At 45.9% G+C, this 69,873-nt stretch overlaps 6 protein-coding genes, 1 long non-coding RNA gene, 1 other non-coding gene and 1 pseudogene across 9 annotated transcripts; 5 read left to right on the top strand and 4 right to left on the bottom strand.

Moving 5' to 3' along the window:
* Positions 1–3,421: 3,421 nt before the first annotated feature.
* TRNAG-UCC (transfer RNA glycine (anticodon UCC)) lies at positions 3,422–3,493 on the top strand. The gene has a single exon. It is a non-coding gene; the product is annotated as a tRNA-Gly (tRNA).
* Positions 3,494–5,980: 2,487 nt separating this feature from the next.
* LOC127773079 (uncharacterized protein At5g39865-like) lies at positions 5,981–7,228 on the top strand. The gene has a single exon (XM_052299091.1). It carries the CDS (start codon positions 6,107–6,109, stop codon positions 6,878–6,880), a length of 774 nt encoding a protein of 257 aa, XP_052155051.1. The 5' UTR covers positions 5,981–6,106; the 3' UTR covers positions 6,881–7,228.
* Positions 7,229–25,602: 18,374 nt separating this feature from the next.
* On the top strand, positions 25,603–29,917 carry LOC127773316 (protein MALE DISCOVERER 1-like). 2 transcript variants are annotated; one of them, XM_052299372.1, is made up of 9 exons: positions 25,603–26,151; positions 26,252–26,387; positions 26,968–27,039; positions 27,137–27,280; positions 27,360–27,455; positions 27,976–28,424; positions 28,604–28,794; positions 28,876–29,008; positions 29,107–29,917. In XM_052299372.1, exons 1-9 carry the CDS (start codon positions 26,061–26,063, stop codon positions 29,670–29,672), a joined length of 1,878 nt encoding a protein of 625 aa, XP_052155332.1. In that variant the 5' UTR covers positions 25,603–26,060; the 3' UTR covers positions 29,673–29,917. The 2 variants fall into 2 exon arrangements, with proteins under 2 accessions (XP_052155332.1, XP_052155331.1); XM_052299371.1 differs by having other exon boundaries at positions 27,973–28,424.
* Positions 29,918–33,002: 3,085 nt separating this feature from the next.
* LOC127773317 (uncharacterized) lies at positions 33,003–37,336 on the top strand. Its single transcript, XM_052299373.1, has 4 exons — positions 33,003–33,551; positions 35,701–36,183; positions 36,341–36,853; positions 36,945–37,336. The coding sequence occupies exons 1-4, from the start codon at positions 33,069–33,071 to the stop codon at positions 37,026–37,028; spliced, it is 1,563 nt and encodes a 520-aa protein (XP_052155333.1). The 5' UTR covers positions 33,003–33,068; the 3' UTR covers positions 37,029–37,336.
* A 1,389-nt stretch (positions 37,337–38,725) lies between these two features.
* On the bottom strand, positions 38,726–41,241 carry LOC127774491 (uncharacterized). Its single transcript, XM_052300751.1, has one exon. The coding sequence runs from the start codon at positions 40,822–40,824 to the stop codon at positions 39,142–39,144; it is 1,683 nt and encodes a 560-aa protein (XP_052156711.1). The 5' UTR covers positions 40,825–41,241; the 3' UTR covers positions 38,726–39,141.
* A 3,762-nt stretch (positions 41,242–45,003) lies between these two features.
* Positions 45,004–46,171, bottom strand: LOC127772961 (uncharacterized). The gene is made up of 2 exons (XR_008017486.1): positions 45,720–46,171; positions 45,004–45,611 (listed from the first exon to the last, which is right to left on the bottom strand). It is a non-coding gene; the product is annotated as an uncharacterized LOC127772961 (long non-coding RNA).
* Positions 46,172–47,043: 872 nt separating this feature from the next.
* On the bottom strand, positions 47,044–53,554 carry LOC127774857 (uncharacterized). The gene is made up of 6 exons (XM_052301148.1): positions 53,042–53,554; positions 50,289–50,393; positions 50,150–50,203; positions 48,679–49,026; positions 48,503–48,568; positions 47,044–47,680 (listed from the first exon to the last, which is right to left on the bottom strand). Exons 1-6 carry the CDS (start codon positions 53,077–53,079, stop codon positions 47,287–47,289), a joined length of 1,005 nt encoding a protein of 334 aa, XP_052157108.1. The 5' UTR covers positions 53,080–53,554; the 3' UTR covers positions 47,044–47,286.
* Positions 53,555–54,539: 985 nt separating this feature from the next.
* LOC127774250 (ubiquinol oxidase 1c, mitochondrial-like) lies at positions 54,540–55,191 on the bottom strand (annotated as a pseudogene).
* A 3,602-nt stretch (positions 55,192–58,793) lies between these two features.
* On the top strand, positions 58,794–61,712 carry LOC127772797 (xylan O-acetyltransferase 2). The gene is made up of 3 exons (XM_052298775.1): positions 58,794–59,881; positions 59,958–60,113; positions 60,881–61,712. Exons 1-3 carry the CDS (start codon positions 58,911–58,913, stop codon positions 61,263–61,265), a joined length of 1,512 nt encoding a protein of 503 aa, XP_052154735.1. The 5' UTR covers positions 58,794–58,910; the 3' UTR covers positions 61,266–61,712.
* Positions 61,713–69,873: the final 8,161 nt, after the last annotated feature.

The raw sequence follows: 69,873 nt of genomic DNA, 5'->3' as shown, positions 1-69,873 counted from the left end.
ATAAACTGTTTTCGATCAAATTTTAAAAACAAAGTTATTTTATTTTAACCAAAATTAATATTTGGAGAAAAAAACTCCATACAAATTTCATCGATCATAATACTTGTCATGTTAGTTTCTATTTCCTTAATTTAATCATTTTTAAATTATGAATTAATAAGTTAAGTTGTATTCCTACTTTTTTTTTTTAAATTACACAGGACAACGCAAATACTCGCAACGCACGCACACTCACCCATCACTACTACTAGAGAAAAACTATTACTAATTTCTTCCATTCACATTTATATCTCTAAAGATCTATGTATACTATATACTGACAAAAAAATTGACACTACTACAATACCCATTTTCCCATGCGGATGTTTGGATTATCCCGTGCGGGGTCCAGCCCGTCTGCAGCCGGTCGCTGGGAAAATCGCCATTTTCACGTGCGGGCGGGCTGACCGCACGGGATAATCGATTATCCCGTGCGGTCGTGTTATACCGACCGCACGTGATAATAAAAAAGGGGAAAAAAATCAAAATCCACCCACGAACCCTAATCAAAATCCAACCACGAACCCTAATCAAAAATCAACACCATCGCCGTCGCCGCCTTCCCGTAGCCCGCCGCCGTCGTCCCCGAGGTCGCCGGCGACGGATCCGGCCTCCCCGCGGTGGCAAGTGACGGATCCGGCCTCCCCGCGTACGGATACGCTCCGCCGCCGCCAATGCCGCCGCTGTAGCCGTAGTCAATGCCGCCGCCTCCGCTACCTTAGCCGAGGGCGCCGCCGTCGCCGAGGATGAGAGGGAGAGGGCGATGGGAGGAGAGGGAGGAGCCGTAGTCGATGCCGCCTCCTCCGATGCCGCACCGTAGCCGATGCAGCCGCCGCCGCCATAGCCATAGCCGATGTTGCCGATGTCGCCATAGCCGTAGCTGATGCCGCCGCCATAGCCGTAGTCGATGCTGCTGCCTCCGCCGCCCTAGCCAAGGGCGCCGCCGTCGCTGAGGACGAGAGGGAGAGGGCGATGGGAGGAGGGGGAGGAGCCGTAGTCGATGCCGCCACCTCCGCCGGCCTAGCCGAGGGCGGCGTCACCGAGGACGAGAGAGAGAGGGAGAGGGCGATGGGAGGAGGGGGAAGAGGAGAGGGAGAGGGAGAACTGTGGGAGGAGGAGGATGATGAGGATAAGTGTGGGAGGAGCCGGATGGAGGGAGCAGCACTTTATTTTCGTGGGGTGGGCTATTTTCGTGTGCGGGTCACTTAACAGTTTGCGTGTGGGTCTGTTAAGTGGCCCGCATACGAAAATTGATTTTCCTGTGCGGGTGATAAACTGGCGCCGGTCCCTCTATTTTTCCGTGCGGTTCCACTTACGGACCGCATGGAAACAAAAACGGGGGTCGTCCAGGAAAATCAATCATGTAGTAGTGTGATATTACTCCATTCGTTTTAAAATATAGTAACATGACATTATTAGACTAACCATAATACTAGTATTATTTTTTCTATTTTTTTGTTAGTACAGATATACATAGATCTTTGAAGATATACATGTGACCGGAAGAAATTAATATATTTTTTTCAAATATAAGAATAAAAGAAATAAATTAATAGTATCTGGAGTAGTATATATATTGACGGGCTGCTGGTCTCTGATTAATTTGTGCTTCCTTTCAGATTTTGATCCCAAACGTACGAGTCCAATCAAGTTGCTCGAGATTAAACTAGTATAAGTATAGGACATGCTGATATCGACTACACACACATGACGAGAATACGAGATAGACCTCGATCGCACACAACAACTTGCTCAACAACGACAACACAGGTGCTAATCGCCGTTACCTTTCTAGATCAGCTCCAGATTATGTGTTGTAAGCATGTGGGGCTTAAAATCAGTGTATGATCGATCAAGTTTCTTCCAGGTCACATCATATCGCCCAACGACCAATGATAGCCTACGATTAAAAAGTACTTTGGCACTCACAATCAGCTCAAAAAATACTAAAAGCAAAAGTGTTTCGATCGATATGATCTCTTCTTCCCGTCAAGAACGTTTAACCTTGTACACAGCTTCAAATAGCTAAACAGCTTGCACCATACCCTTCCCATCGATTAGTAGAATCTTGGAACAGTGTCAGGTGTACCAGTATGTGTGTAGTGTGTTAAAAAGCCAAATAATAATTGATTGGGGACAGGAAGATCTAAATATGGATCTACTGATGTAGTATGTATATATTCAGAACCGATTAATCGTCTTGCAGAAACCTCGATCTGGACGGCCGATCGATCTGTCGTAGGTCACTGCCAAATTGTTGACAGCAGATGATGATCAGTGACGTACGCTCTCAGACGCCGATGAACTATTGATCGGAATCGCAACACAGTGGACGATCAGAGAGGGAACAAATCGACACAGCAGTGTCACTGGTTTGCACGAATGATTGAATATTGATTGAGAAGGAGCAAAGCCAAATTCAAAAACACGGCAGTTACCATTTGCCAATATATGAATGTATAGCCAGTGAGTAGCATTTCTGATGTTTGACTCCCTGGTTATCCTGGTCTCTCGACAGGTGTGGAAGTAACATAACTTCAAAGTTTTTGACTCGGCGCTTTCTTCGGTCTCAGTGGTTTTTAGAGTCCATCCTCTCGGAGGGTCATCTGTGGTCCTTAGCAGGGGTTACCGCTTTTGGGGATTTCTTGGGAGTATAGCATGGCTCTGCCCCTTCCCGCTATTAGGAGTTGCGTTTAAATTAGCGGCCATAGTTCTTCCTAAGCTTTAGTTTCTTATCTTGTTTTATTTTTCTTCCTTTGGCATAAGCCGGTCTCTGGCTGATTGCGTTGTGTAACAAAATTTTTTTTCTTCTAATATATTGATGTGCAAATTTTTTGTGTGTTCACGAAAAAAAATGTAGCATTTCCGATCGAGACGGCTGCCAGAGAAAGCTACTCCTACGTTTTGTGTACAAAAGTACGGCGCAGATTAAACGGAAGGAGGCCGGGGAATTTTCAGGAGAAGACTGTAGCGAAGCTAGCTAGCTTAGCTAGGGCCGGGGGCCTGATCCTTTTCTGGAACAGTGAAAGGCTACAATATTCCAAAGCTGCGAGCGTAGTACGTGCTAGCTGGCTTTTGGCTCTGCCGTTTTTTTTCCTTCGTCCAGCTGCTGCCGCTGCTGCTTTTGGGTGTGTGCGGCATCCGCGGGAAAGGAGAGATCCTAACCGCAAGATGGCGATGGGTTGCCTCGTCGGATCGCGGCAGTGGCAGGCAAGAGTAGCCCCGTTTTTACTGTAGCGCGCGGATGCAGATGGCGATGTTGCTCGCTCGGTGCGCTGTGTCCTGTCCTCGATCCCTTCTTCCTTTGCTTTGCAGAGTCAAGCCCCCGAAGCTTAGATAGTTTGTGGATAGAATGTGATGAATCTGCTCGTGGGCCGTACAAGCGTTCGTAGTCCAACGGTTAGGATAATTGCCTTCCAAGCAATAGACCCGGGTTCGACTCCCGGCGAACGCATTTCTTTTGCGAGCGAGTTCAGAGAGTGATTTCAGTGGTCAACTACTGAATTTTTTTGACTCTTTTCAGACGAACCCAAACTACCAGCTAGTACAAGTTATGAACACATGTTAAAAAAGTGGGCCGGTCTTTGTGTTTTTGCTGCTGGTATGGGCCAATAACATGGGCCTATCCGATAACACCTTTTGTTGTGGGCAGAAGGGAAGACCCGGAGGAGGGGCCAGAAGGGAAAAAAAGTTCACTTCAGGTCCCTTATCTAAGGGTCGAGTTCATTTGGCTCGTGTTCATCTAAAACCAGATACAACGTGACTCTCACCTTTCAAAATCAGTCCGAATATAGTCCTAAGATGGTTTGGACGGTAGTTTTGACTGATACGATGTCACTATTTTTATTTTATTTTTGATAGTTATGCCATGTAAGCGTCATATAGATGCTATGTCGTCCGATGAAAACCAAATCAATATGTCATGTGGATGCCACGTCAGCTACCAAATCAGCACGTCATGTGGACGTCACATCAGCTAAAAACACCATTCATATTATCTTGGAACTATATTTGTATTAGTTTTAAAAGATAAGGGACGTGTTGTATTGGTTTTACAGTTAATGAACACGATATAAACTCGTTCCTTACTCGAGGAACATATAGTGAACTTTTTTCAAGAAGGGAACGCGTGCTAGTTTTGTTGAACTTGTTGTTGGACCTGCTCGAGCATGTCCGTGGTCTTTTGCTCCATCAATATAAAATGGAATAACATTTTCAAGCTTTGGTGACTCAACACAAGTATTCATTTTTTAGATAATGACACAAGTATTCATATCATCTTCTTTTCTTTCCCATAGAGTATAAAGTTATCCCATCAGTTTCACTACAAGCAAGACACACATGTAAATACACCATTACACATAACAAATACACCCATTAATACATACTCAGAATGTCTACCACATTGAAATCCGTAGCACTAGAGTAATGTTAAAGTATGATCATTACCATCATAATATGATAACATGGGCCTATCCAAATTATGTCTTCTTTTTCATTCATGCATTCTCCCTTAGTCATTTTCTCTATCTAGAAGTCGAATAGTCGAATAGAATAACCCGATTGAAAGGTATAATGGTTATACATCTATAATGCATTGTATGTCATTCATTCTTTCCAAATAAATGAACACCTTTTCTGTAAATACAGTGTATTTGATTTCATTATCATATATGATAAGGCTATATTGGTTTTTATTTATTGTATTATATCTTTATCTTCTAAATATAAAGAACAGAGAGATTTCAATTTTCTAAGTCGCGTGATCATATCAAGATATATTTAAATGTCTCACTTAACACACTCGTGAAAAGACCGAGATTAACGGTCACTAAACTCCAATCAAAAACACATTTGCGTGTATGTGATATTTATGGGTACTAAGATTTGAAATCTGATGGGTGGAGTTATACCTATGACTTCAGTTTGCCACCACTAAACTACCAATGCTTCCCAAGTTATTTGAATCTCTATTTTATTCAAATGGACAACTGACACAATCTAAGAATAAATAAGGACCTCACTCAAGGCTAGGTTCGATATGAGGGAAATCATACTCAAGACTTTTAGAGGTTTCTTGTCAAACTCACGATGAATTTCATGAACATTGCGGCATTACCAAACATTGATTACATAGATAACATAGTGCCATGAGTTTCGCTTAACCAATGGATAATAAACTATGAACTGTTTACCAAAAAGAAGTAAATCCACATATATGGAAACTAAATCGTAATCAAATCTGCTCCATTAAAACATGCCGACGGATTTGAGCTACATTGGATAGACATGGATTAATCATGAGATTCTTTTTTCGTATACCAAATGCTTCCGACTTTCTATTTGCATTCGTTTGGATAATGACAAGTTGAGTATATCTAAGAACAAATTAACCTCACTTAATGGTAGGCTTCATATGAACAAAATCGGACCAGAATAACCCGCCTTATGAAACATGATGAGTTTCACACAGCTTGTGGGTATAATAGAAATAGATGCCCTATTTTTATGTTTGAATATATATATATATATATATATATATATATATATATATATATATATATATATATATATATATATATATATATATATATATATATATATATATATATATATATATATATAATGGGCACCATCTAAGAAACAACATTATCTCGTTGAGAGCAATAGGATTACTAGTGTAAGTCTAAATTGTGTATGGATATCTCTGATCAAAATAAACATAAGAACTTTTGGTTATACGCAATGTTCAGGAGTAATTAACTTTATAATTTACAAGTTGATTAGTATCTGGATGAAAAGAATACAAGAAGTACTGCAATCCTGGCACTCTGTTGGTGACTTTGGTTCATGCGGCATATGGGCTGAAATTTCAGAAGGCATCCATCCCCATGATAAAAGTCAGTAAAACCCAGGCCTTTCCACAGCCACACATAAAACCACAAAAGGCCGGCGAGGCGAACTCAACGGGTACGCAAAGCGAAGAGGAGAAAAATAATCTCCCCACTCCGCCGTCTTCCTCCTCCCTCCCCTCCCCTCCTCCGCTCGCCACCGCCCTCCGCCCCCCATGTGGCCGTCCTGGGTGAGGACGCGCTCCTCCAAGTCCAAGCCCGCCGCCGCCGCCGCCGACACCACCTCCACCGCGCTCGTCGCCGCCTCCAAGCGCTTAACCTTCTCGTCTCCCTCCCTCAAGGACCTCCAGTCCCTGCTCGTCCCGCCGCACGCCGCGCTGTCCTCCTCCTCCCCGTCGCCGCCGCGCGTCTTCCACCGCATCCGCGTCGCCGCGTGCGCGCTGCGCGTCCTCCGCAACCTCCAGTCTGCGGGGCAGCAGCAGCAGCCGCACGCGGCGGCCGCCATCTGGAGCGAGCCGGGCGGCGGCGAGGGGGCACGGGTGGTGCTCTACTACACCTCGCTCCGCGTCGTCCGCGGCACCTACGAGGACTGCCGCGCCGTGCGCGCCATCCTGCGGGGGCTCCGCGCCGCAGTCGACGAGCGGGACCTCTCCATGGACCCGGCCTTCCTCCCGGAGCTCGCCGCGCTCCTCCCCCACCGCCGCCACGTGGCCCTCCCCCAGGTGTTCGTCAACGGCCGCCACCTCGGCGGCGCCGAGGAGGTCCGCCGCCTCCACGAGTCCGGCGAGCTCCGCCGCATCGTCGCGGCCGCGAACCCCACCCCGGCCTCCTGCGGGCGCTGCGCCGGCGAGCGCTACGTGCTGTGCGGCAGCTGCGACGGGAGCCACAAGCGGTACAGCCACAAGGGCGGCGGCGGATTCCGCGCCTGCGCCATGTGCAACGAGAACGGCCTCGTCCGGTGCCCGGACTGCTGCCTCCCGCCCGCCTGATCCAGATCCAAGATCCGTGTGGCCATGGCTCCCCTCCAAACAACTCATCAACTCATTTCAACTTCAAACTTTCTTCTCATCAACCATGGGAGAGGGAGATCATCCATTCATCCGTGTGTCCGTGTTCTGTCAATTACTCTAGCATTAGTCATTTACTCATTAGTGATTAGTGAGTAGTAGAGTAACCTGTTACTCCTTAGTCAGTTACAGATGAGGCTGTGGAGTGGAGTTCAATTTAGCTGTCCTCCAGCCTTGGAATTACAACTTGATTTTAGAAGAGATTAATCTTTCAGTTTCTGCTCTTGGTTAATCATCAACCTTGCAGCCATTATTATATCATAGTTTTGATACCCCAGTTTATACTTTATACATCTGGTTATCTGACTCCGGATGTAGGAGTAATACTATATTTCAATTTTCAATCCTTCTTAATAATTTCACAAGGCATGGGATCCCTGCCCTCCCCTGCATCCGGAGCCGGCGCCATTGGATATGGCACGCTCTACGCATGGATCCAAAGTGCGCCAGTGCAGAGGTGGCGTGAGGAGGAGCCCGCGTGCCCCGGTGCGTGTCAATTGCTCTATCGCCGGCTTTGTTTAGACTTCATGTCATTTTGGCGTTACATCATCAACTTGTGCGATCTGCGTGCGAGACAGACTGCGACTGTTCGGTTCGGTAGCGTGTCGGCCAACCACGCTACGCCACGCCACGCGCGGAACCACGCGGCGGCATGCGCGGTGCGACGGGGCGCACGGTCAGAGCGAGTTGAGTTTTGGCTGGCCCCGGCCGGTGGCCGCGCGCGCGTGCGTGCCGGGTAAAAAAATCGTTGGGAGTTGCTACGCGCGGTCGGTGGTATCGGCATCTCCGAGAGTCCGAGACCGACCGAGGCGAGAGAGATCGGCTGCTTTGCCTGTGTTGGGTTGGATCGCCACCGCCACGGCTCGATCCTGGATTTTCGGCAGGCATCGGCAAGTTCGCAACCGAGCAGCGCGGTGGTGGTGAAAACGCTGGCGACTGATGAAGTGGTGAGTTGAGTGATGATGACTGGGGAGGAGCTAGGCGGAGGCGGTTTCTTCCGTTGATTATTGGAGTATTGATGAGTGATGAGGGGGTGGATTGGATCACGTGAGAGAAAGCAGAGAGCACTGGCTGATTCTGCTGAATGACTAGTGTCCAGCTCTGCTCTTTTTCGCTTTTCCTGCCTGATGTCTCCCGATGTGGATCATCTCATCGTGCGATGGCATTGCTTGGCTAGATCCCGTTGGTATCAGGGCAGTAGCAGTGCAAGCACCTCGTATGCCACGTAGTATAGATACACAACGAATCCACACATCTCACAGTGCAGGTTACTACATAAGATCCTCAAACCAACCACCAACCCATTCTCTCTCCCACTTTTCCCTTTCTCTCTCTCACATCCTCTTTCTCTTCATAGGAGTGGAGTACGCGGTGGTGGTGGTTGCCGTCGTCGACACCTACGCGGCGTCGTCGTCGCCCGCGTGGTCGCCAACGACATGGCGTCGTCATCGCCCGCGGCAGCGTGCGCCGTCCCCGCTAGCCCGACTCTCCCTCTTCCCGGCACGCCGCTTGCCCCAACGCCGAGCGGCGGCAGCGTCCTTGGGGCCTGGTGAAGAAGCAGCGGTGGGAAGGCGGCGGCGGCGGCGTGGATCTGGAGCGTCCTCGCCTAGCCCTCCTCACCGACGGCGGAGGTCCTCGAGACGGCGACGCTACTTCGTCCTCCGAAGGAGGCGGCGGAGGTCCTCGAGACAGCGACGCGGCGGCTCGGCCGACGACGGCAACCTCGGCGGTTGCCTTGTCGTCCTCCGCGGATCTGGAGCAGTGGCGCCGCATCCTCGGGCTCGTCTCCGGCCGGCGCGGTGTACACAGCAATCTCGAGCGGCACGGTGGCCGAGGCGGCGACTTCCTCAGGGCCGAGCGGCAGCGGGAGCAAGATGCCAAGCGAGGGAACGACCTCCACAGCACAAGGAACGGCAACACGTGCCCTCGTGCTCTAGTGCCACACACGCACAAATCCGAGCTGGCAACACGAGGTAACGCTCCACGTCCCGCACTGTGAAAGGCCTTAGGGCGACTCTCATATGAGGAGCCCCAGGTGCCACGTAGACTTAGGCTACGTATCTAAAATCTAAATTCTTCACGGTGCAAGTGACTCGAGAAGTGACTTTAATTTTATATTTTAGTCCCTAGCACCTTTTGTTTTAGTTCTCATATTTTTTTTAATTTACGTGGAGGTCTAAAATTGACACACAACACCATAGGATCCAGAAATAATATAAAATCCCCCTCCCCCTCTCTCCCTTATCCTAACGCCGCTCCCTCTCCTCTCCTATCCTCTCCTCACACCGGCGACCGGCAACCCGGCCGGCGCCACTCCTCCCCCAGCCAACGCTCCTCATCTCCTCCCCCGCCGGCGTATCTTCTTTCCCGGCCGGACATGGCCCCTCCTTCCCTCGTCGTCGGCGGAGGACCCCAAGGCGGGTCTCGGTGGCGGGCGCAGATCGACGCTAGCGTAGCCGGCGCGGATCGAGGGACGACGTGACCCAGGCATGGGGAGGCGGGCATCGGACATGGAGCGGGGCACCGGCGTCAGACTTGGAATGGGGCGGCGGGCGCCGGACGTGGAGCTGGGCGGCGGGTGCTGGACATGGAGCAGGCGGCGGGTGCTGGACATGGACGGGGATTTGGGGGGGGGGGGGGGGGGGGGGGGGGGGGGCGGGGGGCTGGACATGGAGCGGGGCGCCAGCGTCGAACTTGGAACGAGGTGGTCGGCGCCGGACATGGAGCTAGGCGATGTGCCGGACATGGAGCGGGACGAGGAGATCGTGGGTGAGCGCGCGCGGAGCAACGACAGAGAAGCCTCTCGCTCCACAGCGTGGCTGCGGCGCTCTCTCCCTGCCCCACGCACCCTCGATTTCACCGAAGAACTCGTGACCTTCTTTGGACGCGAGGACTTTAGGTTGGTGGGCCCAAACACGATGTGGCATAGATTCCTACTGCTTTGCCGATGTGGATCGCTTGGGCTGAATGCCAACGCATTGCACTGTGAATGCTTGTTGCTAGTGTCCACTATGGCGGTACTATTGCAGTTGCATAATTTGCATTCCTCCGCTACGTGGCTATCATGTCCGCGAAGCTTGTTTACAAGGATAATCTAGTGCTCAATGCCTCTCATCACCTGACACAAAAAGAACAGTACATACTAGTTCGGATCCTGATTCGTGATGCCAATTTATTGTCCAACTTTGACTCTTTTCTTATAACTTTTACACTACACTCTTCTGATTTCACCCTTTAGAGTTTTTTCTCAAGTAGGGCAGCAAATCCGGCTGCAACCAACTCGCGGCTGCTTCCTTCATGCTCACATAATGTTCGTGCTGGGTACAACGCTTATGCGACCAAACAACCCTTTTGTAGGCACAGTTTGCAAGAGCTGGTACTCAATCTCCTGCATTCGATTTCCCCTAAACGAGTTTATTTTGGTGTTAAATAATTGAGATAGAAATCCATATTTTAGAGATAGCTCGTAGTCGCGTAGATAAGATCATGAGGAATATTGGTGTAATGCTCAATGTCATGCGTTTGATTCTCCCCTGTCTGCTTAACCTTTATTCTCGATCATTGACATTAAACTTCTCTTTAGTGTCCTATGTCATGCTAAACACATCCCCTACCATTTTTATCTAGGGTGGGTCCAGTCCTCGAATACTTGGGCTATAGCTTAAGCATAGAGCCAAAAGTCTATGGGCTTAGAGCATCTCCAACAGCCTCTCTGAATTGGACTCTCCAAACACCCATATAGCTAGCTCTCTAATTGATTTGTCAAGCCAAACTCATTCCTCATTCCAATAGCCTCTCCATCTACACTCTTCATTATAAGCCTATGACACTGGGACCTACACGTTGTAAAATCAAAATGTTTTTTATTCTTATTCTGTGATGAACAATTGGCATCTGTGATTATTGGTTTTGATATTTGGAGATTATTGGCGAAGTGGTTTTGGAGATGATTGATTTTTCAGGTGATGAACAAGGTTACTGTTTTTGTCGGGTCTGGTCAGATCGGGCTGGTGCGGCCGGTCAGACCGGAGTTATTCGCGCGGTCTGACCGGCCGACTCTATATCGGTTTTGGTTTCGGGTTGTTTTATTAGATATACGTGATTGTTTCATGTTTATGGCTTCTAGATGGATACTATACGTATGTAATACTGTTGTTTGCTAACAATGAGTCAAGTTGGAGATAGCTTGGTCTCGGAATATGGTTTCTTTGTTTGATTCATGTGTAGGTGACTTGATGTCTCGGGAGAGTATTGCCGGTGATGGATCGGGAGTCGACTGGGGGATAAGACGACGTCCGGATGGTCAGATATCATGTGGGATACTTAGGCTAGAGTTCAATGCACATAGTTGTTGAAGATTCCATATGGCATACGATGAAGATATTGTGTGTGTATGGGATGCGGAGTCGAATTTGGAAGGAGTCCAAATTTGGTATGATTGGAGTTTGTAAAGTTTGTTTCTTGTACGGGAAGGTTTCCTAGGTGGATTAGGACTTCTAGTATGAGTTTGGTTCGTGGCTTTAGGCTGCTTACCTTATGTATAAATAGAGAGGGAGCGTGAGGCTTCCCGATGTCGACGTTTGAGATCGCGACTACAGTATTTGGATGGTATGGGGATAGTTGGTACCAGGGTATATGCGAGATTAAGGTAAAAGAAATGGAGACAGGGATTTTTATACTGGTTTAGACCCCTTATCTGACAGGTAATATCCCTACATCCTGTTGGCCGAAGCCGGTGTTGCTCTTTATTCATCTGGATCACACAAGTATAATATTTGGGATAACCTATCTAGCTATCGTCGACTTGGCAGCTAGATAACTAACTCGTAGTCGACGACAGGGCAGTCTTCCTCCTCGAATATGAACCCGTCGAGATCAGAGATGGCGCTAGATTCCTCTTGCCGGTCTCCGTAGACACCGGATGGGGTATGTCTAGACTCTAATGTCGATATCTGGCAGCGTATTGGCTTGGGTGTATGTTGTGTCTTGTGGCTCGTCCCCTCTCCTCCCAGGGGGCTTGTATTTATACCCATAGGTGTCTCCTTGTCCAAATAAAACTAGGGAGACCAATATGGATACAATCCGAGTAGTACTTGTTGTTTCCATATAGAACTTTATTTGTTCTTCATTATCCAGAACTCCTTTTATATACGAGGTTTGTGTCAGGGTTATGGATACCACATACCTAATAGTAGTTGACTAAACTCGGCAGGGCCCACCACATACCAAGTCTTATACGGAATCATACCTCGTATATAGGAGTTCCGGATAAGGAAGGACGAGTAGAGTTCTATATGGAAACGACAAGGACTACTCAGATTGTATCCATTTGGTCTCCCTAGTCTTACTTGGACAAGGGGGCACCTATGGGTATAAATACAAGCCCCCTAGGAGGAGAGGGGACACACCCACCATAGACACACAATACACAAGCCAATATATGCCAAGACAAGCCGCCGGATATCAACATCAGATATTAGCCTAGCCATACCCCATCCGGTGCCTACGGAAGCCGGCAAGAGGGATCTAGCGCCATCTCTGATCTCGCCGAGTACGGATTCGTCGAGGAAGACTCCCCTGTCGTCGATTATGAGTTGGTTATCTAGCCTCCAAGTCGACAACAGTTAGATAGGTTATCCCAAATATTGTATTTGTGTGATCCAGATAAATAAAGAGCAACACCGGCTTCGGCCAACATGATATAGGGGTATTACCTGTAAGATAAGGGGCCCAAACCTGTATAAAAATCCCTGTCTCCATCTCTTTTACCTTAATCTCGCATATACCCTGGTACCAACGATCCCCATACCATCCAAATACCGTAGTCGTAATATCAAATGTCGACAGTTTATTTCCGTATAAGACATGGCATGTGGTGGGCCCCGCCGAGTTTAGTCGATTACTATTGGGTATGTGGTATCCATAACCCTGACACCTGGTATCGTTTTTGAGAGCATTGAGTTGTGAGTTTAGTTAGGGTTTCGAGTTTAGTCGAGATTTTCATTAGGAGTGCTATTGTTGCACTTTGTAAACACAGAGAGAAGTAATAAAGTTGTCATCTACTTTGAGAGTTCTTCGATTTGTGTTTTCTCGGGTTCGACAGTCTAACCTGCGAAACAGCCGCGGTCAGACTAGCGGCATTGCGGCAGTCAGACTGACGGCATACATGCGGTCAGACCGGCGGTGACTACAGGCGACATCGGTTGATCTCGGCGGTTCAACCGAAGGTTCAATCTCGGTCAGACCGGTGGTATCCAGCGGTTAGACCGGTGCGACTACTTCGGTCAGACCGTGATCCGTCGAATTTGAGGGTAACTTTTAATTCCGCAAATAGTTTGGGTTTTTGGGTATACCAACCATTCACCCCCTATGGTTGGCTTAATTCTTGTGTTTCGATCCTACACACGTCAGCCTCTACTACACCTTCTTCCTCCTCTTTCTCTCCCTCTTCCTCTTCTCTCCCTTCTTCCTCTTCTCTCGTTCATCTTCCCGCGCGATGACGACCAAGTAGAGGCTGGCGACGGCGGCGGCTTCTCTCTACGAAAACCCGTGGAGCCGAGGCAGAGGGGGCAACACTGGATGGCGGGGATGGAGATAGCAGCGCTAGAAGGTCGGGGGCGGGGGCAGATGCGGCGGCGTGGGAAGGGGAGAGGAGCGACGCTGACGATGGGAGGGCTGCGGGCGGCCGCGTCGGATGCGGTCGGGGATGAAGGCGGCGGTGCCGAATGCAGCCAGGGGCGGAGGCGACGGCGCAGGATTTGGCGGCTCGCCGAGGGAGCCGGATGAGGGAGAGGGAGAGGGCATGGGGCCCACTGTTGGCCAGCGGTTGTGGCTTGCTAGATTTGGCCAGTTGCTAGCAGGGTTTGGCCAGCGGGATGGCTTGGCCGGTCGGTTGAAGATGTTGTTGGAGGACATTTTTTTTATGTGTTGGCTATAATTTAACTTGGAGAGTCATTTGGCCACTCTCTTGGGATGCTCTTAGATAACTTCTCACCACGAATGGGTCTAGTTTGAGACTTAATAGTATAGGCTGGCTTGAGCCTTAGCTTAACTCTTGTTGGAATTAATAGATGGGCTAAGGCCCATTCGAAGATTAATTCTTTGGAAAATCATAAAAACCCACCTCATGGGATGCCATGCATGTGGAGTTTAGTACCACCTTGCTTAATCTAGGAGAGGGGGACCTCCTTAAAAGGGAGGATGCCCTCCTAGCCACTTGAAGCATGTGTGGTGGAGAGAAGAGGGGGAACACGCGCGCGCTCGCTGGCCAGGCAGGGTCAGGCAGGCGGCGCGCGTGCACAACGTACGCGTCGAATGGTCCGCAAAATTGGCTCCTCACCCTTGCGCAGATGCAGCCTCCTTTTGCAGTTTTGTTTTGCTGCAGGAAAATTTGGATTTGTTTTGTTGTTGGAAACATTCCGAAAAATCCGGTGCGTGCAAACGGCGTGGAGTCCGGATAAGTTACACGCGACTTATCCTGCTCGGTTACGCAGAGTGGAGATCGTGCGGGCGCCCTGATCAAGCGACCTATCTCTATATAAACCGTGTCGCCGCCTTCACGCAACACACGCGAAATCAATCTAGGGTTTGCCTTCTCCTCTGTGTTGCGCCGTCGCTTGTAGACTACTCCATCCTGCTCGCCAGCATGCATCGGCGATCGGGAGAGCAGGTCTCCGGAACCTCTGCCTTCGATGTCCTGCACCAGGAGAAGGCGACAATAAGGTTTTTGGGAAGTGCTTTGCACGACTGCTCCCTGTTCGTCCGCAACGGCTCGCCTTCCTCTCCGCTCGCGTGCTACGCGCCTTCGTCCACGCTCGCAACCGCGACTAGTTCCTGCCGAGCAACCGGTCTTTCCGCCACCTCGGTACGTGTTCGACATGTTGCGTATATTTGATCTGTTCATGTTTTACTGCTTAGTTTACATGTGTAGATCTAATGATGCGTTAATGCTAGTATACATCTGTAATGTCATGATTTATTTATGGAATATATTAAATCATTATATGCCTATATTCTCAACAATCCAAAAACCTTATTATAGGCGTTGTGATTTTACTATGGCTGGTTTTGCCGATGCACTGAGGCCGGATAAATTTACCGGTGTGCACTTTAAGAGATGACAGATCAGGGTCACTCTGTGGCTGACAGCTATGAAATGCTTCTGGGTGAGTACTAACAAGCCTATGGGCGTTCTTAATGCTGACCAGCAGAAAGAATTCGATGAGGCCACTACTCTCTTTGTGGGATGCATTCTTAGCGTGCTTGGCGATCGTCTGGTCGAGGTGTATATGCATATGACCGACACTAAGGAGTTGTGGGATGCACTGAATACTAAATTCGGTGCTACTGATGCTAGCAATGATCTGTATATCATGGAGCAGTTTCATGACTACAAGATGGCTGACAACCGTTCTGTAGTCGAACAGGCTCATGAGATACAAACCACGGCTAAGGAACTCGAACTCCTTAAGTGTGTCTTACCCGACAAATTTGTGGCTGGGTGCACTATTGCGAAACTAACTCCATCTTGGAGAGGTTTCGGTACTGCACTCAAACACAAGAGACAGGAATACTCCGTTGAGGGGTTGATAGCGTCTCTTGATGTTGAGGAGAAAGCTCGGGAAAAAGATGCCGCGTCTAAGGGCGATAGTGGGAAGTCCACTGCCAATGTTGTGCACAAGGCCTAGAACAAGAGCAAGGGGAAATACAAAGCTCAGCAGACCACCAACTTCAAGAAGAAGAACAACAACAACAATCCTAATCAGGATGAGAGGACTTGCTTTGTGTGTGGTCAACCTGGCCATCTGGCCAGGAAGTGTCCACAACGCAAGGGGATGAAGGCACCTGCAGGGCAGACCTCTAAGTCTGCTAATGTGACCATTGGCAACACTGGAGATGGAAGCGGGTATGGTAATTTACCTACTGTTTTTTCAGTTAACCAGTCTACTAATTGGTGGGTTGATACAGGGGCCAATGCACATGTTTGTGCTGACATCTCATTGTTTTCTTCTTAGGTCGCACGGGGTTCTACCGTCCTAATGGGGAATAGGTCACATGCTTTTGTTCATGGTGTTGGCACGGTAGATCTGAAGTTTACTTCGGGAAAGATCGTGCAGCTGAAGAATGTGCAGCATGTCCCTTCTATCGACAGGAATCTTGTTAGTGGCTCCCGTCTGACTAGAGACAGATTTAAGTTGGTTTTTGAGTCTATAAAGTAGTCGTGTCTAAACATGGATATTTTATTGGTAAAGGTTATGAGTGCGGAGGCCTGTTCCGCTTTTCCCTTTCTGATTTCTGCAATAAGTCTATGAACCATATTTGTGGCAATGTGGATGATGAGGCTAATGTATGGCACTCACGTTTATGTCATATTAATTTTGGCTTGATGTCTCAGCTTTCCAGCATGTGTTTAATTCCTAAGTTTTCCATTGTCAAAGGTTCTAAGTGCCATAGTTGTGTGCAATCAAAGCAACCTCGCAAGCCTCACAAGGCTGCTGAGGAGAGAAACTTGGCACCTCTAGAACTCCTACATTCAGATCTCTGTGAAATGAATAGGGTGTTGACGAAGGGTGGAAAACGATATTTCATGACGTTGATTGATGATGCTACTAGATTTTGCTATGTGTACTTGTTGAAAACGAAAGACGAGGCTCTAGACTATTTTAAAATTTATAAGGCAGAAGTTGAAAATCAACTTGACAGAAAGATAAAAAGACTTAGGTCTGATCGTGGTGTAGAGTTTTTCTGAAATGAGTTTGACTTATTCTGTGAGGAACATGACATTATACATGAGAGGACGCCTCCCTATTCTCCCGAGTCTAATGGGATTGCTGAAAGCGAGAACCGCACACTGACTGACTTGGTGAATGCCATGTTGGACACCGCGGGACTACCTAAGGCATGGTGGGGGGAGGCATTGTTGACCTCGAATCATGTGTTAAACAGAGTTCCTAACAGAAATAAGGACAAAACACCATATAAGATATGGATTGGGAGAAAACCATCACTTTCTTACTTGCGCACATGGGGGTGCTTGGCGAAAGTCAATGTACCAATAACGAAGAAGCGCAAACTTGGACCTAAGACTGTGGACTGTGTCTTTCTAGGATATGCTCACCACAGCATTACCTATAGATTTTTAATAGTTAAATCTGAGGTACCTGACATGCATGTTGGTACAATTATGGAGTCTCGTTATGCTACCTTCTTTGAGAGCTTTTTCCCAATGAAGGATACACATAGTAGTTCTAGCCAACCCTCTGAAATAATTCCCAGTTCAATCACACCACCAGAACAAACTGAACATACACATGAACATGTTACTGAGGAGGATGATAGTGAAGCTCCTCAAAGGAGCAAAAGACAAAGGACGGCTAAGTCTTTTGGTGATGATTTCACTGTGTACCTCGTGGATGACACTCCTAAGTCAATTTCAGAAGCATAAGCATCTCCTGATGCAGACTACTGGAAGTAGGCTGTCCGTAGTGAAATGGATTCCATTATCGCTAACGGGACTTGGGAGGTGATAGAGCGACCCTATGGGTGTAAACCTATGGGGTGCAAGTGGGTGTTCAAGAAGAAGCTCAGGCCTGACGGTACCACTGAAAAGTACAAGGCTCGGCTTGTTGCTAAGGGCTATACTCAGAAAGAAGGCGAATATTTCTTTGACACTTACTCACCTGTTGCTAGATTGACCACAGTTCGTGTGCTACTTTCCCTAGCAGCCTCACATGGTCTTCTCGTTCATCAAATGGACGTTAAGACATCTTTTCTTAATGGAGAGCTGGATGAGGAGATCTATATGGATCAACCTGATGGGTTTGTAGCTGAAGGTCAAGAAGGCAAAGTGTGCAAATTGTTGAAGTCTTTGTATGGTCTGAAATAAGCTCCTAAGCAATGGCATGAGAAATTTGACAAAACATTGACATCTGTAGGCTTCGCAGTCAATGAGGCAGATAAATGTGTGTACTATCGTCATGGTGGGGGTGGGGGAGTTATTCTATGATTGTATGTTGATGACATACTGATATTTGGGACAAACCTTGAGGTGATAAATGAGGTTAAATCATTCTTGTCTCAAAATTTTGATATGAAGGATTTGGGAGTAGCTGATGTTATCTTAAACATTAAGCTAATTAGAGGTGAGAATGGGATTACACTCTTACAATCCCATTATGTGGAGAAGATCTTTAATCGCTTTGGCTACATTGATAGTAAGCCTTCTCCAACACCTTATGATCCTAGCTTGTTGCTTCGCAAGAACAAGAGAATTACTAGGAATCAACTGGAATACTCCCAAATCATTGGCTCGCTGATGTACCTGGCTAGTGCAACTAGGCCTGATATCTCCTTTGCTGTGAGCAAGTTGAGCCAGTTTACCTCTAATCCGGGAGATGATCACTGGCGTGCGGTTGAGCGAGTAATGCGCTATCTGAAAGGTACTATGGAATTGGGGCTTCACTATTCTGGGTATCCTGCGGTACTGGAGGGATATAGTGATTCTAACTGGATCTCTGATGTGGATGAGATCAAAGCCACTAGTGGATATGTCTTCACACTGGGTGGTGGTGCTGTTTCGTGGAGGTCTTGCAAACAGACTATTTTGACGAGGTCAACCATGGAAGCAGAACTGACGGCATTGGATACTGCTACTGTTGAGGCAGAATGACTGCGTGATCTATTAATGGATCTACCTATTGTTGAAAAACCGGTGCCGACTATCCTTATGAACTGTGACAATCAAACGGTAATTGTCAAAGTGAATAGTTCTAAGGATAATATGAAATCGTCTAGACATGTGAAAAGACGATTGAAGTCTGTCAGGAAATTGAGAAACTCCGGAGTTATAACGTTGGATTACATCCAAACATCTAGAAACCTGGCAGATCCCTTCACGAAGGGACTATCATGAAATGTGATAGATAATGCATCGAAGGAGATGGGTTTGAGACCCATGTGAGTTATACTATGGTGGTAACCCAGTCTATGTGATCGGAGATCCCGTGAATTAGAACCTGGGAAGAACAAACCATTAGTAAACTAGAGGAGAGTACCAATCTATACCTTCTCTAAGTGAAGATGCATGTACTCTCGTGAGCTGCAAGGCAGGTTGGCTATGCCTTAATGAGTTCTGTTGGCTTTAGTTAGCGAAGATGCTGTCCTGCAGAGCATTCTTGAAAGAACTCACCTTTGTAAGCTTGACTGTTGGTCGCAGTCTATGAAGATTTTGGGTGAATCTTCTAGGAAGCTTACTAAAGACCTAGGAGTATGACTTATACGCTCCACCCGAGGGGTAGTCTACAGACGGTCTAGTACCAGATAAGACTCTGAGTGAAACTTGCTTGCACAAGACTTGAAATTCAAGGCGTAGTCCATTGTTCAAGTTGTGAGTAAGTGTAGCTTGGAGTTCTAGGTGAATGTTCAACCTTAATCAGTCTCCATCGAACCACTGGTATATAAACAGTACATTGGAAAAGGCAAATCTCAGTGGGATTTTGAGATTTGGTGGGGGATTGTTGGAATTAATAGATGGGCTAAGGCCCATTCGAAGATTAATTCTTTGGAAAATCACAAAAGCCCACCTCATGGGATGGCATGCATGTGGAGTTTAGTACCACCTTTCTTATTCTAGGAGAGGGGGACCTCCTTAAAAGGGAGGATGCCCTCCTAGCCACTTGAAGCATGTGTGGTGGAGAGAAGAGGGGGAACACACGCGCGCGCTCGCTGGCCTGGCCGGGCCGGGCAAGCGGCGCGCGTGCACAACATACGCGTCGAATGGTCCGCAAAATTGGCTCCTCACCCTTGCGCAGATGCAGCCTCCTTTTGCAGTTTTGTTTTGCTGCAGGAAAATTCGGATTTGTTTTGTTGTTGGAAACATTCCGAAAAATCTGATGCGTGAAAACGGCGTGGAGTCCGGATAAGTTACGCGCGACTTATCCGGCTCGGTTACGCAGAGTGGAGATCGTGCGGGCGTCCTGATCAAGCGACCTATCTCTATATAAACCGTGCCGCCGCCTTCACGCAACACACGCGAAATCAATCTAGGGTTTGCCTCCTCCTCTGTGTTGCGCCGTCGCTCGTAGACTACTCCATCCCGCTCGCCAGCGTGCACCGGCGATCGGGAGAGCAGGTCTCCGGAACCTCTGCCTTCGACGTCCTGTACCGGGAGAAGGCGGCAATAAGGTTTTTGGGAAGCGCTTCGCGCGACTGCTCCCTGTTCGTCCGCGACAGCTCGCCTTCCTCTACGCTCGCGTGCTGCGCGCTTTCGTCGACGCTCGCAACCGCGACTAGTTCCTGCCGAGCAACCGGTCTTTCCGCCACCTCGGTACGTGTTCGACATGTTGCGCATATTTGATCTGTTCATATTTTACTGCTTAGTTTACATGTGTAGATCTAATGATGTGTTAATGCTAGTATATATCTGTAATGTCATGATTTATTTATGGAATATATTAAATCATTATATGCCTATATTCTCAACAACTCTGACAGTAAGTCCTTTAAAATGATCCTTCACTAATGATCATCAAGTTCTATCACCTGTAAAACTCTCATGTTCAATATACCCTAGTGGCCTAGTTTCCCCTCGCACTTAACGCATTTCCTAGTTAGGACCGTTGACAACGTTAGGCCATCATCATAAAAATAGCTCATCGTAGAGCTGAATTTGCATGAATTTCAGTTTGATAGTTAGTCCGTAGATTGTACTCAACCACTATTAATTCATGCATTCCAAGTAACTGAAATCTTACAAATGCCTTGTTTAATTACATTCGCCTTTGCTAAATCTTAGTCACATATATATTTCCTATGGTAGTATTGTTTTATACTTTCCCCATATAGGGGTGCCGCTTCGTCGATGGGTGCTGCCGTCGAGCGATGAAGTACGTTGCACGCAATTGCTCTGGCATCTGGCTGTCTGGAAGCAAAATTATCGGTGTAGACGTGTAGTATGTGGCCGGGATAGCAGAATTAACGAGTGGCGGTTCCTGGTTTCCTGGCATGGATCGCTTTACTGGTTCTTTGTTTCCATGGAATCCGCGAGAAGTAACCGTACAAAACAGACTAGTCGTCATTGTGTCTTCCTCGCTATCGCTGTTGTTAACATATATACACGTGAGGGAGCATGAGAACAAACTGAGCCTGATCGATTCTAGTTGCAGGATCATGGATGTTCTACTCAATAGAAGAAAACTGCAGAAGAACATACAACGGTAACCTACACCGGTACACCACGTACAAGTATAGTACTTATATTTGTAGGGGCTTCCGCCATATGTTGGCTCTTTGACTTAGTAGAAATGATACGGTTTTTGATAAAACACCATTAAAATCTTATTTGCAGGTACTTTTTAGGGCAACATATTGGCTTTAGGGTTAGGCTCAACTGCAAAAGTATGATGATGATATCAAACTAATAAATGATGGATGTCGTAAACTTGACTCGATAATTATGCACATTTTCACCAACTTTGGATGGAGATTTTCAAATAGAATTTAGTAATCTTGTGTTGGTTTTTATTAGTTTGTGTTTAATTTATGTTATGTCAATATGTGGTTAGTTTGTTCACAAGTAGACTTTGTAATAATTTGGTGTAACTCGTTGAGCAAAGGACGGAATGTTATTCCATTATCATTGAAAAAAAGAGACTATCCCGTATATGTATAACTAACAGTACAGTCAATCCATATCCCGATCCCGATGTATATTCGAGATAAAATTTAGGTAGATGCATACGAAAGTTACAAGTTCAATAAGTTGGCGTTCAGACATGAATTGGCATCCAATGGCCAATGGGATATACATGACATGCACCATTTGACGTTCACTTTTTCTTCTGGGCATTTGCAAAATTTTCATTGTTTGTTTTTATATATTTTGCAAGAATGGCATTCGAATGACTCGAATGACAGTCCTAGTGATATTTTTGGAATTTTCTAGTGTCATCTTTATAATAACGATTCAAAATGATTGTAAATTTGTAACTATTCCCTTTTCTTTTCAAAAATAGCAGTAGTACAAAACGATACTCCCTCCATTTTAGTTATAAAACGTCAAAGTCAAACTGCTTTAAATTTGACCAAGTTTGTAGAAAAAAGTAATAACATTTTTAACCCAAGACAAATTTATTGTAAAATATATTCAATTATTGATTTGATGAAACTAATTTAGTATTATAAATATTACTATATTTGTCTATAAACTTAGTCAAACTTGAAACAATTTAATTTTGACCAAAGTCAAAACGTCTTATAACCTGAAACGGAGGGAATAGTTTATTCCAGTCTCAATATTACGCTACCAATATGCTAGTTGTTAATAGAAAGGATTTTATTATATTTGTGGACTTGTGGTTATCAAAATACAATCATTTTTTTTTACAATTTAAATAGTGCAACTAAATTTTGAATAAGACAAATAGTCAACTCAAAAGTCTAACAATGTTGCATGTTTAAAAACGGAGACAATAGTATTTGAGCAAAGATGTGCACTAGAAAGAAGACACTACCATGCAGAAAGAATATGGAGTATGCACCATTAATCTGTCCTAAAGAATTGTTGTGAATACCGATGGAAGACTTATACATCGTCATATATGCATGAATATTTTTTGGAATTAATGAATGGGCCTTAGCCCACTCGAAGATTAATTCTTTGGAAAATCACAAAAGCCCACCTCATGGGATGGCATGCATGTGGAGTTTAGTACCACCTTGCTTATTCTAGGAGAGGGGAACCTCCTTAAAAGGGAGGATGCCCTCCTAGCCATTTGAAGCATCTGTGGTGGAGAGAAGAGGGGAAACACACGCGCGCTCGCTCGCCTCGCCTCGCCTCGCCGGGGGGCCGGGCCGGCGGCGCGCGTGCACGATGTACGCGTCGAATGATCCGAAAAATTGGCTCCTCACCCTTGCGCAGATGCAGCCTCCTTTTGCAGTTTTGTTTTGCTGCAAATTCGGATTCGTTTTTGTTTTGGAAACATTCCGAAAAATCCGGTGCGTGCAAACGGCATGGAATCCGGATAAGTTACGCGCGACTTATCCGGTTCGGTTACGCGCAGTAGAGATCGTGCGGGCGCTGTAATCAATCTAGGGTTTGCCTCCTACTCTGTACTGCGCCGTCGCTCGTAGACTACTCCATCTCGCTCGCCGGTGTGCACTGGCGATCGGGAGAGCAGGTCTCCGGAACCTCTGCCTTCGACGTCCTGCACCGGGAGAAGGCGGCAATAAGGTTTTTGGGAAGCGCTTCGCGCGACTGCTCCCTGTTCGTTCGCGACGGCTCGCCTTTCTCTTCGCTCTCGTGTTTCGTGCCTTCGTAGACGCCTGCGAAAAGTTTCGACCAAGCAGCCGGTCTTTCCGTCACCTCGGTACGTGTTCAATATGTTGCGCATATTTGATCTGTTCATGTTATACTGTGTAGTTTACATGTGTAGATCTAATGATGCGTTCATGCTAGTTTTCATCTGTAATGTCATGATTTATTTATGGAATAGATTAATCATTATATGCCTATAATCTCAACAATATTGACTTTTCAGGTTATTGCCACATGGCCACATCCGAGATCTCTACACTAGCTAAGAACTTGGGAGACGACTGGCTTGTATCATAATAAGGAAGTACATAACTGTATTATGGTCCTGTTTGATTCAGCTTAAGATTATTATAATCTAGCTTATTAGGAGTAAGCTGAAACAAACAAGTAGATTATTATAGCAGATTATTATAATCTATAAGCCAGATTATTATAATCTAATAAGCTGCTCTAGAGGAGCTTTTTTGAGATTATTGAGTGGCTAAAGACCCACTACCCCTACATACTTGAGAAAAATTACCCACCTATGCCATCAACCGAACAGATAGTTGAGGGCATTATAGACTTTAGTCTTTCAAACCCAATAATCTATGCCTCCAATAATCCAGACAAACAAATAACTCACAGCTTATTCTATGTCATCTTATTATAATCCAGCTTACAGTAATCTGGTTTAATAATCTAGATTATAATAATTATAAGCTGAAACAAACAGGGCCTATGGGTCGTTTTTGACTTATCGAGTGAAAAATCACATTTTTTTGCACTGGATTTGCATTTTTGGGGGTACCAAATGAACGTGCAAAACTCCTTACAAAAATGGAGAAATATAATGGTCTTAGACCATTGCACAAGTGGTAATCACTTTATCTTTTTTTTCCCTCTTGTTTCTAACTCATTGTTCTTATCTTCTATTATGTTTTATTTGTCATTATAGGTTTGCCTTTTTTTTTTTCCTGCTTTACCTGTGGATTGACTACTTCTCCTGAGGAATTTGTCATGCAACTTTGGTTTCTTTATAACCTATCAATTCTACTTCAAACCACAAATAAGACCGAATCATATATAGGTTAAATTTTTGGTTTATAGTGTGATGTATTTATAATAAGATTGGATAATTGATACAACAAAAATGTTACTTACGTTTAATCAAATAGTCATAGAGATAATGATAGGTATAGCCATATAAGTTTGAAGTTTGATTATACATCTCACGAAAAACTGAAAGTATAACATCATATATTTACAATGGCGAATTAACTTATCATAGTTTTACATCCAAAATATTTAGAGTAAATTTCACAAAACTACACATTTAACACCAAAGTTTTCACAAAACTACACATTTAAGATGAAGTGTCACAAAACTACATATTTAGTAACTAGATTATCACAAAACTACAGGTTTAGAATCTATTTAATCACAAAGTAATGATGTTTATAGCTCCACACATAACAATGGTGTTAGGGATTTAAACTCCAAAAGTTATAGTTTTGTGATAAGTTCAATATTAAATATGCATTTTTATGATACTTAATCTAAAATCTGTAGTTTTGTGATAAATTTGGTGCTAAATATGTAATTTTGTGATACAACTCCTTAAATCTATAGTTTCGTGATAATTTGGTCAAAATACCTGTAGTTCTGTGAAATTTACTCAAATATTTATTATATTGGTTTCAAAGAATTCTATAGCTTGTTTATAAGTCAATCTCCGTAGTTTTAAAAATGGCGTTGATATACTTTTACAGGTCCCATCGGTTGCTCGAATAAGCCAAAGCCAAAGTCAAGATTTAAATTTTTAAACTTAATTTTGAAATCAATTTTAAGGTATTTTTAATGTATTTTTTAAAGCATTGAATTTTAAGTCATATAAAAGTTTTACATAAAAATTAGTATTTATTTTAATAAACCGTTTTGATTTATTAGAAAATATGAGTGAGCTCTATGCATTACACCAAACGAGAAGTAAATTGCTGCGACATTAATTTCGCAGAGTTTCCCGGCAATGATGCCCTTTGGCCGCTTGCAGCACAGCATTTGCATTGCACATGCCGGTTGCCACAGTCATACAGAACATGCCAACAACCATTGACCCAGAGTACCTGACAGAGGGCCTCAAATCCTCAATCGCTCAATGCAAAAAAATCAACAATAGACCGGGTCAATTTACCCCCCAATTTGGATATGAACGATTGCTATTTTCTAGACTTCCCAACAGCAATTAAAAACATTGTTTTTCTTGGTTGAGCTTTGAAGCGTAAGGAATTGACGCCGCTTCTTCCCTGCAACGAACGGAACGGAACGTGTCCATCGCATCCAGTTCGGATTCTCACCATTCTCGCGTGCGCATCGACGCTACGCTAACGCGTCGCACCGCCAGCCACGCCGATTCACACGGCCACGTCACTTTCGCCCCCCTTCTCCGCATTCTGTTTTCTACTATTCGCTAGTATACTGGTACTAGTTCTTCTTCTTCTTCTTCTTCTGTCTGATCCACCAGCAAGGTTAGGTTAGGCTTCTTCTTGAGCAAGCGATTCGGGGTAGTTGAGCTGGTTGCAACCCCGCTTTGTTGATTCGTTCTTTGGCGGCAAATTCGATATTCTGTTTCGCTCCCCCCTGGGTTTCTGCTTGGAATTTAGGGGGTCACGAGAGCAAACCACGCGGTCCCGTTCTTGAATTGCTGGAGAGGGGTGGGGAAGAAAGATCGGGGGAAGAGGGGACGCGAGCTCAGCGGGCTTTGGTGCTTAAGTTCTTTCGGGTTTGTGTTCTTGTGAAGTTCCTCTGGCATGGGGACGAGGAGGAGGAGGAATCCGGTGATATTCTTGTTCTTGTGGTTCGTCATGGCGTTTGAGCTGTGTGCATCTCTGAATCATGAAGGTGCCGGACCGTGATTTGGATAGTTTCTTTGGTTTATACTCTTTCTTGTCCATCTTTTTTTCTCGACTCTCGCTTTAAGGGTTTTGTTGCTGAATTGCAGGTGTCGCTCTTATGAGGTTTAAAGAGATGATTGATGCTGACCCATTTGATGCTCTGTTGGATTGGGATGAAGGGAACGCCAGCCCCTGTTCTTGGTTCGGTGTGGAGTGCTCGGATGATGGTCGAGTTGTGGCCCTGTAAGTTTTTCACTTTTGTGCAGTAAAAGAGATAGGAGACCCAGAAAATAACCTTTCTATTCATTTGGAAGAAATGAACTGCCTTAACTAAGCTGCGATCTGGGAAAAAAAACTATAATCTTAAATTTACTCATTTAGATTGAATTAGATCTTGCCATTCCATTTTTGTTGCATAACGTCATTAGTAGCATTGCAGTAGTAGTGATAATTGACATTTTTTGGTGTATAGGGACCATCTGCATGGGACAATTTTTTTTCTCACACCCTGTTTAGGAGGGCTCTAGATTCATCTGTAGAGCATCGTCACTTTACTGTCTTTGTTTACATTTTTCACACAAGTTTGTGCGGGTGGGTGTGGGTATTCATTTAGTAGCAGTTAACAGTATTGTGCCTGCTGCAATTCTATGTTATCTATTATTGTGTGATGCAATGGCACCACAGAGAGTCTATGGTTTTTAATCTGGAATAAGACAGCGGTTTGTTCTTTTGTCATACTTAATATTCATAGTATCTCCCTATGCTACTATTGACCATGTCTTTGCTTGCGTTTCCCCTTAGTTTGAGTGTGCAATTGTTGTAGGAACTTACCAAATCTTGGTCTAAAGGGTATGCTACCTCAGGAGATTGGAACACTTGCCCATATGCGTTCCATGTAAGCATATTCAGTACTTTCTTCTAAACACATTGATATTTTGCTTGCAAAGCGGTATTCCACATACTTACTGTTCTATTTTTAATTTATGTTTCAGCATTCTACACAATAACTCTTTCTATGGAATCATCCCCACAGAGATGAAATATTTACATGAGTTAAAGGTGTTGGATCTAGGATACAATACTTTCAGCGGACCATTTCCATCGGAGCTAAGAAATATTTTATCCCTGAAATTTCTGTACGTGAGAAGTTCAGTATGGCACTTTAATCTGAATTTAGTCCAACTGCATGATCTTAATATTAGTACCTTGTTTCAGCTTTCTCGAAGGCAACAAACTTTCTGGCAGTTTGCCAATTGAATATGAGCTCACCTCAATGGACCAGACTTCTTTAAATAAGATATCTACAGAAAGGTACCTGTTTCTAATGATACTTGTTATTTGTGCAAATGTTTAAAATTTTGAGTCCAAGTTCTTCTAGCAAATAAAATAAAATAAAATTGGGAACTCTTTGATTCTGTCACTGTATTTATGGTGTCAACAATATCTTAGTTTCTTACTATCCTAGACCTTTATTTAATTGTAACATATATTCTAGGGTATCTGAAATTAGTGAAATTATATAAAACTGAAAAGTGTCAAAGCAAGCTAAACTGCTGTAAAAACTGATCCTCCACATGGTAACTCCTAAACCTATATCATTTCCTTGGTGTGGCAAATGAATGGAATGAAGACTGGTTTTTATTTTATTTTTTATGAAGGGGATAGCTTTATTAATATGCATTACTGTAGTTCAGTACTTTAATCTATCAACTATAGCATGGGGTACCATTACTTAGGTAATAATGTTAACTGTGTTTCTTTGGTTGATGGAAATCCTGATGACCTTATGATGATTCTTTTATTCTCTAACAGTCACTTAATCTTCTAGTAGGAACGAAGAGAATGCCACAAGAAGAAAACTTCTAGCAAGCAAACAAAAACGTTCCCAAAAGAACAGGATGCTTTTGTCTGGAACATCTGAATCACCACTGGAAAACGTTACAATGCCAAAGTCTCACCCTGATAATATAACAGTGCCACATCGTCCCGTAGCTCCTCGATCAAGTTCTCCACAGCCGCCACTCCCTTCCGAACCCATTCCCTCCCCTGCCCCTTCTATGCCCTCCCCTGCCCCTTCTGTATCCACCACTACAAACGGAACTTCAGGCCAAGAAAACAAGAGCAAGACAGCAATATATGCATCCATCGGAGGAGTGGCCTGCTTGGTGGTTGTGGCCATGTCAGCTGCACTCATCCTTTGTTACCGGCACAGGAAGACTAGTACTGTGGTACCTTTTTCTCCAACAGCAATTGGGCAATTACATACTGCTACTTTGGGAGGTTGGTTGTTAATTTGATATGCTATTGAATTTATACCATTCTTGGTTTAATTATTATTCAGTTTACATATTGAGTTGTGTTTCAACGAGTTTGGCATGTTCCCAAGTTATGTTATATTTCATTCTTCTTTGGACGCATAAAGCAGCATTTAGAATCAACATCCAATTGTTGTTTTGCAGGAATAACTAAATTCAAACGCTCAGAGCTTGAAACAGCCTGTGAAGGTTTCAGCAACATAATTGACACACTACCTAGATTCACATTGTATAAAGGAACTCTCCCGTGTGGAGCAGAAATAGCTGCTGTGTCTACATTGGTGACTTACGCAAGTGGGTGGACAACTGTAGCTGAAGCACAATTCAAGGATAAGGTATATAATGGTTTTTTCTGTATTATTTCTTCCGCAGGGAAGATGTTTACTTACTAACATGGATATGCTATGGTGTTCTAGGTTGAAGTCTTATCAAAAGTGAGCCATAAGAATTTAATGAACCTTGTGGGTTACTGTGAAGATGAAGAACCATTCACTCGGATGATGGTGTTTGAGTATGTTTCAAATGGAACACTGTTTGAACACTTGCATGGTAAGAAAACTTCACATTTAGTTTGTTATTCTTCGCACCAAGATCAGTCACGCTATCAGCAGCTATTCATGATCACCATTAAAACATTGTTGTTGCAGTTAAAGAAGCAGACCAATTAGACTGGCAGTCACGCTTACGGATAGCGATGGGAGTGATGTACTGTCTGAACTACATGCAACAGCTGAACCCTCCTGTACTGCTGAGAGACCTAAGTACTTCTTGCATATACTTGACTGAAGACAATGCTGCAAAGGTTTCCGACATCAGTTTTTGGGGTGATAAAAAAGAAGACGACGAAAAATCTGAGGCTTCTGATGAGCACAGCACAGTTTATAAGTTTGCTTTGCTTCTGCTTGAGACAATCTCTGGAAGGCGCCCATATTCTGATGATTATGGCCTCCTTATTCTTTGGGCACATAGATACCTCATTGGTGACAAACCCCTGATGGACATGGTTGACCCCACACTCAAATCAGTCCCTGAGGAGCAAGTCAGAGAACTCACAAAGCTGGTGAAATTATGCTTAAGTGAAGATCCCATGGAGAGGCCAACGGTGGCAGAGGTAACCGCATGGATGCAAGAGATCACTGGGATTTCTGAAGAAGAGGCGATTCCAAAAAATAGTCCGTTGTGGTGGGCTGAACTTGAGATCATCACATCATAAAAAGCCAGTTCATTGCGCAATATTATTGCTGCGGCAACGGTGTCCATTCTTGCCTAGATCACAGCAAATTGTACAGTCGTTTAGGACCCATTTTGGGCAGGCAATTCAGTTGTACAGATATGCCTGCACTGCTCACACCCATTCTTTCATTCTTTGGTTCATGAAACACACATAATCTCTGAAGTCCACTAAACAGTTGTGACGAAAGCGAGGAGTATAAATTTTCTACTAGTTTCTACACACAATTCCTGCACTGAACAGATTTGTTTGAACAGTTGAGTCTACTCAGAGATACCTGAAGTCTGATGGTTGATACTTGATACAATATCGAGTTCATTTGGTTTATTTATAGGAGTGAGACACTGAAGAACGAAGACGAAAACATTCGTATATTGGTAGTAATCATCAGCTTCAAATGTGCAATGTTGGCTCTCACGCAGATAAAAAAAAAAAAAAATCATCTTTTGTTACTCAGTGTGCTGCTCCCGCGCGCGTGACTGAGCCATGACTCGGACGGCGGCGACAACGGCGGGATCTCGCCGGACGTCGAGCGCCGCGGCGAGGCCGCCGCCGCCGGCTTGCCGGCCCTCCTCTCCCCTGTTACCCTCGGGCTGCCACGGCCGTCCGTCGCCGAACGAGCCAGCCTGCTCAGAGCCTTCCTCGCGTCGGCGCAGTATCGCTTGCTCGTGCCGAGGATCGCCGTGCCCCATCCTGGGCTCGACCACTCCCTGCCGCTGCCGCTCTTCTCGTCGGACCAGCGCGACGGGTCGCCGCCGCCGCCGCGTAGCTTGCTCTTGTCCTTCTCCTTCTCCTTCTCCTTCTCCAGGGCGTTGCCTAGCGTGACGCTGCGGCGTGGTGGGGAGGACGCGGTGGTGGACGCGTCGGCGGCGCGCGACGTACGGCTGCGCGCGAACCCGCAGAGCACCGGCTTGACGCTCCATGGGAGGAACAGCATGAACCCGCACGACCTCGGGGACATCTCGTCGCTCTGCGTCTCCTCGTCGATGTCCCTGCTCTGTCGCGGCGGCGGCGGCGGCTCACTCTCCTTGCGTTGGAGAGTGGAGACGTGGTGGCGCGGCGGGGGTTGCTTCGGTTGCTCGCGGCCGGAAGCGCGGCGCAGCGACTGCGCCCGGCGTCTTGCCGAGGCCGTCGCCTCCTCGTCTTGCTTGGAGCTGCGGGCGCCGCGGCGCGGAGTTTTCTTCGGGCGCTTGTCTGCGGAGGTGGTGGCGATGGCGTTGGCGGCCGGGAGGAAGCGGTCCATGATGAAGCTCGGCAACCGCAGCGACCCGGCGCCGTCGATGGAGCTCAGCCGGGAAGAGAACGCCGCGAACCGGTCGGACGCCGAGATCCTGTCGAGCGCGTCAGAGAACGTGTCGTCCGAGTCGTCGTCGTCGCTGCTCGTCGTCTCGGTGGCGTTCCCGAAGTATGCCCTCGCGTGCGCATGAGCCGGGGAGCCACCGCCGCCGCCGCCCCGCCCCGGCGGCGGCCTCGGTGGCAGCACCTCCCTCACCACCTTTCGGCCGCACGCGGCGTCCTTGGGCACGCCGGGGGAGCTCTCCCACGAGAACGGCACGTGCGTCCGCTGCGGCGACAACGGTGGCGACGACGGCGGCGCGCCGGGGGAGCCACCACCACCGCACCGCGCGGCGCTGCGCGGGGTCCCCGCCGCCGACAACGACCCGCAGCAGGACCGCCGCGGCGTCGGGAGCGGCGAGTCGAGCAGCTGCGCCACCACGTGCCCGTCGCTCACCTTGCGCCGCCGCCGCTGCTGCCGCCTCGTGCCTCCCTCCTCCTCGTACCCGTACCCGCACCCGCCTACCCTCGCCGTCACGATCTCCATGCCTCCGCCGCCGCCGCCGCCGCGGCGCCCGGCTAGCTCGGCAGCAGGTGGTGGTGCCACACGTTCGTGGACCAGCTGCATGGGAGGCGTATAAAATGGCCGCGTGATGATGATGAGGCGGTTGGTGCGGGTCGCGGGGGCATTGGCGCGAGGGAAACGGCGAAGGGAGGACGCGCCCCAGTGGTTAGTTGGGCGTTGGTGTTTTTTTGCCCGTCGGCGGGAGGGGGGCGCTCGAAATCTCGTGACGGTGTTTATAGGCCTCTTTGGAGGTTGCCGAAAGGCTTTGTTTTGGGGGTCTTTCGGCTAAAATGCCAGCGTTTCAAAGGTGGATACACTCCGCTGAACTGAACATTTCTACGTGTACCTTCGTTTAGTTTAATTGATGCCTTGATGGTTGGGAGTTTTGAGGTTCAAAGCTTTGGGTATTTTTGAGATAGACCAACATCCTCAAATTTGAACATTTTGCGTGGATTTTATCAACATCTGTTGACCATTTGTTCCTCAAATTATTCCTTCTTTCCTTACAAGAATTCTTGCTCGGACTAATTTGAGAAACAAATTATTCATTGTTGACACGGACTTTTTATTTGATTAGAATATTTAGTCCAAGCAACTGTAGTAGGACAAAGTTCTATGAGAAATCATATTTTTAGAAACACGGAGTATATAACCCGCAGCAATAATCCAGTGAATAAGCTGAAAAAAAAACTGTCTGAAAATAGTTCCCAGTATTTTTCAGTCTTCCGAAATTAAAGCCATACGGTACCTCTCATGGTACTCCTAATTAGTACGGGCTGGGTACTAGTTTTCAAAGTCAGATATGGTACCAAGCCGCTCTCACTGTTCTTGGCACCCGCAAATTTCATGGGTTGCACATGCCCTAATTATCATGGCTAATTCGGTAGTAAGTCAAGAGTGGCTGACAAATGACTATCCTTGATATTAAGCAGCCTGCCTGCCCTGCTCGAGACGAAGGGCAATTCATCGGTGCCAGTACTTTCCAAGTGTTTGATTCCCAGGACGGTGGTGTTAATTGCTATTGCTGGTACTAACAGAGGCATTTCTCGGAAGAACCATCCTGCAGAAGATTAGCAGCAGAATACACCATTAACCCTTATTTTTAAGGCTTCAGACTTTCAGCTTCTTTGAATGCTTGATCATGTTCTCGCCTGATCGAACTGGTTGCAGAGTACTGTGCGACCATTGAATATTTTGATCATGTTCTCCCTTAAGTAAATTGTTTGAGAATCTGAATCTGATGCTGTGTCGGTGCTTCTCCCTGACATCAGTGTCTGCGTTTTTTTTTTTTTTTTTGGCTGCGATGATTTTGTGATTTAGCAGTGGCCATAGTACAATGGTTTTTTAAGTGGGCTGCCTCTTGTGGGCCTCGTGTAGTAATTGGAAATGAGGCCCATGGGCCATTCTCTGTTTTTGGCTAGATGGGCTTGAAATATCGGTACAGCCTGTCCAGCTTGCTAAGCACGAAACGCCTCCTCTCCTCTCAACTCCTCATTCCCCTTCTCCCCGAAACTCTCCCAAACCCCAAGTCCCCAACCATGGCGACCGCCGCCGACCAAAACCCTAACGACGCGGAGCACCGGGAGGCCGCGGCGGGAGCCAATGCGGCGGAGGAGGAGTACGAGGAGGAGGATGAGGAGGAGGAGGAGGTGGAGCTGGACGGGCCGGCAGCCGTGGCGGCGGAGCGGGAGAAGGTGCAGGCCGTGTTCAAGCGGCTGTCGTCGGACCCCGTGGGCATCCGCGTCCACGACGTGATCATCAAGGGCAACGCCAAGACGAAGGAGGAGCTCATCGAGGCGGAGGTCGCCGAGCTCCTCCGCTCCGCCCCCACCGTGCAGGACCTGCTGCGCAACGCCAGCATCGCCAGCGCGCGCCTGCGCCAGCTCGACGTGTTCGACTCCGTCAACATCACGCTCGACGCCGGCCCACCAGAGCTGCCCGGCACCACCAACGTCGTCGTCGAGGTCGTCGAGGCCGCCAACCCTATCACGGGGAGTGCGGGAGTATACTCCAAGCCTGAGGTGAGATCTCCAGTTGGTTCGATTGTTTGGTGACTGCATTTGATGGCGGAATTGCCCTTAGTTAAAAACTTGAGCATAAGTTGATTGATGTTATGAGGTCTGGGTTGGGATGTAGATTCGTATTTAGCTATTCCTATACATTTTTCGCGAACGCGCAAAAGGATTGCACGTCAATATATTAGAAGAAAAGAGTTATAGTTACACGACGCAATCAGTCAGACTGGCTTATGCAGAGACTGGCTTATGCAGAGGGAAGGGAATAAAAAGGAAAAAAGAAGCTGGAGCTTAAAAAACTACGGCGGCTAAATACAAACTCCAAGCAGCGGGAGTTTGTATTTAGCCGCCGTATACATATTTCAGGGATTGATCATCTTCCTTATCATCTAATTGGAAGGATAACTAGATACAAACAAAAGCTTGTGATTTATTCATGTTGGCATTTCCCCAATGGTTTATGATGTTTATCATGAGTTTGGACTCGATACATAGCACTAACAGATATTTGAGCCTCCATAAGGGTATCTGTTTATTGAGCAAGTATGCTAGCAAAGCTACAGTACTAAATAGGTAAACTTCTCAGAGGCATGACTAGAAGAGACTATTTATGCACTCAGCCTCTAGTTGTCTAGATCAATTAATTAATGAAACCTGGCGTGCTGAACTGATTGGATCATCCCGATTGATTTATGATCTTGCCATTCAGATAAACACTTATCAGGGATTTGTATTTTCAAATACATGTTAGATTTGGATTTGCAAACTGTGCTCTTCACTGAAGAAAACACAATAAGTGTTCAAAGTGTTATATCAGCATACTAATGCTTGGGCAGCTATCTATATCATGCTATGGCCAATATTGAGCATGACTGCATGAGAATGAAATTCCATTTTGACTCCCCAATCAAATACACAAGCTGACAGTAATATTTGCAGCCTATGTAAGTTAATAAGTTTATCAGTTAATCTCTGTACGTACTGCCATACTGTAGTCCCCTGTTACAACATTAGCCTCTCCTACCCCCCCTTTTGGTGTTTACTGGGCATATCACATACAACCTTTAACACATGAATATAGAAACTGTGAGCATTAAAGTAGGGCACTCGTTTCTGTATTTCGATCCAAATATGAGTTCACATGAAAATTTTCTTATTCACACCACTAGATGTTTGGACCTGGTAGGTCAAGAACCTTCTAAATTGGTGCACAAAAATATAGCTACTAGAAATTGTTTTGATCACTTGTGCCTTATTTATAACTTGCAACATATCAGCCATCAAATTTTTCTACTGCAATCAACACTAGTCAACTAAATCTCGATTTAACCGATAGAGATACGGGAGTATGTTCAGCTATTTTGTGGAGAAATTGTGTTGTAAACTGATATTTAGGCTTATTTAATTGGAGATCTTAAGTCATCACAACATTTTGGTCTATATTTGAGCGGCACAAATTTACCAACAACACTACAAAGATCATGTGAGTTTGAAAAATAAGGTATTAGCATTGATGCTTCACTGACTTGTGGCTCCTGGTCTCAGTGATGTTGTTTTCCAGTTTATTCATGTTACCTGGTAAATTTCCCCTAACCCAGATAGGCTAGTACATAAGACTAGTGCAAAGGAAATTTTATCTGATCAAGAGGGCAAATTTTCTGTCTAGTCTAGCTGTGAGTTCACCTTTTGGAGTTCAACATAGAAGTGTTGCAATTGAGTATTGATTAATTGATTTGTACAGTATATTTGCAAATATTGGTATGTTTTGCTTGTTTGTCCTGTATTCTTCTTGCATGCCTAGTTTTCCCAGTACCCAAAATGACTGGAATTGCAATATTGACCATAGATTCCACTGTGTTTCAATTGAAATAAAAAGGTAATAAGACACATTGTTTTCTGATTATCAAACAATCTTATTGCATTGTGTATTTTATAAAAGAACTTTTTTTCATCCGAGATGAAATCAACTTTCAAAGTGGTAAGTCATCCTGAACCAAATAGAGATAAAATTGCAGGTAATGATGCTTACTGGACTTCTTGTATAGACAGAATAGGAGCAGAAAAAATCATTATAGCATTTAATTACTGAATGATGTGTTCCAGTCAGCTCTCTATTTCTGCACCTGAAGTATGACTCTGTACACTACTTCTGTAGGCAAGATCTTGGTCACTTGAAGGCTCGGTTAAGTTGAAGAACCTGTTTGGCTATGGTGACATCTGGGATGCTTCAGGTGCATACAGTTGGGATCAGACATCTGAGGTTGGCATTGGAGTGTCCCTGCCAAGATTTAAATCAATATCAACACCCTTGATGGCTCGGGCGTCATTGTCGTCCCAAGATTGGCTGAAATTTTCTTCTTACAAGGAGCGCCTGCTTGGCCTTTCATTTGGTTTGATTTCAACCATGCAACATGATTTGTCTTATAATCTTACATGGCGTACCTTAACTGATCCATCACAAGTCTCATCGAAGTCCATAAGGAGGCAATTAGGGCACAATCTTCTCTCTGCGTTGAAATATACATACAAGATTGATCAAAGGAATTCACATCTCAGGCCAACAAAAGGATACGCGTTTCTCTCAACTTCTCAAGTTGGAGGTCTATGGGATAGCAAAGGGTTGAGATTTTTCCGCCAGGTTCTTTCCCAGCTCCCTGTCTGTTTTCATAATTTTTATTGGGTTACATTGATCCTTTTATTGCTTTTGTTTCCACAATCCATGTATGATGAAACTGCTGGAAAATACACTTTTCGTTTCGTCCCAAATATGACTTGCTCTTTTTTTTTAACTTCAGGAGTTTGATGTTCGTGGTGCTGTACCTTTGGGATTCTATAATAGTGCTCTCAATGTTGGCCTTGGAGTGGGTGCCATTCTTCCACTGGGGAGAGGATTTATGAATCTATCTTCATCTGTGCCTGATAGATTTTACCTCGGAGGTCATTCTTCTCCAGTTTGCAGCTTGAGTGGACTGTCATCCTTGTTGGGTTTCAGAACAAGAGGGATTGGTCCAACAGAACCACGGAGGCTTGTCCCTAGTGAATCTGAGGATGGATCTGCTGCCTCACCAGGGCGGGATTACTTGGGTGGTGATCTTGCTGTCTCTGCCTTTGCTGACCTTTCGTTTGATTTGCCTCTGAAGATATTTAGAGATGCTGGAATACATGGTCATGCATTTCTAACTGCTGGGAACCTTGCGAAACTGTCGGAGGGTGAGTATAAGAAGTTCTCACTTTCTGAATTTGGGCGTACATTTAGGAGCTCTGCAGGTGTTGGCATTATTTTGCCTACTAAGCTTTTCCGAGTGGAGGTACCTTTCTACTTTATTTCCTGAGACTCTACACATCACGAATGCCAATTGACTGTATCAACACTGATATCTTTTGTCTTTTGTAATCCAGGTGAACTACTGTTACATTTTGAAGCAGGCTGAGCATGACTCTGGGAGAACGGGAATACAGTTCAGCTTTTCGTCACCCCTGTAGTGACCAGAAATACCTTTTAGCCAAAGTTAGCTTCTCCCGTAGAATGCTATTGCTGCCCCTTATATTCTTTCCTGCTTAATCAAACTTCCCAACAAACATATTTGCATTTCATTGACTTCACCTGTGCTATGACGCTCTTTTATCGGCACGAGGAGCCTAGAGTATCTAATACTGTTCGGCATTTTGCACTTCGAAGTTTTCCCTTCTTTTTGCACCAAGTGATGTCAAGAACAACGTTTGTACAACTGGAATACAAATGCTGCAATTGGTGGAGGCAATAAAATTTTTGGGAAAGTGTTTAGACCAAAGATGCTTTGGTTCGTGCACTCATATGTTGGTATGTTTGCCAGTCCTGCATGGTAATTATACCAGGGATTGTCTTCATCATTCATAGGGAACCGTTTCGATTCTGATGAAATGTCTGGTATGATGCTTGCTTGTAAACTAGTCGAAATCTTTCTAACTACACATTTTCCACATGCCATAAACTACTGGAGTGGTACACTAGTTTCTGGACGCAGCGGAGTTGAGGGCGGCTCGACGCTGCCGGAGTTTCTGGACGGTGGCAAACAGCCATTGGTTGCACCCGGAGACTGCTATGAGCGGTCACGCGCTTACGAGTAACAGGGACACCGTGTAGGCGTTCTACCAAGGCTGGACGAGTGGATGGATTATGGATATCGACGTTATGCTGCAAAGTTCTACTCGAACTTGCCAAGAAAATTCTGATTACCCAGCAAAATCCAAAGCCATCTCCGCCAGCCGAACCCCAACGAAAACAGACACAAGACCGGTGCTACACCCAGAGGCCATCACTTCAGAGTACAACAATTCAGCAGAGGAAACCAAAGCTTTCCTGCCAGGAACATACGACACGCTAGTACTCTAACCGCAGTTACAGCCTTTTACAGCTGAGACGGCACAGAGCAATATTGTGGGTAGTTCGGCACCGGCAAGACCGTCAGTAAAGTTTGGTGGCGCTGCCTGCCTGACGGCCTCCGGCCGGTGGCGCGGCGCCCCCCATGATCTCTTGTCGAAGCAACAGGTGAAGGCAAAAGCATGCAGCTCGCAACAGAAAGGCGACGGGTGACAGATCGCGGACGATCTGTCTGGGCAACAGGTGGGACGGTTGGTGGCCATTTCATGTCACGCTTCTCGCGATCATACTATGATTTCTGCACAGAAATGGACTGAAATAGGAGTTGATACATGTCCCATGACTAGATCACTAGACTTCAGGGTAGAAGAATGAGGGAGCCGGATGCGACTCAAACATCATACTCCTGATCAGATATACGGAAAGTGAGCACAAGCCACACAGGATCTATCAAAGTCCCAAAAGACTAACCTTTGAAAGAAGGTTCATTGTATGACTTGGACTCACCCAATGACAGACATTTTGCTCCCTTTCATGGGTACCTCGCCGACTATTTAACAGAGCAGAACGATCAACTTCACCAGGGTATCAGCCTTGAATATTATGTGCCCAGGAATAGCAAGTTACTGGTTTTGTCCAGCAGTAGTTTTTCAGTCTCAACTACTTGAAGAAAATGTCAATGACCGCATGTTATATCATCTGTAATTCTGCAAACGTACCCAATTCTTGCTAATTCAGAGTTGTAAAGACTGATCGACCGTGCGTAACCATTTCAGGCAACAATGGAACATAACAAATGTGAAACATCAAAGAGTGGAAATAGTGTTATATCATGAACTCAACATTCATTGGATCAATTTAACTTTGTATTAGCTCAGTTTTATGTGTTCAATAAGATCAGAAGCTATCAACAAATGAGATTCAGGTGTCAATGTATTATTTGACCTCAAGATCATTTCCATCTAATACATTTGCATAGGCAATTTACAATCCAGTAAATTCACCTGATGACAATCCCTCACTTTCCTTAGTATACATGCCTCGTGGAAAAGCATATAAATTAAACAGGTCGGGACTCCGAAGGAATACATTTGCAATGAACTCAGCAGCACCTAATAAACAAGTAGAAGAGAGAATTTTATATCACAACCAGAAGATACGTCCCCGAAGAGAGAAAAGGACTAACTGAGAACAGCAAACCAAGAAAATTAGACGAGCAGTTGCAGCCCGAGAGCCTCAGTTCAGCCGCCTTCTCTTGTTCCGGTGTAGTCCCACACCATCCACATCCAAAGAACCTAAGGCATCATTTCTTCCTCTCCTCAGGGATCTCGAAGACCCTGCATTACTTGGTTCCCCTGTGCTTTCAGTAAAAGCAGCATCCTCCTGAATTACAGCCATGGTGCTTGAATTGGAAGCTTGATCTGCAGCTAGTGCAACAGCAACATGATTCCCATCAACTGGCAGCAGCTCGGTATTTGGATTTGGTGGATTTGATGAAGTTGATGCTCCATAAGGGCTCGGCCTAACCATTCTTCTAAGGTCACTCACAGCGCTTGCCAATCTTTCCGTGCTTGCAAGGTCAACAAAGTGTTGCAATAAATCAATTCTTTCCGAGGAAAATGGACTTGAGCTACGCCTAGGCAGATCCGATGTGCTGTTTGCTGGCAGCCCACTCTCCGCAGCAGAAGAAGCAACAAATGTAGAGTTTTCGGCTTCCCTCTGCAACCTCCTTGCCCTCATTCTAGTAGTAATTCGACCTAAACGGCTAGCATGATGAGCATGATCAATCATTTCCTGGACAGTTGATTCAGGAGGCCCCTCAAACCTACTCACACTATTCATAATCTGCTGATCAAGTATGCGCCTCCAAGAAGACAATATCCCATGTGCCTCGCCAAGCCTTCTAGAAATCGGGCGCAAATGGTGGAATTTCTGCCGGAAGCTCTCGAGCCGATTGCCATGTGGCCTTGGTGGGATTGTAGGGCCTGATACATTTCCCTCCTCCGCAACCTTCTTTTCCGCGTCCGAAGTCGAATTCCCTCTCCCGTAAATTGGAGTGATGTTCCCTTCGGTGACCTCGCCTTTGCAGACAGGGCACTCCTTGTGAGTTGAGTGGACATGCAGCCATTGGTACAAACAAGGCCAGCAGAAGAGATGTCCACACGAAGTTACCACAGGCTCGGAAGCCATCTCGAAGCAGATGTTGCACTCAAACATCGCAACGCTCTTGCCACGTTCGGCTGGCTCCTCCTCTGAGGCACCCACGATAGCGCCATCGGCGACCACCTTGTTCTCTTCAACCGTATCTTGCATAGGCTCTTGCGGTGGCGGTTGTGCTGCAGCGTCGTTCTCCAGGGCAGGGGCCTCCGAGCCGAGAGGCGGAAGGTCCGACCTGAACCGTCTTGGACGGAGGCAGCGACTCTGGCGGCTATTCAGGCAGATTACGGGGGGACGGTAGCGGTCGACACGCTCCGGGCGGAAGGAAGAGGAGGCCGTCGACGACGATGGCCGGTCTACCCACCCAAGCAGCTCGCTGGGCCGCAGCAGAAGCGGCGGGTGGGAGAAGCCGAACTCAAGGTCGTCAGCGAGCTCAGGTATCGCCTCCGGGGGCGGCACGGGAGGCGGCACGTAGGGCGGGTGCGCCTCGGGAGCCGACGGGTCGTACGGCTCGGGCAGAGGTGTCGGGGGGCGCACCAGCTCGGCGCGGGGCGGTGAGTACGGCGGGTGGAGCGGCTCCGTCTCCAGCGGCGGCGCGTCGGCCGAGGCCGCCGAGGAGGAAGGCGAGGAGGAGAGCATCGGGGTGCCGAGCGCGAGGTCGGAGCCGAGATCGGGGCGGCGCAGGCGCGGGGCGCGGGGGAGGCCGAGGTAGAGGTTCAGATCCATCCTTCTGCTGCTCCGCGCGGCATCGTCCGCGGCCATCCGTCGCACTAACCACACCTCCTCCTCCTCCTCCTCCCCCTCCGCCTCAACACCCCCAGCTCCCTCCCTCCCACCTCACCACCATGACCCACCGCGGCGCGCGCGGCGTGGGCGAGCGCTGCGCAGTACGGCCGGCGTCGGGAACCGCACGAGGCAGCGGCGGCGGAGGCGGGCCAGGCCCTCCTTCCCTCCCTCCCTCCTCCTCCTGCAGGCGCCGGGCCTCCTCCGAAACCGCGCCGGCGGGGGAGGCGGTCGCGGTGGGAGTCAGCGGCGGCGGCGGCGGCGGCGGCGAGGGAGGAGGTGGGGAATCAGGAAAGAGGGGGAAGGCGAAAGGGGGAAGAAGAAACAAAGAAAGAATAGGCAGAAAAATTCGGGAAGCGGTCGGGGAGAGAGAGAGAGAGAGAATGGAAACGGGAAGCACGCGGCGAGGTTTTGTCGCTGCGGTGCGGGAAGACAGCGCGCCACGTCAGCGCGCACGCCGGAAACGGTAAAAAGGCTGTCCCGATGAGGCGACGACTGACGACTCTACAAAATTTACCCGGTGGCTGCCTGCCTACTCTACGGGTAGAAGTTATTATTACAGCTCGCTCTCGGTAGAATCGTTGTGGGCCGCGCTACCATCTGATCTCACGGCCCAACTCACGGCCCATCGGCGATGTCTCCGCTGCTATCTCTTTCGATCAACCGGTTTTCTCGGCGTCGCTGGCTGATCAACGTGTCGTAAAATCGTACTACCAATCAGAGCTGGTGAACATGCCGATCACTCCTTCCACAGCTCTCAACTGCCATACCAAACTGGATACGTGACACATGCCAATTATAGCGTATAGGAGGAGGTATTAGGCTCAATTTGTTGAATAATCAATCGTGTTTGCATGTATACGGTAATTGTATCATCTCAATGTAGTTTTAATATAGTTTAATAAAGCTTTTATTATCTTAGAAAAATACGACAATGACTTCAGATTGCCATAAGATCACGCCTTATGATTTCAAGGTGGTTTTGCACTGTTTTTCCAGTAATTAATAAGCAGTGTTGACAGAACAGAACTCAATTCATTTGATTCCACAGCGGTTTGTAGCTAGCCTTCCCGAATCTTCTCTTGGATCAGAAGCACAGTTGACACCATCAGCATATAATGGACCTTGACAGCTTTAACATGTCAAAGATGTTGCTTAAGAATATAAATAGTAGTTGCTTCTCTCAGAACAATGTAGTTAGAACTAAGCATCCTGCATTAGATGCTGATGAAGATATCTAAAAACTTTTTAACAGTTGGCACCACAGCCACAAGGAATGCCTGGACAATGTTTGGCAACACGAAAATAGCATAGTTTATGCCTTTTTAGCATTAAAAGACCGTGCAGGATTCAAAATGTTGCATGTCCCATTTCTATCACAACTTTAAAAGGAGGCACCACATTCGCTGTGGGGCTAGAAATTCCTACATTAATCGGAGAAAAAGAAAAAAAAAAGAGTCCAAGTAGAAATACAATTTAAAAATAGCTTAAATTCGGAATTAAAAATAAGCAATATTGAAAGAAGTTTCCATATAAGAACCCAATACGAGATTAATCAAAATTTAAAATAAAAATAAAATAAAATCAAAAATTAGAAAAGAAAAGGAGAGTCCAAGTAGAAATACAATTTAAAAATAGCTTAAATTCGGAATCAAAAATTAGGAATATTAAAAGAAGAGTCCATATAAAAACCCAATACAAGATTAATTAAAATTCAAAATTCAAAATAAAAAAAATCCAAAATTAGCAAAAGAACAAAAGAAGAGTTAGGACAATTTAAAATTAGCTGAAATTCGGAATTAAAAATAAGCAATATTAGAAGAATCCATATAAGAACCCAATACGAGATTAATTAAAATTCAGAATAACAAAAATAGTATCCAAATTAGAAAAATTAAAAGAGAGTTTAAGTAGGAATACAATTTTGAAACAACTAAAATTAAAAATAAAAAATAGAAATATTAAAAGAACACAATACGGTATTAACTAAAATTTGAAAAAAAAAATTCTGAAATTAGAAAAAGAAAAATAAGATTTTAGTTAGGAATACAATTTATAAATAACTAAATTTTGTGATAAAAAATAAAGACTATTGAATGAAAATACCATCTAAAACACATGACGAGATAAATTAAGTAACATGCCTATAAATAAGTAGAGTGGTGGCGGTTGATACGACATATAAAAAATGTTAATAAAACACCAAATAGAATCCTAATGCGATTAAAAAGAGGGACGACAGGCAGGCCGGGAAGCAAATGAGCAAGGCGGATGCCGAGACTTCTAGAAAGTAAAAAAAATAAACTCCATTGATAATTATATTCGATTTTTAAAATCTCAATGACAATAAAAAGGAGAAGCAGCGGACGGGGTGTATAGGAGTATAGTTGCTGAGCCGCAGACGGTTGACGAGACTTCCAGAAAATAAAAAATGAACTCCAGCGATAGTTATGTTAGATTTTTAGAATCACAATGACAATAAAGAGTAGGCGGCGGACGGGCTGTAGAGGAGCATAGTAGCATCGTTTGACGAGACTTCTAAAAAATTATAAAAAATGAAACCCAACAAGACAATAAACTCTAAAAACTATATGGTCCAATTTTTAAAGGTTCGGAACTTCTAAAAAGTAAAAAAAAATCAATGATAATCATGTTTGATTTTAAAAATCTCAGTAACAATAAAGAAGGGAGGCAGCGGGTGAGCCAAAGAGGAGTACAATGGCAAAGCCGCTGACGGTTTGGCGGGACTTCTAAAAAGTAAAAATGAATCCAAATTATATTTATGTTCGATTTTTAAAATCTCAATAATAATAAAGAGAAGAGACAATGGACGGGCCGTAGAGGAGTATAATGGCAACGTTTGACGGGACATCTAGAAATTATAAAAACGAAACCCAACGTGACAATAAATTCTAAAAACTATAAAATCCAATTTTTAAAGATTCCAAGGAGAATGAATAGAAATAGTGGTAGATCGAGCAAGCAAATAAAGAAGGAGATGACATACGGGGTAGCAACTGGTATGACTTTTAAAAACTATATAATTAGAAACACGAGGATGATGATACTTGGTCTTTCAAAGTCTGAAGACAATGAGATAGCTATTTAATAAATTTTAAGTAAAATCATCCTTAAAAATATATATGATTTTGTTTGGGTGCTAGCCGCGTAATTGGGCGGGCCGCCCAGCTAGTTTACAGTACACAAGGGAAGATTAAGTGAAGGAGTCAGCAAACAAAGATTAATTTGTTTATGGAACATGACGTGAAATTGGGACAAACTTGAATACTAACTAGATGATACCCCGCGCGTTGCTGCGGGATTTTGTAGGTAGAAATGGAGAGCTACACGTGAAGGTGTAAGAGATAATGTAATAGTAGCCATTGGAAATGGTAATTTTTTTCGAACAAACAACTATTTCTGTAGGATTAAATCTATGAACTGAAGTAGCAACATCCGTCAAGGTTAAGATAGAAATTTCTCAGATAGTAATAGCAACGCAAGAGACACTAATTATGATTATTGTTATTGACCTTCTCTTCAGTTAGAATGACCTGCATTTGAGGTAATCCATTTTTTATGTAAGAAATGTTAAAAGCTCAGTTTGTTGAGGTCTCCACTTGTAGATTTGCTTGGCAATTAACGAAATTGTTGGGCTTGTAGAAGAATTCGCTTGAGCAACTGCATCCACGTTCACTTGTGAAGAACGCACAAATGAAAAATGAGCAGCATATCTTGTTTGAAAGTTTGGGGATTCCTGAAGGAAAGCGCAATAAATGGCAAAGTATAGACATGCAGTGACCCGAGTAACACATAAGGTCTCGACTTCAAATTTTTATAGGAGTGAATTTCAGATTGTGTTGTTTGAGGGATTAAGCTCCCAATTTAAAAGTCTGCATATATTCGGTTCACCGGTTGGATATAGAGGCCGGGTAAAAATTACCCTCAAGAAAAGAAAATGATGGTGCATGGAATGCAAGGCACCAGGAATAGAGTAATAGAGAAAAGAATGTAATAACATTTCTTAATTGGTGATTAGTGATAACCTGCTGGATGGTTCTTGTTGAAGATCCATCTTAATTTTATCTGTTTCTTAGGATACCAATCATGTCTTAGTGCTGAAAATTTCTGTCAACAGAAAAAAAACAACTTGTAGTATTTTGGATTGAAAGATCCATAAAACTGAAGATAAATAGTCGGATGGCCTTGATGAAAAACCCAATATTTGACAAACTATTCAATTTTGCTATTACAAAGAGCATTCTTTATACTCTAGCCAGAAAAGAAATGAAAAATTAAGTTATATGGGTGTAAAGTAGGATCATCATATACCAAATAAGAATCTGGATAGACATATAAAAAATTAGGGATCAATGTGTATAAAAATAGCTAGACTGTTGTTATGGAAGGAATTACTTGTACCTCTTGCACAGCATGTGTCGCAGGATGGGCATATAATAATATATAGAAATCATGTGACCAAGAATGAATATGAGGCAATTATGATTACCCAATGTATATATAGATTGCTCCAGCAGTTGTTACAACGATAGTAAGCAATTTGCATCCGGAATTCAGAATTAAAATGAACTATCGGTGCAGGTATGCAGCGTGATGTAAATTTAGTATACATACCAGTGATCCTCATACCATGAATTGTCTCCTTTAGTGAAGTGTATATACTAAATAAATTTCAATCCTGTTTAACGCTGACGGTAGAAACTTGAAGTAGAGCCGAAACAAAACCAATCCCTCCTTTCTTAATTCTTGAAGAATATGAGGGATAACAGAAACAAATCAATCTAGCATGACCGAAAGCAGAAGCCAATTTATTGGATGAAAAATATATGGCTCAAGAAGAGGAAGAAGCATACCTTCGGGAGGTTAATATACACCCCCTTGGGTGTGTTCAAGGTGAAGTCTGAGGTTGAAGATTTCAGGGGAGAACTAAGAAAACAAATCGAACGACGTTTCATGGTGAGGAGCTCGACATCCATGAAATCTGCTCGGTTTTTAATGTCAGCCATCAAGACCGCTTGTTGGTGGGTGCCGGCGGTTTCAGTTTTTTGTGATACGCCGAGGAGGCGAGCAGCCTAGGAGGTGGGGCGGAGCGAGGAGGGTGGGGAAACGACGCGGCTGGTGGGCTAGTTGCGTGCGCGGCGCGGAGGTTGAGGAAGGTGGCTCGACGGAGACACAGATCGTCGGGGAGGGAGGAGGAAGAGGAGATACGCGGCTGAGACGGGCTCGCCTCTCGCGTGCGCGTAGGGGAACGCGCGACCGCGTTGCACTACGCCGCCGCCGCTCCGATTCAGAACTCAGGGCTCGGGAGGATGAGATACCGAACCCTAGACCACTGATTGGGTTGCGGGCTGCAATGCACTGACGTGGGCCTCCTTTGCTATGCTAACATGGGCCTTCTTTGCTGACTCACACGTCCTGTGAACTCAGCAGCTTTTCATTCAACGATTGAGATGCAATGTAATCAAGTGATCCAACGGCTGTCAATTGATGATGACGTGGAACACTGTGGTTTGAGCTTTAGGAGATTAATTGCACTTAGTGGGTGATAACTTTATAGGAAGAAGGGATAACAGTTTAACGGTAATTATCTAATATCTTTTCTAGCTCTGAACAGCTGCATTACCAAATAAAAATATTTCTACTCCAACAAGAACTATGTATTTTCATAAAAGATAAACACTATTCAAGTAAAGAAAATCAGCAAACCAAGAATACAGTTGAATAAACTCACTTCACTATTCATCAAGGGCGATAAGATGGTCCTAGCTCCTAACCTTTCCAATGACAAGAAAAAGGTGGCATTCATATAACATTCAAAATAAACACATCGATGTCATGTGATGGGTTTCCCAACATGTAAGCTTGCATACATGTATTGTACTTCTCTACACCATATCACCCAAGGTTGATGCAAATTCCAAAATTCATGTAAGTCCAAAAAGAAAATAATATCAGTCCAATTCACCAAAAGAATATCATATCCAGTGCTATCATTAGTTTAGATGCTTCCCTAGCCTACTCATGCACTCTTTGCCTCACTCTATATCAGACAAGACAGCAAGTGATGACCCTGAACAAAAACGAGGAAGAGAAGCATGAACAATGAGAGGCATCATATACTATATATAACCCTGATGCAGGCAACGTTCTTCGAGCAAGCAGGACAGCGTGCAATTTCGTACCACCATTCACTATACCACATCTCAACTCAGTCTCAAACAATCAACATTGCTGTTACTTCCGGCAGGCCAAAGGCAAGGTCTCTCTCTATACCATGTCTCTAAAGGTAAGCTGTGTGCTACTTTCTAGCTGTAACTTGTTGCTGGCAGCATGATTTAACTGTTCTTTTTTCTAAGCATATATACAGCATGATATGATGTGTTGCTACTGACTTCTTTTCACTGTTAGCAGAAGGGAAATCTAGCAGGCTGGTACAGCATTTGAAGGGCCAGCAGAGTCTGTGCATCCGTCTCCTCTACCATCTTCTTCTCCATCTGGAGAGGGATGCTCATCTCCAGTACTTTGAGTGTCGCGGCTCATCCTTCCTCTTTCTATCTTACGGGAGAGCCTGCCTGCTGCTCCAGTATCCAGGGCGAGCTGGAGGCGGGAGAGGACATTCTCTGTTACAGCTGGACAAGCAGTGATATCATCTGTTCTATCCCCCTTCAAGTGTGACTCAATCATGGTGAGTTTCTTATGCTTAAAGACCTTATGGCATGCAAAACATCTGAAGCCTGAAACTGTACTCTTGCGCCAAGCAAACTCCCACAGTTCGTGGGGTTTTCTCCCAAAGTTTCTCTTCCGAATATCAGGCCTACATATCAATTCAGTTAAGAACGCAGAATGTATAATAAGGGAGACACATGCTTCTTCAATAGAGAATGGGGTACTTTAGGGGACAAAATGCATGCAGTCGCTATGTTATATGAAGAAAGATCCTTATAGGTTACTCATACCTTCATTAAAAAAAATCGAATACCTTCATTGCAAAAAAGATCATGCCATTGACAGCACTGCCACCACATTGGCGCGCGGTAAAATGCAGTGCTTCCATCACCTTAATTCTAGCACAATTAGTATACTGTGTGTGTTCCTAGAATGTGTATAGTTCAAAACTGATCATCCGAAGTTTTTGCTAAAATTAGTTGGACTGTTGGTTCCCTATGCATTCTGCCAATTTACTTTGTGGATGCATTTCATTAGAATCTTTAATGTCAGACTGCGTATAATGCATTACTGTAAACTAAAAAAGAACTACAGAAATTGAAGTATTTGACAAGGTTATCTTGTGTGGCTCTCAAGAAAAGAAAAGAAAAAGGTGTGATTGATCACACATCAACTCAACAAATTTGGTTGCATTAGCTCCTAAAGGGCCATGAGCCCATGATGTTCTCAATATATCAATAGTTCATCTCTTTCAATCACCGGAGAAGCAACAATGTACAAAATTTACTAAATGGTCTTAACAATTGGTCTTAGAAAAAAAACTATAATTCATAAACGTAAGTACATTGGGCATGCGGTTATGTACGAAATAATATGCTATAACCATTTCAGAGTTATCGAGCAAGTGACGAAAATATTAAACAAATTGTTGACTCATTTGCACAATTTAATAAAATTTTGGAATGTGTACCTGAAAATGGGATAGTAAAGGTAGATGTAGTCCTTGATAGCCATGCCAGTATCAACATCATTATTCCTAAAACATTAACAGAGAAATTCATAGTCAGATGCTTTGGTATAACTGAGCGAATTGTCATGTTTGTTTGATAAGACTGAAATCGTAAGAAGTTATCTGAATATACTCACACTGCTGCAGTTCGATTGCTGATAAGAACTTTCAGATCTGATGATGCAGTGCGCACTCTTTTGCTCCTACACTTCTCCAGAATAGCGACATTCGCATTGTAATAGTCACTGGCCTCATCATACTTCCCTTCCACAAGCAGATCATAAACATGTTGCCGCCTTGCCAGTAAAGCAAGCTCAGGGTGTGCTTGATTAATTTCACTCATTGGTACACCAGAAATGGCAGAGTATGAGTTCAAATAATTTTCAGAAACAATCTTTGTCAGGTATTCATCAACCTTGAGCCAGTCATTTCTCCGAAGGAGTGATTCAAGTATTCCCTTAACAGACTTAACGTGGGCAATGATACTGCAGTTCAAGGTAATCAGTGTGTATTATAACAAAAGAAATAACACAGAATTTTGGAAGTGTTTCATTTTTTTTTAGATAAAGGCTCAAGGAGCCTGGCTTTGATTGAAAGCTGGAAGTGTTTCATTTCATTTGTTCATGATAGTATATCAAATACTGCACATAAAAAAGGGTTCGAGTATTTGACGCGATGAGGTAGCCAAACTAGTTGTTGCACATCCCAAAATGGAGTGTGCTTTGGATATACAAATTGTACGAAATCCAGTTCTAGACAATCCATTTCAATCTATTATTTTACTACTTAGTTGTAGTCCTAGTCTTCATGAAAAGCTACTGATAAGAGGGCAACACAAGAGCTGAACTGCACTAAGACAGTTCAATAAAGTGGTATTGCCTTGAGCTGAGCTGATAAGTTGTATTGCCTTGATTTGATAAAAGCTAGATCCCACCCAAAAAGAAAAATCAATAAAGTGGTGCAGAACAAGACATGTGCAAGGAAGAATGGTACATACTGTTTAGTAAAAATTCAAGGCATGTGAAGCAAGAGATATATGGATCAAATGGTGCAGAACAAGATATGTGCAGGGACTAATGGTCCACCCTCATACACATGTTTCACACTGGCCCACATTTAATCACTCCAGTATTTCATTATAGCATTATATGCAAGACATGCTTAAGGCTTCGTTCCATGCAAGCATAAAAATTGAGCTTTTCAGCGGCAAGGAAATCGGAGCAAGCAATTAACACATGATTAATTAATTATTATAAACTTGAAAAATGAGTTCATTTGAATTTTTAAAGAAACTTCTATATAAAAAGTTTTTGCAAAAAATACACCGTTTAGCAGTTTGGGAACGAGTAAGTTGAAGTTTAGAGTTGTAGTTTAGAATGGGGCCTAAGAAGAGATCAATAAAGTCCATCTCAATCTTTTGCTGTCCATCAAGATGATCTAGGTCCAATGGTTATTGGCATTCTCACCTAATTCTTAAGTAGATGGTACCTATTTATTTTAAAAATGTCAAAACTAAGATGGGTGTGTTTTTTTTTCCTTATCACTCATTTAATACATATAACACAACTTTGTTAAAAAAAACACATGGCATAGCCAAGCCATGCTCACCTCTCATTAGTGCATAGTGGTTCTCCATAGAGTGGAAGAGAGGTCAGCATTTTCCTAGTATAAGAAACAGTAAACCAATGCTAATCAGGAAACCAAACAAAGCTACAGAGTACAGGGAAACAACAAAAAACGTGCTCACATGGATTCAGCATCCAGACTTATTTCAGGTTGTTCTGGAACATAAGAATGTAGAGAAGAGGGAGGAAAATCCATATATTGTTGTTCCTCAATGCTGGCTGGTGCCCTAATATGAGAACCAAGAAACAGTAACCATTAGAAAACCGAACAGTCGTACTGAAGAAACAACCAAACTATAGTCATGTTTCTTCAATATGCAGGCGATCTGTTGTTTCTTCGAGCTTTTGTTTCTTATGTCTGGTTAATGCAACCAAGAACCAATAATCTATTATATAATTAAAGGAATAGAAAAAGGAGCCTCCACGTTCGTTCTCATGGCCTAAAAATTCTCACATTAATCGGGAAAAAAGAAAAAGAAGAGTCCATATAGAAATACAATTCGGAAATAACTGAAATTCGGAATTAAAAAATAAGGAATATCAGAAAAGGAGACTAGAGTCCATATAGAAATACAATTAGGAAATAACTAAAATTCGGAATTAAAAAATAAGGAATATCAGAAGAGGAGACTAGAGTCCATATAGAAATACAATTAGGAAATAACTGAAATTCGGAATTAAAAAATAAAGAATATTAGAAGAGGAGACTAGAGTCCATATAGAAATACAATTAGGAAATAACTAAAATTCGGAATTAAAAATAAGGAATATTAGAAGAGGAGTATAGATCCATATAGAAATACAATTAGAAAATAACTGAAATTCGGAATTAAAAATAAGGAATATTAGAAGAGGAGTATAGAGTCCATATAGAAATACAATTAGGAAATAACTGAAATTCGGAATTAAAAATAAGGAATATTAGAAGAGGAGTAAATAGTCCATATAGAAATACAATTAGGAAATAACTGAAATTCGGAATTAAAAATAAGGAATATTAGAAGTAGAGTATAGAGTCCATATAGAAATACAATTAGGAAATAACTGAAATTCGGAATTAATAATAAGGAATATTAGAAGTAGAGTATAGAGTCCTTATAGGAATTTAAAACTTACTAAAATTTAGAATAAACATAATAAAATTAAAAGTAGAGTTTAGAGTCCGTATGAAAATACAATTTACAAATAACTAAAATTTGAAATTAAGAAAAACATGGGAAGAAGAGTTTAAGGTCAATATAGGAATATAAATATAGGAATACAATTTAGAAGTAACTGAAATTCGAAATTAAAAATTAAAGAATATTGAAAGATAAGTTTAGAGTCCACATAGAAATACAATTAGAAATAACAAAAATTCAGAAATAAAAATAAATAATATTGGAAGAAGAGCATAGAGTCTATATAGAAATACAATTTACAGAAAATTCGGAATTTTAAAAAAAAAAGAAATATTAAAAGACGAGTCTAGAGTCCATATAGGAATATATATAATTTACAAATAACTAAAATTTGATATTAAAAATAATTAATAACTAGCACGTATATAAAATATAATATGAATATTACACATTGTAGTTTTGTAAAGTTATTGCAAAATTTAAAATTATATTGTCATTTTAATATATTTGAATAATATAATGAGAAAACATATATGCTATTATATTAGAGAAAATATAAAAATGTTAGCCGAGCAATCTGTACAGGCAACCATGCTAGTTATCAGAAAAGTAAACAGAAATACTGAAGAAATAGATATCATATGGTTGGACTTCATCAGTGCATTTGAACAATTTGCAGGCAGCAACTAACATTCCAAACGGACTAAACCAACCAAAACATAACGAAGAAGGGGATATGACTCCTTGTTCTATATACAAGAGCAGCATACTGTTTCTGTGCTGCATTAACGGAAACACATATCACCTCATGGTTTTGATTCAACTCTAACGCAATGCACAACAATGTCAATTGAGCAGAAGTCATGGCCATTCTGGCCTTCTGGCCTTCTCCGATCCACTTAAATGAATCTGGGGATGCACTTGGAGCTGTGCCCGTGATCGAAAATGCTTTCAAGATGAAAAGAACACAAGAACTTTCGGGAATATTTTTTTCCAGGTGAGAGCAAATCATATTCCAGATTCAATCGGTGATAAACGATCTTGTGAGGCTTCAAACGACGAGGGTTTTAACTGAAACCTAAACTTCTCTCAAGAACAAAGAACACGAAAACTTCAGAAACTAATCACACACGAGTGCTTGCCGGCTGGAGAGCTAAAAAAATATCCAAAGTGAAAATCCAATCAGATGGCGTCGCAAAAACTCGTCGTGGTAGTGAATTTTCGTGCCTAATCACTTTCGCGGAGAACAGGATCTTCACCAACAAGTTCGCACGAAATTGAGTAGAAAAAGAAACAAGCAGAGAGATTAAGAAGGCTTCAAGGAAACCCGAAAGTGCTTTCAAGACGAAGAGAACACAAGAGCTTCCGGAAATATTTTCAGATGAGAAATCGCAGACTTCACAGAATTCAAATAAAATCCACAAAGTGAAAATCCGAGCAGATGCATTTTGATCGGCGATGCACGATCCTGCAAGGCTCCAAACTGGGAGGGGTTTAGCCACTAAACCTTGAACTGCTCTGAGCCTTCGAAGAACAAAGAACACACGAAACTTCAGAAACTAGTCAACACACGAGAGCTTGCAGGCTAAAGAGCTCGAGAAGAAGCCAAAGCGAAAATCCAATCAAATGACTCGCGGTGGTGAATTTTCGTGCATAATCACCTTCAGAAAAGAGCAGAATCTTCCTCACGGAACAAACTCGCACGGCATTGAGTAGCAAAAGAAACAAGCAGGAAACGAAACGCAAGGGCTTACCCTTTTCCGCCATCATCCTGATCCTCCTGGTCCGCCATCCCGGTGAGGAAGACGATGAGCAATCGACGAGGAGGGGAGGAGGAGGTGGTGGCGGTGATGGTTTGCTTCTTCTTCCTGGTTCCATTTGCGAGTGGGGCCCTCTTGACAGCACCTCCTTTTCCGAAATATATACGCCGCTATTGCCACTCTCTTGGCGCGTGGTTGTTACCAACCGTCCATTTTGCCTTGCGATTCGTGCTGAAGTTGATGCACGGGCAATCTTCCTTCCAGTGAAGGCGCGGCACAGGGCGTACCCAATAGCATGTGGGCCCCGCTAAACACGCATGTGGGCCAGCGCGGACCCACCGACTCTGGGGTAGGGCGGCGACCGGCCGCCGTCCGTACCTGCGCCGGCGAACCCCAACCTCTGAAGCCCCGACCGCCGCCGCCGCCGTCGCCTGGCGCCATGACCCCGCTCCTCGACCGGGACATCGCTGGCTCGCCGCGTGCCCTCGGGCCACGGTGCCTGCGAGCCTCTGGCTGCCGCCTTGTCCCTCGCCGCCGACGCGCTGACCGCCTGACGCCACGAGCCCGCAACCGAGCCATCTGCGCCCGCCTCCTGGCCGCGTGCTGCTCCGCGCCGCCGCCTTTTCTGGCTCCACGCCGCCGCCGCGCCATCGCCATGGTTTACCGCACACTCCGCCGCCTCTCCTCTGGACTCTGCTCCTGCTTTGGAATGGTGGTATCTGCTCGGCCGCTTAGGCATGGAAAGCCCAGATGCTAGTAATAAACAAGGAAAAAGTCCACTTTGACTCCCTTAATTGTTCACCGAATCTAATTTATGACCCTTAACTATAAAACCGGACAAGATGACTCCCCTAATTACTAAAACCAGTATAAATTGAATCCCTCAGCGGTTTTGGAGGACAGTTTTGCTGACGTGGCATGCTGACTTGGCCCATTATGCTGATGTGTCAGCCTAGTCATGAGGCCCACATGCAATTGATTAGGGAAAAATATAAAAAACGTAGGGCCAGCTTGTCAGGGCCCTCTTCTCCCTCTATCTTTGAAAAAAACAGCAGAGCAACCGCTGCCAGCGGCGATGGCGATGGCGGTGGTGCGGACGGCAGCGGTGGATGGCGATGCGATGGCTGTCTGTGGCGCGGCTTCGCCTCGTCGCCCTCCTCCTCCTCCTTCGTGGCCGACTGCTGCATCGCGCGCCCCGCCCTTGTGGAGCGCGGCGCCGCTCTCGCCGACCGCCTGGAGGTGGCGCGCTCGCTCCTCGGCGAGAACAACTACACCATCACGCGCTGCAGATGAGGGCCCGTCTGGCAAATCCTCCGGCACAACCTTGTCGCCGAGACGCTGCACCCGTTGCGCGTCCGCCTGGCGGGGAGGCCGAGGAAGGATACAACAGATCAACAGCAACTCGTGTTTCCTGGTAACAACTGCAGAGCTGAGCAGGACAGAAGCCGCCGCAAGATTTCACCAGTGATAATCTTCTTTTGAAAATTAATCATCAGTGATAATCGAGCGGGGCAGGCGTATCCTTGAGATCCATCCCCTGGAAATGGACATCCTGCATGCACATCACAAGCAAAAATAATTCAGTCATCACAAACCTACACAAAGCACACATCAAGCTTGGGAATTCACACGCACGCACGTACCGATGCGAAATGGTTGACGTCGCGGTGGTGCGCCTCGTCGGCGTGGACGACGACGACGACGTCCTTGAGCGTGGCGTCGGCGGGGAGCCGCCAGTAGTCGATGGCGATCGGCGGCATGGGGACGTTCTCGATCTTGCCGGCCTCGATGTCCTTGAGGTACTTGGTGTAGGAGTGGATGGCCTCCTCCTCGAGGTAGCCGACGATGCGGTGCGCGAGCTTGGGGGATAGGAGGTAGCCGAGGAAGTAGGCGTTGAAGAAGACGCGCTGGACGGCGAGCACGAGCGTGCGCTCGTACCACCTCGGCTTGGCCACCTCCATGAAGGTCATGAGGTGCATCCGCTCGTTCTCGGTCTCCTCCAGCAGCGCGCGTATCTAGCCGCCGCTGTGCTCGAAGCTAGTGGCGTTGGCTCAGTCCCGGGCCTTCCTCTCCGACTGCCTCATCAACGCCACCACTGGTCACCCCTTCATCTTTGAGGGCGCCTTCTTCCACTCCCTCACCATCCGCATCAACTTCGGCACCCCCAGCAGGCCACCACCGACCCCGTCCGCTACCCCGACGACCGCGTCTGGGAGTCCGACATGGCGCGCAGCCCAACTTCCTCGTTGAGGTCGCGCCCGCTACCGCCCAGACCTGACCGAGGCTCGAGAGCGAAGTTCGGCGATCGTCGCCGCCGGCGCCGCCCCCCGCCTGCTGAATTGGGAGGGAGAGAGAGATAAGGGGGAGATTGGGGAGGATGAGGAAGGGATAGACTAACATGTGGGCCCCACAAATTCTTCTTCTATGTGAATGACGAATTGGTCCCACGTGTATGTTTTTAGTTATAATGCCACCTAAGCGTCACGTCAATAGCAGACCAAGTCAACATTGCCATGTAGACGCCACGTCAGCGAAACCACTCTTCAAAACCACCGAGGGATTCAATTTGTACCGGTTTTATTAATTAGGGGAGTCATTCTACCCGGTTTTCTAGTTAAGAGTCATGAATTAGATTCGATGAACAATTAAGGGAGTCCAAGTGCACTTTTTCCAATAAACAAGCACCCTGTTGGGCTAATTTTGTGCAGTGTTTGGCCCATGGGTTTAAGCAATTGCATATGTGCAGAAAAGGAAAAAGTCCAATTTGACTTCCTTCATTGTATGCTGAATGTAATTCGTACCCCTTAACCAGAAAATCGGATAGGACGACTCCCCGAACTAATGAAACCAGTGCAATTTGACTCCCTCAGCGGTTTTGGAGAGCGGTTTTGCTGACGTGGCGCTGACGTGGCATTAGAATTGAAAAATAATTAGTGGGACCCATCTAACATTTACACACACAAAAATACTGTGGGACCAACTAACATGTGGGGTCCACATGTCATCCTCTCTCCTTCTCTCCTTCCTCCTCCCTCTCTCCCCTCTCTCTTTCTCTCCCCCTCTCTTGGCCGGAGTGGCGACGGCGGCATGCGGGCGAGGACCAAAGCGGCGGCAGCGGCGAGCAGGAGGCGGGGGATCTAGGCGGCGTTGTTGCTGGAACCACGCCCACGACGGCGTCGCCAGACGAGCACGGGGAGCTTGGCCTCGGCAAAGGCGGCAGAGTAGTCAAGGCGGAGGAGCGTAGAGACGTTGGGGGAGATGGCGCGGTCATGGGAGGCGGCGTCGGTGGAGCGCAACGCCGCCGAGCTCGTGTGCGCCCTCTGCGCCGTTGTGATACTCCTCTACCTCCATCGCCGCTAACCGAAGCGTCGCCGCCTTCTGAGGCTATTGCCGGTGGTGGAGAAGGGAAAGGGGAGAGGTGGCGCCGCCGAGATCTCGCCCACCCTCCGCCGCCGAGCTCGGGAGCGTCCTCCACACCGTCGAGCTACTCCCCTTCCTCCGCCATCGCCTGCCAAAGCGCCACCGCTGTCCGAGAAGGGAGAAGGGAGAGGCAGCGCAGCGGAAGGGGGGAAGGGGACACGGACGACGATGACGACATGGATATGGCAAGGTGGAGCTGGAGGGGGTGGTGGACACTCCAGCGCCCGCCTCCCGTACGCCGCCGATCTGTCTCTAGCCCCGCACATACGCCGCCATCGACACTCCGGCCCCCGCTTGCCGCCGCCATCGATCCCCGCGTGCGTCCGGATGGGGGAGAGAAAAGAGAGAAGGGAGAGAGAGAGGGAGGAGGAAGAAGGGAAGGAGAAGGATGACATGTGGGCCCCACATGCTAGTGGGTCCCACAATATATTTTGTATGAATAACAGATGGGTCCCACTGATTTTTTTTTCAATTCTAAAACCATGTCAGTGCCACGTGGGACGAAGTCCGGGTCAACACTGCCATGTCAGCGCCATGTCAGCAAAACCGCCGAGAGAGTCAAATTGCACTGTTTCGTTAGTTCGGAGAGTCGTCCTATCCGGTTTTCTGGTTAAGGGGTATGAATTAGATTCGGCGTACAATTAAGTGAGTCAAATTGGACTTTGTCCTGCAGAAAAAGCGTTACAAGATTCTGATCTTTATTCTTCTGCATTTTAATTTGAGTGATTTTACCGTCCTTAAGAAGATACTGGAAAGTAATATATATTCTAGTATAAAATTTCATATCTCTTGATACTTTCGGTATTAGAAAATACTATATTTACACTAAAAATTTTGGTGCTTTTAATAAAAAGAATTCTTTTAGTTTACTCCTAGTTTGGAGCATACAGGATTCTATTTCTAATTGAAACCGGCAATTGAGTCCACTGTGGGTAAGTAGAACGATGATTTCGAACAAAAGGACAGCATCGAAAATTTATGTGGATAAAAAACGTAAGAGTAAAGTGTACGATCGATCCCTAAACTTGTACGGTCATGTATCTAAATCTCCAAACTCTCAAAAGAAATATTTAGATCATAGAACTCGTCAAAGTGTGTTATTCCGGCCCCAAACTGCCATGGTCCCTTCGAGATCGTATGTGGCGTTGGCGTGGCATGCCACATAAACAATGACGTGTATCATCATTAACTCTACAATGACAAATGGAGCCTCGGCATCCAAAGCATGAAGAAGAAAAAAGGAAATGAAAAGTAAAAAGGAGAAAATAAAATAAAATTTTTGAACGGGTCATATTTGTTAGTCTGTGTAGGATTGGTGAATATGATATATCAGCATTTGTGTGGCATGACATGTTAGCGTCACATAGGATCTTGGAAGGGCCGTGGTAATTTGGAACCAAAATGACACATTTTAGCAGGTTTTAGATCTAAATATATATTTTGAGAGTTTAGAGACCTATAAACTATATAACACTGTTATACAATTTTAGGAACTTGTCGTGCACTTTACTCAAAATGAAATGCTAAGGAACAATTGGGAAACCAAATTGATTGTGTCCATATGCTTATTTCAACCAATTAATAGAAAATATATTCTATGATATTATATTTGATGATGCGATTCTACAATATGACAGTGGTACTGAAATTTCGCAAAAGCTTTGCGCGTCGTTGTATAACGTGGCATACTATCTAGTAACTTCAACAAAAGAAACAGGTGTCATAGAGGTTTTCACAACTAAATTTTATTACTGTGATTCTAGTCTTTCAATTGTGTTTCCTTATTTCCTGGTCTTTGCGTTGTAGGCTCAGATTGCGATTTGTGCATCACATTATTATGCAGCCCTTTAGCATATTGTCCCTTTCCCACCCAGGTCACTTGATAATGACATTGCATACCTCTCTCCAGTTTCCAGTGCCCCAGAAGTATGCTTTTTGACGTAGTCTTGGCCTCTTTGGCCCATGGGTTCGACCATGCTGAGTTATAATTGCATATACAGATACTTAAAGTGGTAGGACAAGATTCTGATATATTATGCGAAAGATTCCGATTCAACTATTCCCAAAACCAAATAGTATCATTCGCCTTAGAGCTGCTAATCAGAAGTTTCTCTAGAATTATTCTCGAGACAAGTCCAGTTAGCTAGTTGGCTGGCTCATATGATGATATGAATGTTGAGAATAATGTTTTTATGCACGTAGTCCAAGCAAAATGTGGCATATGCAGCTCCACACTAAAGTAAAGTATTGTTTCGCTCAGCATATGCCTTGTACAAAGTCTCCAGTAGAGCAGTACTATCACCATGTCATTACGCATCCAGTTGTACGATAGCCTCCTCCCAACTAACCCAACAAGGCTAATAACACGGTAAACCCCAACGAAGCTCACGAAGACACGGACAGAAACCACACACGCGTAAACGACGACACGCGCGCCGGCGCCATGGGCCTCCCCGGCCGGCGCAACCCGTTGCTGAGCGCGAGGCGCGCGGCGGCGTCCCTCCGGAGGAGCAGACGGCTGCCCGTCTATGTCGCCGCAGTCTTCTTCGTCGCCTCCGTCCTCCTCATGTTCCGCGACGAGATCCTTTATCTGACGACGGCAAGGTCGCCGTCGTCGTCGTTGCCGACAACGGGAGGATCAGCCGGCGGCGCCGGGCTCGCCCGGAGGGAGGAGCTAGTATCTGTCAACAAGCCAGTCTTGCTTGGTCACGGCGGCAAACCGGAGAAGCACCACAGCGTGACGGAGAGGCACCGGCCGAAGGTCAGCGCGAAGAGGCGGCCGAACAAGAAGGCGGCAAAGGCGGCGAGGAAGAAGTTCATGGCGTCGCCGGCGGTCGCCGCCGGCGCCGAGGTGAACGTGCCGGAGACGTGCAACCTGTCCAAGGGCAAGTGGGTGTTCGACAACGCGACGTACCCGCTGTACCGCGAGCAGGAGTGCGAGTACCTGACGGCGCAGGTGACGTGCACGCGGAACGGGCGGCGCGACGACGGCTACCAGAAGTGGCGGTGGCAGCCGAGGGACTGCGACCTCCCGCTCGCCTTCGACGCGAGGCTGTTCATGGAGCGGCTCCGCGGGAAGCGCCTCATGTTCGTCGGCGACTCGCTGAACCGCAACCAGTGGGAGTCCATGGTGTGCCTGGTGCGGCCGGCGCTGTCGCCGGGGAAGAGCTACGTGACGTGGTGGGACGGCCAGCGGGTCGTCCTCCACGCTTGGGAGTACAACGCGACGGTGGAGTTCTACTGGGCGCCGTTCCTCGTCGAGTCCAACTCCGACGACCCCAAGGCGCACAGCATCCGGGACCGCGTCATCAAGCCCGAGGCGATCGCCGCGCACGCCGGCGACTGGGTCGGCGTCGACTACCTCGTCTTCAACACGTACATCTGGTGGATGAACACGGTCAACATGAAAGTCGTGTAAGCTACCGCTATCTCTCTCGTGCCATTGTCCAACCAGATTACCAACCCGCCATGACCAATTCACCGTGATCAGGAGGCCGACGGGGAAGACGTGGGAGGAGTACGACGAGGTGGGTCGGATCGAGGCGTACAGGAGAGTGCTCGACACATGGGCGACCTGGGTGAACGACAACGTCGACCCGGCCCGCACGTCCGTGTTCTTCATGAGCGTCTCCCCTCTTCACATCAGGTGAGCAAAATCCTAGCTAGCTACACACATACGTACATTTTCTCCCGTGCAATTTCGTATTCCTATCAAAATTTGACCAGGAACAAAAGAAACGCGCTCGATTTTAAGTTGATTAATTAGTCACATACATGATTCATTTTTTCCTAATTTTTTTAAGGATATAGAAAACATGTCTTAAGACGGGCATTACATGGTCCATGGGATGACCACATTGGCATTGCATCCCATTTAGAATGTATTCTGGAGTGACATGTTTGTTTCTTCTAGTTTCTCTGTGGACTTTAGCCAGTCCACAACGTGCGTCACATAAGCGACTTGGCGCCAACCGGGGTGACAAATCAACAAATGAGGTAGCTTTCAACCGCTAGCGTGCCGAGCATGTTACATTAGTTTTGGAAACTAGGATGAAAGCTCCACATGTGTGTAGTTCACTACTAGTTCTGTGCTCTGTACAGGACCATCACATGGTTGCACGATTGAATTACATGCACATCATCACAATACTACAATATCACGAGTTTTATACTCCCCAAGGTAGGTGGATGGATTTTCTGTGTGTCAGAATACTTCGAGGTCTAATTTTTTTTATTTTTCGTACTTGAATTGAAAGCATGCCCAGCTCACACAGAATCCTAGGCATTGACTTTTAGAACGGTCAACATGATCTATACTACTCCAACTTACGTATAAATCTCAGTAAACAAACTTACTATTACGTGACGACCAAATTTGTTACTGATCAAACATGTACATGTGTAAATGATCAGCCCGGAGGCGTGGGGCAACCCGGGCGGGGTGCGGTGCGCGAAGGAGGACGCGCCGGTGCAGAACTGGCACGGCCCGCTGTGGCTGGGCACGGACTGGGACATGTTCCGCGCGGCGAGGAACGCGTCCCGCGCCGCGGGGCGCGTCCCGGTCACGTTCGTGGACGTGACGGCGATGTCGGAGCTCCGCAAGGACGGGCACACGTCGGTGCACACCATCCGTCAGGGCCGCGTGCTGACGCCGGAGCAGCAGGCCGACCCGGCCACGTACGCGGACTGCATCCACTGGTGCCTCCCCGGCGTCCCCGACGTCTGGAACCTCATGCTCTACGCCCGTATCCTCTCCAGGCCGCCGCCGGCGGCGGCGGCGGCCGGTCACGTGGCGTGACCGACCATATGTGTACAGATACTGTTTGTTTGTTTGTTCGTTCGTTGATGGGTTGCCAGCTGCCTGCACGGTTAGTTTTAGTTTTTGCCTTTCGCTTTTGTTGCTTCTCGATTATTATTTTCTCATATGCGAGATATAAAGGAGGTGGTTGGTGGCGATCGAGGTGATTGATGGTCATGTGACGCAACATTCTTGACCGGATTGTGTGGCACGAGTTAAGCGGGGAACATATGCAGTAGTAGTAGTTACATGGTTGAAGGGGCGTGCGCCGTGGCGCGACGCGAACAAACGTCGTGTGACGGTGTGAGCGAGTACCGTGTAGATAGAAGGGCAGAATAGATATTCCAACACTCAGATTTACACAGCTTACTACTTCTGTAATACTCCATGAAATTTGTTATTCTTTTATCAATACTAGAAAAATGTCTGTGCATTGTAACAGATAAATGCGTTGTTTTTTTTCCAGTGGTACGATCTATCAAGATCAGTTACAACGCACTGGTATTTTGCTAGTTAAATTAGGTTTTTTGGTTAAACATTATTCGTGCATCAGTGCATGCTATTTAGTCTTTATTAAGTTATGAGGCATATTCTTTTGTGCTGTAGTGCATGTATGGCTCGGGACATGAAGAATTTATTATGGTATATTTGTTTGGTTTATCTATTGATGTGTACGATGGCTTGAAGTCAACCATAGTTAATTAATGCCTTAACAGCAGGTACCTGAGACTACGCTAAAATGAGTTGAACAATATGGTAAATGAATACTGTGATGCGGTAGCTCATTAGTGGGTAGTACCAAAAACCATGAATAAAACATTCAAGAAATGGAAAGATAAGAGTAGAAGAAATTCATTTTGAAAATCCAAAGGGATCAGTATTTAAAGTTCACCTCAACTATTTACATGGAATTGTTCACCATGAGAGGTGAAGCCACAAAAGCACTTGCTCTTACTCGATTTGGAGACTATAGACCCATCATCCAGCTCCGGTGGGGCATGATCATCCCAGGCAACCAAATGAATGGGCCATGGGGGCAGCAAGCATGCAGGAGGCCTAGCCAGCCCACAGAAATCCGATGTCCCTCGCTTGTTCACTTGTGTACACGATGGGGCACGCATGTACATGCGGAATTCCAAACCGACTCGATAAACTTAACGTACGAAATTCCTAGCAAAAGTATCTTTTTTTTTTTGAATGCCACGAGGGGGGGGGGGGGAACTCCCCACCTGAATTAAAATTAAAGAAACATCAAAACTGTACAAACCATACAAGAAGAAAAGAGGAAGCATAACAGAGCGAAAGAAAAGAAGAAAGAGAGAGAGAAAACAAACAAGAGAGATTACATTAGGTGGAGAGGAGAGGAGAAGGATGCAAGCCAAGACGAAAGAACCGCCCGGTCAGCCAGCTTAAAACGGTTTGCCCAAAGCTTGGCGTCGTTGGCGCAGCAGCGGAGAAGACGGTTGATGGAAGGTGCAAGGTGCTGGAAAACAACTTCGTTACGGTGGTTCCATAAGCGCCAGCAGCACAAGAGGAAGAAGGTGCTATTTAGTCGTTCTGGAAGGTCTCCAGACCAGTGGATAGTGTGAATCTCGCTCAGGGAGGTTAACATGGGTAGCACCTGAATCAGGCCCCAGAAAGCAGAAGCCAGGGGGCAGGCAAGGAAGATGTGGTCAGTGTCTTCCGGGCAGGTATTGCATAGCTGACATGTTGGGGAGGGGATAATTGACTTCTTGTGCAGGTTGACAGCAGTAGGAAGTCTGTTCATAGTCATTAACCAACCAAAAAATTTAACCCTCGGAGGGGCCAAGCTCTTCCAGATGAATTCCCAGGGTGGCCAAAGATGATGACTTTCCATGGTTTTGCAATAGAGGGCTGAGGTTGATATCAGGCCACTGCGGCAGCTGATTGAACTTTGTATTGTGTCTTGGTCTTGTGAGAGTGGGAAGTCTTGAAGTAGGTCTTGCAGCTGATGCAGTTGTTGCTGAGCCACTGTTGACAGCCTTGGGACAAGGGGCAAATTAAGCCTAGCGTGGAGCGCTGAACGAACCGTGAGATGAGTAGTTGTGTTGTGAGAGAAGAGGGCTGGGAACTCAATCGAGAGAGGTTTATCAGTCAGCCAGACATCAAGCTAGAAGTTTGTTCGACAGCCATCGCCGATTTTCATAGTGGAATGAGCTCGAAGGATCGGCAGAAGAGTGATTAGAGTGTGCCAGTGTTGTCCCAGATTGGCTGAGCCGAGAGCAGAGTCTTGATGCTCACTCCAAATCCATTTTGTCCATGGGGAATTCTGTGAAAAAAGCCGGTAGATCATTTTAGTGAGCAGGCAGATGTTTTGCGAATGCAGATTTTTAATTCCCAGGCCTCCAAGGCTTTTACTTTTGCAGACGAGGTCCCATGCTACCAGACATTTGGAGCCATGACAAGAATCCTCCCCAGACCACAGGAACGCACGGCGACGTTTATCTATAGCTTCAATGGTTCCCTTTGGGAGCAGGAGTGCAACCATTGCATAGGTTGGGAGAGAGTCCAGGACAGAGTTTACCAGAACAACACGGCCTGCATAGTTGAGTAGGGAGGCTTGCCAGCCTGCCAAATACTTGTCCACTTTCGAGATCATGGGGTGAAAAGCACTTAAAGGGAGTTTAGTTGCAGAGAGTGGCAGGCCGAGATATGTTTGGGGGAACCCGTCAAGTTTGCATTGGAGAATGTTTGCCATGGCTTGACTGTCTTCCCCAGAAGTGTGCAGGGTGACAAGAGTGCTCTTGGAGAAATTAATGCTGAGACCCATAGCTGCAGCAAAATCATCGAGCGGGGATTTGAGCAAAAGCAACTAGGCCGGATCAGCCTAGTAGATGATTAAGGTGTCGTCAGCATATTGGAGTGTTGCAACAGGAGAGTATACCATGAGAGGGTGCTTGATCAGTCCACATTTCTTAATCAGCTTTTGAAGAAAACCCGCCACCAGAATAAAGAGGTATGGTGACAGGGGGTCACCTTGTCGAAGACCCTACTTGCAGTTAATCCACTTGCCTGAGATTCCATTTAGGAGTACTGCCGATTTGCTTGTTGAAAGGATATCACTGACCCAGCGCTGCCAGGAAACTGGGAAGTTTCTAGCTATGAGAATTGCTTGGAGGCTCGGCCATTGGACTGAGTCAAAGGCTTTAGCAAAATCAAGTTTTATGATTGCCGTTGGGGTCTTTCTTTTTTGACAGCACTGGAGCAGCTCAGTTGCGTAGAGGAAGGTTTTTGAGATACTTCGTCCCTTCATGAACCCAGTTTGTTCCCAATCGATTAATCTGTCCAGCACAGGTTGCAGCCTCGCTGCCAGGATTTTAGCCAGTATCTTGATGTGGCAGTTTTGAAGCGAAATAGGCCTATAACAGTCCGGGGCGTTGAGCTTGCCTGGCTTGTGAATGAGCACAATATAAGCCCTGTTTTGTCTCTCAAGCTGAGCTGTGTGGTCAAAGAACTCTTGAAGAAGCCTTTGGATTGAGGGCTGAATCTGCTGCCAAGATGTCCGGTAGAAGCTTGGCCCAAAACCATCTGGCCCCGGGGCACTGTTGAAATTCATACTGTCAACTGTAGCTTTAGCTTCTTGGATAGTGTAAGGCCCTGAAATATCCTGCCAGACAGAATTGAAGAGTCCCTCGCTAGTGGGGTATAAATCGTGGAGAGAGAAATTCCATCGTCTCTGCTTGGAAACCCCTAGAGTAGAGCTGAAATAATTGAAGAGAGCCGCTGCCTTGAAATCATGATCAAACACCTAGCAACCATCCACCAACAGCGAGCGGATATTGTTTTTCCTGAACTTGTGTGAAGCATGAGCATGGAAGAATTTGGTATTTTCATCAAACGCCTGGATTCGCCTGATCTTGCTGCGCTGTTTCCAGAAAACTACCTTGTCCCGGAGGAAATTGGCAAGGCTGTCTTGAATGAGAGCACGAAGAGTAAATTCCATAGAAGAGAGAGTCCTGTGTTCCTCCAGCAGGTCGAGGAAGTCGATGACTAGGTTACAGTCGAGAACTTTTTTGGGTGGTTGTTTGTGAGTCTTGAGCCAGGATTTGGCGGCGCCCCGAGCCCTTTTGAGATTTGCAACAAGGCTGCCCGCAACATCTGCATGGTTAGAGGATGAAGCATGGCCCGCCCAGGCCGAGAGCACAGAGGGTAGGAAGTTTGGGGAGCGGAGGAGGTAGTTTTTAAAGCGAAAGACTTGAGGTTTGGGAATGGTGGTCTGAATGGTAGCTTTGAGGGGAACATGGTCAGAAGTGGAGCGAACAAGGGAGGTTAGGGATGTGTTGGGGAGGGAGAGATTCCAAACTTGGTTAATGAAGGCTCTGTCAATTTTGGTTAGGGCAGGTGTATCTCTTTTATTGGACCAAGTGAACAGATGATCGAAGAGGGGAATTTCTAAAAGAGCAAGTTCATTGATCTTTTCGTTGAAGAGATCCGCAGAAAGATGGTCAAAGGAGGGGTTGTTTTTCTTATGGGGGGAGCGAATGAGGTTGAAGTCGCCGATAAGCATCCACGGGCCAGAGAAATTGGAGGAGAGTTCAAGGAGATCATCAAGGAAGAAAGTTTTCTGAAGGGGATCTGTGGGAGCATAGACATTTGTAACAAAGAAGCAGAGGTTTGAAATGTTATAGGAGAAGCCAACCGTTAGAGTGTGTTTGCGGGAGATGAAAGTTGTTTTGGAGAGGAGGCTGGAATTCCAAGCGGTGACGAGGCCCCCACTGGAACCGGACGCAGGAGAGAAAACAAAGGAGCTAAGCGAAGGGGGTAGAAAGGATCTCAAATCGGATGGAGAAATGTTGGAGAGTTTTGTTTCCTGGAGAACAACAATAGCGGGGGCTGCATGCGACACAGAATTATAAATAATAGGTCTCTTAGAAGGGTCACCTAACCCTCTTACATTCCACGAGAGCACAGATAGAATTCTAGCATTAGACATCATACATAACAGGTCGCCACGGAGGTGGGGGGATACATAAATAGAGGGAGGAGGAGGAGTCTCTGCAGGGCACAAAAACACAGCAGCAGTAGCAGGAGGACTCCAGGCAAACTTGCAGAAAATTGCTCATATGTCACCCATGAGCACCGATTCAAGCTCCTTTGTGGCAGCCTCATCTAAGTTGTAGACAGAGGCCAGCTCCTTGATTGCAGAGGGCGAGACATGAAGCGAAGGATCATTGAGAAGGTTGTGCTTGTGGAAGGTGTGCTGAAGCCTGATAGAACAAGCTGCCAGTTTCTCTTTGATGTTCTTTACCCTGACTGCCTTATCCTTCATGGACTGAAAGGAGGATGGTTCTTTGGCAACTAGGCGATCACTTTGCCTGCGAATCTCTTCAGATGGTCCAGGAGGCTTGACTGCTGCTTTCTTCACTCTGGGGAACTTGCCCGATTCCCCAGCAGACTGAGCTGAGGGGGCTTGCACAGGATCATCAGATAATTGAGGAGTGTCCGGCCGCTGCGAGGTTTCAAGCTGTGTGGTTACTTACAAATTTTCAGGGTCCTCTTGGCCTGAGAACACATTCCAGTTATTATACCAGGGCAGGGCTATCACTTCAGTTATGGGTTCAGCAGAGCCTGAACCCTGGTCCAAGGCTTCCATGCCATTGTGCTGCATCGGGTTAAACCTGGGCAGCATAGCAGCACGTTGTTGGCGAAGGAACTGCAGGTAGCTTGTTTGGCATTGTTGAGGTGGGTTGCGCGGTGGCTGGTATGGTGGGAAACGACGGAAGTAGTGCCCATTGTCATCAAAGCTTTCAGCACGGTCCCAGGTGTGGATCACTTGGATCTTTGTTGCAGTTCCATCATGAAGAGGATTATTGACCCAGATGAAAGTTGGGATGACCCTATCCCTGTGGGTCTCTAGGATTAGGCGGAGAGATGAATAATCCTTGCCTATAGTGCATTGCTCGTCAATCTCAATTACCTCGCCTAGCACATCAAGAGCAATCTTGATCTCATCCTCAAACCAGTGTTCGTGCGGGAAATCAGTTATATCCAGTTCATGAAGGGTGTCACCTAAGGGCAAAAAACCTGGCCTCTGTAGCCTCATGTCTAACCAAAGTGACATTATGTCCCATGCTGTTTAGAGGGCTGCCCAGCTCAATAGCAGCTTCACGGTCCACGGGGGAGTCAAACTTGAGGACGAGCGCGCCCCGGCAGGTTGGGTGGAGGGCATAAGTGATATTTGGCAGTCTAGCTCGGATGGCTCCTCTAATGATAGAGGCTGGGCAAGCAGCTGGGGGATCTATGTAAGCATGGGCAAAGCAGGCAGCGAAAGTCATGTCTGCATTGGGCATGAAAACATCAATGGAATCAGAGTTATTCAAAACAATGGCGCTGCCAATAGAAGATGGTGGCTGGGCGGCTATGTGGGTGTTTTGGTTTGAGGGGTTCAGGGGGGGTGATGTTAGTTGGTGGTGGAGGGGTGTGGTGTGGTGTCAGGACTGGGTGGGATGGTGGCGGAGATCTGGAGGGTGGGTTGAGGGGGTGGAGGGATTTGTGGATCTGCGGGTAGGTTGGGGTGGGGGCATGTTGTTGGAGGTTTGGGGGTGTGTAGATCTAGGTAAAGTTACAGCCGGGGAAACCCTGTCCATAGGAATGTCGACAAAAGGGACCAGAGGACCACTCCTGTTGCTGGCACTATGGGAGGATTCTGGGATCTCAGGGTACATCTTAGTTTTGCCCGCTGCTATGAAACAAGCCTTAACTGAGTGCATGGAGACTGGACTAGAAACAGCTGTAGGAACACTAGAACTCACAAGATGCGCTGCCAGAGAGCTGGGGCGAGTCTCAAACAAAACTTGGACCGAGTGAGGTGAGAGCCCTGAGATCCTGCTGGAGCCTGAAGATGATCCCTGCACAGCCGATCTGGCCACGCTGCCTGACGCTGACCGGAGCTGAGTCGCCACAGCGGAGAGTAGATCCGAGGTGGTGAGGTTGCGGGGACCCGCCTGGGGTACGTGAGCGGGTGGGAGCTGGAGAGGCTGAGTTGCAGGTGGGGAGGCTACAGTGGGAGGGGATCTGGAGGTGTTGGGGAAGTGGTGGATGGCGGTCGGGTTATGAACAAGGTCAGCTGCCGAGGCAGGCGAGCAGCAGAACCAGGCGGTGGTTTTGGGTAGCATGCTAGGAAGGGTTGGACAGTCCGGCTTACGGTGGCCCAGCCGCCGGCAGAAAATACAGCGAATAGGGTCGCAGCAGTCGCGGACAAGGTGGTCGGAAGCAAGGCAGCGAAAGCAGTGGTTTGCAATGGGGATTTCTTTGTGGAGGGTGGGGGAGCGGCTAGTTTTGGTTTTTGGCTGAGGAGCTGGTGGTGGTTGGGACAGCAAAACCTCCTTGTACGCTCGATCTTTTTTCTGAGGCGGGAAGCAAAAATCCCTTAGCAGCAGGCTTTCATTTGGCGAACTAGGGGCAGCTGGCTGGAAGAGAGGGCAGTTTATTTTCCCAATAGTAACTGTCTCTTCATAGTAAAAATTCTCGTACTTTCTGACAGGAGGGCTTGACTTTGGTGCCAGTAGTGAAGAACAGTGAAGAACAGGTGAGCCAACCTTGAGAACAGAAGAAGCAGCAGAATGGTATGATCCATGAAAAACCAGACGATGGCTTGCCCAGAATCTGTATCCGCACTTGACAATCGCATTTGCCACGTTTTGGTTTGAAACACTGGTGCTGTATAATTATGCCCCGCAGACAGAAACATGGAAAGAACAGGAGCAATGGTGGAGATAGCACAGGCAAGGGTTACTGAAGACGAGAAAGAACGTAGGACATAGTTTTGGAAGGAGACTCCTGGGCGAGCTAAGCTTAGAGTGTTACCTGAAGATTGATGCAGCAGAGGCGGAGCAGGAGCTTGTTGATTCAAGGTGGTAAGAATCAGCGGTGGGGTGGTCGGAGATCCAACTAGGGGCATGAGCGCTGAGGAGTCGCCTGGCAAGTCGCCAGAGCTCCTCTCCGCCATCCACCCTCAACCTTGATTTCTCGTTCTTGTTTCCGATCAGGCAGATTCCAAAGACAAGAGTCAAAACATCTTAAATTTTTATAATAGGTAAAGATATGTATATCGAATTTACATTAAAAAATTATTGAGTGACATTGAAATTTATACTGTTACTTTAGAAAAGGATTTTTCCATAATTTTGTTTCAAGCGTTTGGTTTGGTCTGGAACCAAAATACTACGGGTGTGTTTAGTTCCTGAAAAAAGTTGAAAGTTTTAAAAAAGTTGAAAGTTTGGAAAAAAAAGTTGAAAGTTTATGTGTGTAAGAATGTTTTTAATGTGATATGATGTGATGGAAAGTTGGGAATAGCCGAATAGGGGAAACTAAACACGGCCGTACCACTACCACCGCCGGTTTTTCATTTTTGAGCGGATTGTAGACCGGAACCAAAATACTACTATTACCACTGCCGGTTTTCTACGTTATTCTCTGCGGCCTTCGTGGGCCCCGATCATGGACCCAAATAAACAGGAAGCATGGGCATTTTTGGGCCCAGCGAACTTTCGGCCTCCAGCCCTCCACATCACTATTCTCTAGTCTGATGTTACTCTTGTGAATAGAACAAAATAAACACGCCTCTTATGGTTTGTTATAAGCCGTA

The sequence above is a fragment of the Oryza glaberrima genome, chromosome 5 (genome assembly GCF_000147395.1).
Source record: "Oryza glaberrima chromosome 5, OglaRS2, whole genome shotgun sequence".
Classification (NCBI taxonomy): Eukaryota; Viridiplantae; Streptophyta; class Magnoliopsida; order Poales; family Poaceae; genus Oryza; species Oryza glaberrima.
This window is presented reverse-complemented; position numbering and strand designations above follow the sequence as displayed.

Coding starts and splice junctions, on each gene's coding strand:
- LOC127772797 (XM_052298775.1), top strand. CDS start 58,911: ATGGGCCTCCCCGGCCGGCGCAACCCGTTGCTGAGCGCGAGGCGCGCG. Junction 59,882..59,957: donor ACGGTCAACATGAAAGTCGT/GTAAGCTACCGC, acceptor CACCGTGATCAG/GAGGCCGACGGGGAAGACGT. Junction 60,114..60,880: donor GTCTCCCCTCTTCACATCAG/GTGAGCAAAATC, acceptor GTAAATGATCAG/CCCGGAGGCGTGGGGCAACC.
- LOC127773079 (XM_052299091.1), top strand. CDS start 6,107: ATGTGGCCGTCCTGGGTGAGGACGCGCTCCTCCAAGTCCAAGCCCGCC.
- LOC127773317 (XM_052299373.1), top strand. CDS start 33,069: ATGGCGACCGCCGCCGACCAAAACCCTAACGACGCGGAGCACCGGGAG. Junction 33,552..35,700: donor GAGTATACTCCAAGCCTGAG/GTGAGATCTCCA, acceptor CTACTTCTGTAG/GCAAGATCTTGGTCACTTGA. Junction 36,184..36,340: donor GGTTGAGATTTTTCCGCCAG/GTTCTTTCCCAG, acceptor TTTTAACTTCAG/GAGTTTGATGTTCGTGGTGC.
- LOC127774857 (XM_052301148.1), bottom strand. CDS start 53,079: ATGGCGGACCAGGAGGATCAGGATGATGGCGGAAAAGG. Junction 48,569..48,678: donor AGCAATCGAACTGCAGCAGT/GTGAGTATATTC, acceptor TTAATGTTTTAG/GAATAATGATGTTGATACTG. Junction 47,681..48,502: donor CTTTACTATCCCATTTTCAG/GTACACATTCCA, acceptor ATTGATATGTAG/GCCTGATATTCGGAAGAGAA.
- LOC127774491 (XM_052300751.1), bottom strand. CDS start 40,824: ATGGCCGCGGACGATGCCGCGCGGAGCAGCAGAAGGATGGATCTGAAC.
- LOC127773316 (XM_052299371.1), top strand. CDS start 26,061: ATGGGGACGAGGAGGAGGAGGAATCCGGTGATATTCTTGTTCTTGTGG. Junction 27,040..27,136: donor CTTGCCCATATGCGTTCCAT/GTAAGCATATTC, acceptor TTTATGTTTCAG/CATTCTACACAATAACTCTT. Junction 29,009..29,106: donor ACTGTTTGAACACTTGCATG/GTAAGAAAACTT, acceptor TTGTTGTTGCAG/TTAAAGAAGCAGACCAATTA.